Here is a 59358-nt window from a genome sequence, read left to right on the forward strand (position 1 = left end):
GAAGATACCCCATCTCTCACCTGGTGTCCTCACCTTTCTCTTCTGGGGCACATGGAAGGGTGTCACAAGGGAGAAGCCCCAGACCCAAGAAGTGTGAAGGAGGTCCTGCAGCTGCTCAGGGAAGGAACCTGGGCTGGTCTCCCTACCCGCATCTCTGGCCACAGACTGTGACCCTGGGGCTACGCAGTCCACTGCCCAGGACCCCCACTGCTCTGCTGTCTCTGCGTCCTTTGGTGGGGCTATCTAAGCCTGCAGCATCATTTGTCAACCTACTAGGCCAAGGGGACAAAGTGGTCACTAAGAGGGACAAGGTCCTTGCCATCAGGGAAGGTACATTGTATTGTCAGCAAACCAGTATAAATAAGTAAACAAGATCATTACAGAGTGGGCCGAGTGCTGAGAGGGAAGACAACTGGATAGAATGGTGGGGAACAAAGTTGGGGAGCATTTCATAAAGGGAGTCCTTGTCTGTTCAGGCTGCTATAGCAAAAATACCAGAGGCTGGGGGCTTCTAAACAACAGAAACTTCTTTCTCACCGTTCTCGAGGCTGGAAGTCCAAGATCAAGGTGCTGGCAGATTTGGCGTCTGGTGAGAGCCCATTTCTTGTTTCACAGACAGCCGTCTCTGTGTCCTCATATGGTGGAGGGGTGAGGGAGCTCTCTGGGGTCTCTTTTGTGGAAGCACTAATCCCATTCATGAGGGGTTCATCCTCACGACCTAATCTCCTCCCAAAGGCCCTGCCTCCTAATGCCATCACCTTCAGGGTTAGGATTTCAACATATGCATTTGACGGGGGGGACATAAACATTTAGACCAGAGCGTAAAGTGACCAGGGAAGGCTCCTCTGAGGTGTTTCAGCCAAGATCTTCAATGAAGCAGGACTTTTGTGGTTGCAGGTCTTAGAAACTCCACACAGAGTAACAAGCATACACAAATCGAAAGATTGTATTGCTTTGCCTAACGAGAAAGTCTGGGAGTGGTTGACTTCAGGCACAGGTGAATTTAGGTGTTGAGATAATTTTTGTCAGGAATGTCCTCCCATCTCTCAGTCCTGCCCTCCTGTGTTGGCTTCCATCGCATGTAGCTTCTCTCCCTGCATGTCCTTTCTGCAAATCCCCAGGAGACAGTAGAAAATGACCAGGATTGGGATTCTGGCTTGGGTCAGAGGATCATCCCTGAGCCAAACTCTGACTGGCCAGGCCTGGGTCATGAGCCCACTCCAGCAGCCAGGGGGTTGGGTCAACCCAGTCAAACAAAATGGGCTGAGGGGGCAGAGGGCTGAAGCCCTCGAGGATGGCTTGGGTTCAGCCTTTAGAGAAAGGTGCTATGGGCCAGCAAACCACACTGATCTCTCCCATGAATTTCAAGGATGAGGAGCCAGGTACATGATAGGGAGTGGGCGGTGGGGGTTAGGGGAGCTCCTGGCAGAGGGGAGCTGGAGTGGGGAAAGAGAGCTCGACCTGTCTGAGGCAGTCAGGAGAGCCCCTCACTCTCCGAGATGCCTTCTCAAGGCTCCGGTGTCCCCTGCTTCCTCTGTTGCAGCAGCACCAGGACTGAGTCTGGCTTCTCTGCCTGCAAGCCACCTCCTTCTGGGAGTTCCTCCCTGATTCCTCTCTCTGTGTGGGGTCTGGGCTTCCCTGGCTCCCTGGAGATAGAGAAGACCGCCCAGGAAAAGTAGGCAAGGGGCAGAACCTGCTCCTGCCATAAGAGCCAGCATCTCTCACAAGGCCTTCGATGCATCCAAAGAAGCCCACAGCCATCTCTGCAGAGACACTCAGTCCTCAAAAGAAGTGGAAAACAGCAACCAGACCCCGTACTTAGAGCCACAGAGACCAAGGAGCAGCATGATGACGCCTGGCAGAGGCACAGCTCCCCAGAGGGTCTTCCGCTCCCCACTTCCTCCTTCTCTCCTCCCCTCCCTCCCTCTCTCTTGCTCTCTCTCTCACACTCACACCCGGATACTCTGTGCAGTCAGGAAGAGACGTTCTGACAACAGGAAGTCAGGGGGCACACCTGAGGTCCCCGGGAGCTTCCTGGCACTGACCTGGGTGACAGAGGCAGTGTGGTTTGTCAGGGGTGGCACAGGGTAGACTGGCACAAAAGGAACACACCTCATGGCAGAATAATAATAATTATTATAATAACAATATCATACATCCAGGACAAACCCAGCTGCCCAAGCCAACTGCCAAATCCATATGTCCAGTAGAGTCTAGTGGGTAGGGAAGGGCTGCCTGCCTATACCCCCAGGCCTTACTCATACAAGCTCCTGAGGAGGGGCCGGCCCCTCCTCCTGCTTCCTGCTGAGGCTTGGCATGGAGGGAGAGGGAGGCTGGCACTGCCAACGCCACCCCTCTGTGTTGGACATGCCTGCACCTGAGGAGCTAGGCCCACCTCCTCCCAGTGGCCTGGCTGCAAGGGATGGGTGGGCAAGCCTATGAGGGACCATGTGGTGGCAGCTGTGGGGTGTGGCTCCTCTGAGCTCCACTCCATTCCATCCTGGCTCTTCCCGAGGGCCTGCCCGTGGCAGGAAGGGCCAGGGACACTCATGGCATAGATAGGGCATGCAGAGCGGGCCCATGGCATGCTTGGCCCACCAGGTGCCATACAGCCAGCCTGGACTGTTGGGCAGCTGTCAGAGGGCGGAGTGGGCAGTGGAGTCTGAGGGGCCCTCCTTTGGCTGGGCCGCTGATTCAGTCTGTGGTGGGGCCTCCTGTGGGTTGAGCCTTTGGGCAGGCAGCTGCAGAAATTCTGGAAGTACCAGGTCCTCTTTGCGCAGAAGGCCTCTCTGGTCATGGGCCCCACTGCTCTGCACCCGATTCAGCAGCTCCACCAGGCCTAGGGGCAGCCAAAGAGTCAGGGGGCCTGCCCGCACAGACCTGCCTACACTAGTCCACCACAGTCCTGCTGCCCATACTACGGCCACAGCCTCCCTGTCTCCAGTACGGATGCCTCCTTGCCACCAGCCCCGCTATCCCTATCCCAGCCCCGCTGGTCCCTCAATCGCAATGGCCCCTAGCCTTCCTGTTCTAGCCCCAACGGCATCCAGTCCCCTGATGCCACCCTCAAGGTCCCAAGTCCCTAGCACCCACCATCCTGAATGTACCTTCAATGTCACAGGTCTGCCTCTTCCCTGTGACATTACTGGGCGTCTCGGCCAGCGAGTTGAGGGACAGTGGGGTGGGATGGGCGGCCTTGTCCTGGGTTTTAGGTGGACGGCCCTGCGAGAATGTGGGGTCAGAGCCACAACCAGGAGGGGAGACACAGTGGGCAGGAGAGGAAGAGGGCGCCGCGCCTGTAGCTCACCTGGCTGCGGCAGGGGGATTTGTCGCCAGCTTCGGAGATCTTCACACCTGCGGCAGAGAGCACCACCGTTCGTGTTTGCTTCCTGCCTGGACCCCCTTTCTCCTGGGACAGAGCCGACCCCGGGAACCAAGCCCCCTACCTGGGAGAGTGTCCAAAACTACTCTCTGGGCCGCCACCGAGCTCACTAGCTTCTCCAGATCCAGCGGCTGCTTCTCACCTGGCTGCGGGGACAGGTCAGCAGCCCGCGGGACAGGCAGCCCGCTCCCCGCCGCCCCCGCCCGTGGCCGCGCCCGCGGTCCCGCCGCTCACCCGGTGCAGCGCCACCTGTTGCAGGCTGAGGCCGTGCTTCGCCAGGACCGGCTGCAGCGCCTCCTGCAGCCGCTTGGTGGGCTTGGCTGAGATCCGCACTACGCGCTCCAGCGCCGCCAACTCGAGCCTGCACGGGACCCTCGCGCTGCGAAAGGGCTGAGAGCCGGCCTCCCCTCCCTCCCCAACGCACCTGGGACAGGCTCGAGAGGGGCCGGAGCCTGAACTGGGAGTGGGACTACTTGGGGGGGGGGGGGGGCGGGCGGGGTTAGCTCAAGGGGCGGGGCCTGAGGGGGAGAAGAGAAGCCTGAACTGGGACTTAAGCGAGCGTTGGGACCCAGGACTCAAGCCCGGCGGGAGGGGCACTCACTCGAAGGTGATCCTGTTCTCCAGCCGCACTTCCTGGTCTGCCAGCACGGTGCAGTCCTGATCCAGGACCAGTGCCTTCTGCAGATGGCAGGCAGGGTCTCAGAGTCCCTCCCCCCACCCCAAGCGATCCCTGGGGTCCGAGGAAACCACCCTACTTCCTCCCGTGGCCACCCTAAGAGTCAGAGAGAAAGGCCAATGGGTGGGTGAGGCATAGAGACGCGGATGGGGTAAGAGACCAGGTCGGAATCAGAGCCTGACATAGCCAAGGCCAAGGAGAATGGTGGCGAGAATGGTGGCAAGAATGCTGGACGGACTTGGAAAGGGAACAGAGTTGGAAATTCCATGGGGTAGGGGTGGGCATGAAATGGTTATGGGGCTGCTTGGGTACCGACAGGCTTAGGTCCTGAATCACCAGGCGCCTCTTTCGGGGTCAGGCCAGGCTCTGCCTCCTGAACAGCTGCCCCTTGTCCCTCGAGCATCTGAAACCCAACCAGCTCAGCTGGAGGCATTTCTTCCTGTGCACCCACCTTTGGTCAGCCACCCAGGCCTTGCCCCTTTTTTGACACTTGTCTACTTCTCTCCGTCCCCACCTACTAAGGACACTTCTTGTCTCCTCACTGCAGAAAGGACCCTTCCCTCAAGACCGCTGTGAGGCCAGAAGGATGTGAAGTGTCTGGCACAGTGCCTGGCACACAGTAGGTACACAGACAGCAGCTGTAGTGACTACTGCCCGCATAGGCTCCACTGGCTGCACCAGCCCAGGGCCAGGAGGCAGCCTCTCCCAGGCATAGGCTGTGCCGTGCTGCAGGGACAGGTGGAGTGTGGGTGGTGAAGTTATATTTAGCAGATGTGAAAGCCCATGTGGAGGCTGCCTGGGTGCCTGAGGGAGTGGGCAGAGCTCCTCCCACTGCTGCCCTCACACTCCCACGCTCCAGGCCCCTGAACATGCCCTGCACTTCCTACCCACCTCCAGGCCTTCTCTTCAGCTGTTCCCCCAGCCTGGAATGTTCTCCCCCAGGAGCTCTGCCAGGCAAACTCCTCATCCTCATCAACTGCTGCCTCTTCCATGAAGCCTTCCTGGGACTAATCAGAAATCCCTACCTTGTCCTAGAAACTCCCTGGAGGTTTGACCCCTCCTCGCTGATCACATCCTGCCTGGTTCACCTCCAGCCTGTGTACCTGGAGGACAGAGCTCAGGCCCGGGGCCCTCTGCCCACCCACCTGGCAGGGCCTTAGAACTTGTCTACTGGGTAAATGAAATCCTGATGCGTCTCCCTGGGATGCAGCATTCTTCCTTCAGATCCCCCTTATGAGATGGTTCAGTTTAAAGTGAGTTTTCCTCTAGACTCCTCTATAAAGCTATGCTATTTGCACCTAAAGGAGTTTTTCATAGGTTAGGTGCAGTTGGGTGCCCCTAGTGGCAGAGGAGGTGAGGGCTCCCCCAAACGGCCATTTCAGGGATGGTCAGTCTGAACTCGGGAGCGATGGGGGAAAACCCAGCTCCAGCAGTGGTTCTCTCCCACTCTACCTCCCAGAGACCGTCACAGTGAGGATGATGGGTGAAGCTGGAAACTAGGATGGGGATGGGATGTGGACAGGATTTTCATGGGATGAGAGTGGATATCTGAGTTTGAGCGAGGAGTTGGTGCTGGGTTGATTTTGAGTTGGGCGTGGGATAAGGGGTGGGGTTTTGGGGGGCGCTGGAGTTAGGAAGGGGGTGAGGATAGGGGGCGGGGATGGAATTAGGGTTGGTCCAGGGGATTAGGAATGGAACTGGAGTTGAGGTCACAGCCAAGCAGAGACAGGAATGAGGTTGGGAACAGGATCAGGAAGGAAGTTAGAGTTGGAGACCAAGCCAGGTTCGCACCTGCTCGTTGCCCACCAGGTAGACCTTGATGTCAGGTAGAGAGAGGCCTCGTTTCTCACAGATGCCTGCCAGCATGGCACGGATGGTAAGACCGGGTCGGGCCAGGGCCAAGGAGGCTGTGCCATCGGGCAGGTACACGCAGCAGTACTTCCCTGGCCGGCTTTCGCTCTCACCTTCTGAGCTCCCAAGGCTCTTCCGGTGGCTCTGATTCAGGGCAGGAGTTGGGGGAGGTCATGTGTAATCATGCAAGGACATGCAGACAGGTACAGACAGGTAAGCTCACCGGGGTGCACGCACAAACACACATGCCCAAGGGCACACCTGTAGGCAAGGTACAGTCTTCTACGGGAACACATGTGTGCTCACCCAGGCATATGGGCACCCAGAGACAGGTCCACCCACTGACTCCCATACACATGCTGTGTACCCCTGGGCAGCCACCCTTGCACACACATCTGCTGAAGAGGATGTGCACCCGTGACACAGATGGGGCCCAATGTGGTGAGGACAGGAAGAAAGTAAGGAGGCTGAGGGGTTGTCCATGGGGGGCAAGCAGGGAGACTGAAGTGGATACAGTGACCAGGACTGATGGCCGCCACACAAAGGGGCCTGAGGAGTGGCCCTAGCCCGCCCCTCATCTCCCCCAGCAGTCGGCTCACCTCAGATTTACTGCTGACAAAGGCAAGGAAGCCGAGGTCCAGACTGGCGGAGGAGTTGAGGGAGCCTTGGGACTCTCGGCGCAAGCCCGAGTTGGCCACACCGCCTGCCAGTTCTAGGGCAGAGGGAGCAATGAGCAGGAGAGCCCCCCTCCCTACACCCACCCCTCTGCTGAGGCCTCTCCCCAGCCAGGTGGACTCTGTTGGAGCCCTCCTGCAGGAGTCTAACGTGGTTTGGGTTTGCTACTGAGGGGAGGTCCCAAAATTCTGGGGTCTAGCCTGGGAAACCACTCCCCCTTCCCCGGGGGAACGTGGTAGTCATAGGGTCCTACACTTCGGTTTTCACAGACTTATAGACTGTGAGACAAGTAGAGGAAGGGGGCGTTCTCAAAGTTTGCCCAAACTCACGCCCCCATGCATCTCTGTGGCATCCTGCCCTCACCCTTGCGGAAGGACTTGCGGAGCGGGCGGCCCCCAGGGCCCTCAGCAGGCGGCAGCTGCCCCACCTCCTCCACGCCCAGCGGCAGCGACTTTCCAGGCTTCAGCTTGGGCTTCTGCGGGTACAGAGAAGGCGCTGGCACGGGTCAGGCCCTAGGCCAGATGCAGACGGTGGGCACACCCCCGCAGATCTGCGCCCGGCCCCCTGCCCCCTGCAGCCCCTGGTACACACCTTCCTCGTGGTGTCAGGGCTGCCAAGGCGCGAGGAGCCAGGTTCCTGCAGGGGACGCCCCTCGGCCTCCGCCAGAAGGCACTCGCGGTACAGCGGGGACTTGACGAAGCGCGCATAGCTATCGAACTTCATCAAGTTGAAGATCTGCTGGGCGGGCGCGAGGGCAGTGAGCCTGAGGCGGGCACTCTGCGTACTTCCGGAGTTCCAGGCCCGGCCCTCGGGGTTCGCCGGGTCCCCAACCCAGGGAGCGAGCCCCCAGCTCCTACTTCCCACCGCCAGGATCCAGGCCCCGCCCCTACTCTTGGCCCCGCCTCGACCACAGCTAGGCCCCTCCCTATCCCCTCCACCACCGCTTCTGCTACGGTCCTCTGACTTGCGCCCTGCCGTGGCGTTTAGCTCGGCCCCAGGATCCGAATTTGGCCGCTTCTCCACCCCACCCCAGGCCCCGGATCTGGCTCCACCTCTCCTCCATCGCGCTCCCTTCCAAGGCCACGCCCCCTCAACCCAGCCCGCGTCCCCGGGACGGCTCGCCTGAAGCTGCTGTGCCCGGAACATGTCCGGTCGGGGCTCGGCCAGCACCTCCTCGCCGAGCCAGGCCTGCCGGTCGATGTTCACGGGGCTCAGCGCCTGGCTGGAGAGGAACTCCTGGTAGATGTTACGGGCCTCCTGAGCTAACTGGGGCAGGAGAGACAGGAGAAGGTCAGGGGTCGGCCCAGGCCCTGGTCCCACCTCTCTGCCCCAGCTCCCCCTTCCCCCACCTGCTTGGTGTCACTGGCCGGGATCTGCTGGAAGCGCTCGCAGGCCTTCCAGAAGGTCACGTTCTCGGCACTGAACTCCTTCTTCAGGAACTCCTGGGGGTGCGAAGGAGGAGGCAGTCAGAGACACAGAGACCTAGTCAGGGGATGTGGTCAAAGAGATTGGGATAGAGACAGGGCCAAGAGGCCAAGACAGACAGATAAGGCCAGACAGACAGATGGAGCCAGATCTGGAGGCACAGAGAGAAAAGGAGAGGCAGAGACAAGGAAAGTTCCCAGGTGGGAAAGGAAGAAGAGGGTGCCAGAGAAAAGCTGGACGAGGAAGCTGACGGAGGAATCCCACTCTGGCCAGCCTGAGGCTCCATCCATGCCTTCCCCCGTGCCCACCGCCCCTCCCCCATCGTGGCCACTGCCATCTGCCCTCCCCATCCCACCCCAGGGCTTACAGTGAAGTAAGCCAGGCCCAGCGGGTCCTGCAGCAGCCGCTCGAAGGATAGGCCCCAGCTGGCCACAGGCTGCTCCTCGGTGGGGAAGGGGCTGCTGGGGCCACTGGGGAGGCTGTGGATGCTGAGGGAGCTGCCGCGGCCCTCGCCCTGGACCTGGGGCCCTGCAGTGCTGCTCAGCTCTGTAGGGGGATGGACAGGTGGAGATGAGCCTTGTGGCCTTGCCCAGCCCCTGTCCCAACCCCACCTGCAGGTACTTTCCCTGGAAAGACAGCAAGTGGCAGGGGTATCCCCACCGTGTTTCCACACACACAGACCCCACCCACCCCAGCCAGGCTTCCTCCACACACCCTGTCACTTACCTCCATCTGAGACAGCCAAAACCTACAAGAGACCCGAGGCAGAAAGTCAGAGTAGAGCCCAGGGTGGACCCTCAAGGGACAGTTCCCGGCCCAGCCTCCAGGACTGGAGCTGTGTTGTCCTCTGCCTGGATGTCCATGCTGGGCATTCCCAGCCAGCTCGCTGCTTGCTCAGGGGTTTGCTCAGGCTGTCCCTGGCTCCCCTCCCATCATGTGCCAACCACTGTGTGCTGGGACTCATGCCAGATACCTTCCAGCTGCCCCAGGCCCCTGGGCAGGTGCCCTGAGACTCCATCCATGCCTTCTCCCATGCCCCCATGCCTCCCCCCTAGGCACCTGCTGGGTGAGCCCAGGTGTATAGCATGGTGAGGAGGAACACAGATTTGAATCCTGTCTCTGCCACTTACCAGCTGTGTGACTTTGGGCAAGTTATTTGTTCATCTCTATCTGTCAGTAGGGGATGATGGTAATAATAGTGAGGATCAAATCAGTTTAATACATTTCCAGCATCTAGAATAGTGGCCAGCATGTGGTGAGTGCTATATCAATGTTTGCTGTTGTCTTTGAGGAAGGAGAGGTGTCTCTGTTGCTGACGATCTCCTTATTGCAACTGTTTTCTCCTGGGGCCCAGTGACTCCCATGGGTCCCACCCCTCCTTGGATGAGCCACAGGATGCTATTTTATAGTATAGAGCAGGGGTTCTCAAACTTCAGTGTGTGTATTAGAATGACTGGGAGGAGCCCCAGGATGGAGCCTGAAACTCTCCATTTCTAACAAGCTCTCAGATGATGCTGGTGCTACTAATCCATGGACCACACTCTGAATAGCATTGCTGTAGAGGCCAACTCCATCCTCTCCCCTGCCCCCTATGCACAATTCCGACTTCTCTGGGAATCCCAACCATTAGTGAAACAGAAAAACACTCCTTTCAAAATGACTCTTGCAGTGGTTTCCCTTGGTCTTCTTCCTACCTTCCTTGCAGCTCCACCAGCTTCCTCGTCGTCTCCTACCCATGCAAGGTGGCCTCTGCCAGTCTCTGACTCTGTCCTGGGCTCTTTCTGCCTCCCATATCTCCCCAGCTCCAAGAACATATGGTCAACTTCCCACTAACATCTCTGCCCAAATGTCCCGCAAGCCCTTCCAACTTAACCAGTCCCAAATGGAAGGCACCACAGCCAGCCACAAAGAAGGGCGCTGAACCAGCTTCCCTGCATCCTGTCTTTCTTCCCATCACCTGGGCTCCACCACCAGTGTTTGAGTCATCCCCAATTCCTTCCTCCTTCTCACCTCCTACATTTTCTTTAGGCCCTGTCACAGGAGCTTTCACCACCTGTCCCTTCTTTCCGTCCTCACTGGAAATGGTTCTGCAAACATCTCTTCCCCCAGGAAGCCTCTCCCTGCCCTCCTGGCTGGAATTTCCCTCCCTGCTCCCTACTCCCACCTGGGAGCACCCAGGTCACACACCTGTGGGCTAGAGCTGGCCTGCAGGTACAGATACGTAAGACATTATTAATATCTTGGCCCTCAGAATGCTTTCTTCTTTTAAAGTTTAAAAGGGTTTCCCACATTTCAAAATCAGGAGTTTTGGGGCCAGCCCCACGGCCAAGTGGTTAAGTTTGCGTGCTCAGCTTCAGTGGCCTGGGGTTTGCCGGTTTGAATTCTGGGTGTGGACCTACACACTGCTCATCAAGCCATGCTCTCGTGGTGGCCCACATAGAAGAACTAGAAGGACTTACAACTATGATATACAACTATGTACTGGGGCTTGGGGGGAGGAAAAAAAAGAGGAAGATTGGCAACAGATGTTAGCCTAGGGCCAATCTTCCCCCCCTACCCCAAAAAGCATACCTTTAAAAAAAAATCAGGAGTTTTACTTAAAACCTCAGCTTTCTGTCTCCTCTTTAAGACTCTGATGCCCCAGCTGGCCTGCATTCTTCCAGCATGGCCACCTTGGCTGGCACTCAGCGGCAACTGCCTCCCCTTGAAGGGGCTCACGCTGTCCTCAGAGGTCCCTGGAGCCAGTCTGATGCATTTATGTTACTTATGGAGGCAGGTGCTACCCCAGACTGCCTGAGTTCAAGCTGGTGCTGTGTGATCTTGACAGGGTGCTTCACCTCTCTGTATCTCACTTTCTTTCCCTAAACAAAGGGGGCAAATGATGGTCCTGACTTTCAAAGGGTTGCTGTGATTAAATAAGTTAAATATATATAAAGAACTCAGAATACCATCTGGCATGGAGTACATGTTCAAGGAATGCTACTTATTGTTGTTACTGTGTTAGTACTGGTGTCTGACCCTGCTCCGGCTTTCAAGTGTGAAAGCCCTGCCGTAGAGGAAGGGGCATAGGTGTCTGCCTCTGTCAGGCCCAGATTCAAATCCCAGCCCTCCCTTTCTGAGTTTTAGAATCTTGGGCTCCTCCTCGAGCCTCGTCTCCCACCTGGAGCGTGGGGATTAGTTTCTGAGGAGGAGAGAAAGTTTGTGCACAGCGAGGCTGGGCGGGGAACCGGTTCCCCAGCGCACCCCACCTGCGCCCTTCTGCCTCTGCTCTCCCAGATCTGACGCTTTATCTCCCACGGTTGCAGGAGAAAGTCGCAACCCCTGGGGTGTGTGAGGAGGACGAGTTGAAGCCCAAGGTCCCTACCAGCCTGCTCGTTCCCTTCCTCCCAACATCAGCCTGCTGGACGATCTTCCTCCCCAGGCTGCCCTGCGGCTTTTCCGGCCTCAGTGCCTCCATCAGGCCCTCCTGCCAGGTCTCTGGGAACCAAACTGACTCCCTCCCTCCCCGAGGTGGCTGCCTGGCTCTCCCTCCTCCCATACACACCGGCCTCTCTCCGGCCTGCCCTCCAGCCCGAACTCAGCCTCTCCTTTGCTCAGAGCCCCCTATGAGGGGCTCACGGGCAGACCAGGACCCCAGAGAGGGCAGAGGCGCCGGGGCTGAAGCCAGCCCACACTCCTATTTTGTTTTATTCTTTACCTTATGCTGAACTGAGGGTGTCTTCAGGCGGGGCTGGTTCCCAGGTCCTCCTGGCCCCACTCCCTGCCCTGGGAGGTGGAGCAGTTGCCGGCTTACAGCTGAAGCTCTGCCTGGGCCTGACTAATGAGCCCCTTCGCCTCCCCTATTTCCCTCCCTCACCTCCACCCTCACTTTGTCAAACTTTTCTCTTTTCCCCACACCCCTGCACACTCCTGCTTCCTGCTTTGCTGTTTCTTCTGCCTGGGTATCTGCTCCTGCTCCCCGACCCAACCGCTCTCGGATCTCTGCCCCTAGACGCCAGTCATCCCCAAACACCAGGCCCCTGAATCCTCCTGCCCGCCGCAATCTGCCCCCTACGTCTGGGCCTCTCCCCTGCCGTCTGGTAGCTCCTGGAGGGCAGGCCTCTTTGCCAGAGGGAACCAGCCTGCACTCCCTCCCACGAAGCGCCTTCCTGGCCTGGTGCTCCAACCAGCCATCGGGACCCTGAGCAGCCCGCCACACTCCCGGAGGCCCTTGCGCCCCGTTTTCCGGGGATGCTCCGCCTATGCACCTCCGTCTCGGTGACCTGTAGTCCGCCTTCCCGAGCCCCTCTCGCCCACCAGATGTTAATCCATAGAGTTGGGGCTGAGAGAGACAGAACAGAGCTCCAGAGGTGGGAGGGAGCAAGCATGGAGTTCAAGTCTAGGGCAAGTAAATTCCCTTCTCTGGGCCTCAGTTTCCCCCTGGGTGGCATGGGGCTCAGCATTCCTAACCTCCTTGGGCTGCTGGGAAGGGTGATGGAGTCTCAGATGGGAAAGCAGCAGGCATGGGAATGGCATGCTGATGCTGCTGGCCGGCTCGCCTCCGACCTACTGCCCAGGCTCCGAAGCCTGAGGAAGTTGTGCTGAGCAGGGCCGACCTTGCCCCACCCGGCCTGCTGAGGAGAAGTGGTGAGTGAATGGAGAAAAGGGGAAGAATGGTCGAGGAAGGGTGTGGTAGCCAGCGGCACCCCCGAGTCTCGTCAGGCCTAAGTTTGCCATACTTTTTTCTTAGGAAAAGGGTCCTGGGAGGTCGCTGGTATCTGAGAATACTAAGGTGAGGGTGGTCCAACATTTCCTGATTGTGTGGCCGGCACTCTCTGACAGCACACATCCGTGTTCTCACTCCGTCCTCACATCCTTATCCTGTGCAGCAAGGGTTATTACTCCCATTCTACAGATAAGGAAACCTAAGCCCAAAGGAGTCACACAGCTGGGAGGTGGCCGAGCTGAAATAGGAACCCAAGTGTGCCCGACTCTGGAGCCTGAGATCTTCCCTCCACTAAGCTGCCTTCCTGCGTGGGCAGGAGAGGTACCAGGGCACAGGGAGGCCCAGGCCTCAGCCCTTGGGGCACAGGTGGACAAGGCCAATAGGGGTAAAGGGCCCAGGGGCTCCTCTTGAACTCTTCCTTCTGGAAGGGTCAGACTTTGAAGGGAGGGCCAATTTACTAAGCATCTTCTGTGCTGAACACTCTGCATGATCTCATTTCATCCTAGCTTGGGGAAAATGAGGCCCCCAGGTCCTCTCTGGGTACACCCCCAGAGATCCCAGAGTGCCTGACCCCTTTGGCCTGAGCCAGCCTATGGGGCTGACCCCTAGCCCTGAGCTGGACACCAGGAATGCAGCGGAAGTACCGTGGGCTCTGCCTTGCAGGTCTCCTTGTCCGACGGGGAGACTAACCAGGCCCCCAGAGTGACAGACACAGTAACTTCCCCTCTCCAGGCTCTAGGCCCAGCCTCCACTTGGGCCATGTCCCTGTGCACACACCCTGTTTCGCTATGTCCAGGCCTTTCCCAATGCCATTCCCTCTTCCAGATAGCATGTCCTTTCCAGACTCTCCCATGCCACAGTGCATGAAGCGAGTTGAGAAGTTAGCTGTCCGTCCCCAGGTTCCCCTCAAGCTTTCTCTACCCCTGAACTGGGTCCTACCCAAACCCAAATTTTATTCTGCTATTTGCCCTATGTCTTTTGTGCCTTGCCAGACTGAGAGCTGCTTGAGGGCGAGGGCTAGGGCTCTGGGCCTGGGTCTTGAGTGGCTGGGGCAGGGCTGGCACAGAGCAGGCCCTAAGGAGGGGTTATTGAATGAATGAGTGAGTGAACAAATGAAGTGGCTGTTGGGCCTGTGTGAAGATATCTCTGGGAGTGGGGCTGGGAGCCATCTCTAAGTGACAGGTTTCCTTGCAACTGCCTGACAGGCTGAGTGGCAGAAAGACGAGGCTGACAAATGAAGTTGCCTCAGCAGAGATGACAGCGCAGCAGGTGGGGTGGTGGCAGGGGGAGGTGGGGGAGGACAGAGCCAGGCAGTGCAGGGAGGTGGAGCAGCCCTGGCATTGAGTCAGATCGGCTGGGTTCAAATACGGGCCCCTCCACCTGCCCGCTGTCCTCAGCACGTCATTTACTCCTCTGAGTCTCCCTCATGGAAGGAGCCAGACACCTAGCCCCAGGTGCCTCTCTGCACATTCCTGCCACAGACACCGATGCCTGCCCCCTCCCCATCTCAGCTGGGCATGGCCTCAGGAAGCTGCCCAACGGCTGGCAAGTGGCCAATCTGTGACCCTCAGGATTCCAAGAGGTGGCACGGAGAGTGCAGAGCGGGCCCAGGAAGGACCCAGATAAGCCTGTGTGTGGAGGTTGCCAAGAGGAGCCAGGGCATCTGTGGCTTGCTGGGGCTCAGGGTGAAGCTGGAGCACCCTCCCTGCTCTGAACAACTTTTAGGTAGAGAAGCTGTGGGTGGATGCGGGACGGGGAGAGGCTGGGTCTGTCTCCAGGCCCCCTCAGCTGCCCTGCAGTTCTGGGCACCACTCAGAAGCACCAACCCAGCTGCCCTCTGGGGCAGGCATGGGAGTGGGCATGCTCCTCCTTGGCTTGGACGGCCAAGCGTCATGCTGCCAGGAGGAGAATGCCAGGCCCGAGGGTTCCTGAACTTTCAAAGTTAGGTTGACGGTAGAGATAGTGAGGTGGACAACTGGACCAGCCTGGAGGAGTCTGCCTCTCTCTCACACAACTAGCCTGGGGCTGAGCAATAAAGAGATGCTGGAAGGAGAGGTGGAGACAAGTCTTAGGAATTAGGAGGCAGGAGTCGGGGGGAAGGAGGGTGCTCAGTTTCTTGGTAAGGCAGGGGATCCTTGAAGAAGGGCTGAGAATGCAGGGGGCATTGGGCTGATATTTATGGAGCCCCCACAAGGGGTCATGGGTCTCATATTCATCAGTCCACTTAATCATCTCAACAAGTCTTTGAGATCTGTTCCAATCTCCTCATTTTACAGATAAAGAAACTGAGGGTCAGAGAAGATCCCCTAGTAAGGGACAACAGAGCCGAGACTGGAACCCAGGTGTCTCTAGACTCATTGGCTTTGTCCCACAGTGTTAGGCTGGGGCCAGGTGGGAGGTTAGGACACTGTCTGGCCTTCCAGGGGTTGTTAGGAGGGGCTGGGGCTCTGCCAAGTGGGCTGGTATCCTAGCCGGGAGAAGGGAGGCCCAGCATAGCCTGTCCCATCTGCTGAACGAATAAAGAAGCTGGATCCTCTGAGGGAAGCTCTGACCGGGACACCAAGCAGACAGGGAGAGGGTTTAGGGGGTGGGGCAGCAGCAGTAGCCAACGGCTTCCTAGTGCCCAGCTACCCTACCTTTCCTGGTAGCCCAGGAAGAGAACAGACAGAAGCTGTGTCAACCTGGCCTGACCCGGCTGACCCATCCCAAGCTGCCCAAAGACTGCTAGTTCTGGCAGGGAGCCTCAGGAGCAGGTCCAGCTGGAGGGCAGTGGCCCAGGGAGGGCTCCCCCTTACCTGACCTTGGGCATCAGGGCATGGGATAAGGAGAGGAGGGCTGAGGCTAAGTGAGATGTGGGGGCTTAGGCCACCATGGGGGGTGCGGGAGGCAAGGGGCATGCCAGGCCTGCCTGCTACCCTAGGATGCAAGCAGCCCCAGGTGGTGCCAAAGTAGCAGGTGAGAGAGCAGTGGGGGCTGGACCAGAAACCTGTTCCGCCTCTCCTCTGGTCTCATCCCCAGGGTTGCCACAGGTTCCCAAGGCCGTCTAGAAGGTCCTAGGGTGAAGGCACCAGGTCCTACTGCCTGCTGCTGTCCGTACCCAACTTCTTCTGCCCGCTGGCGGAATGCAGGCTCTTGCCCAGCCCTGCCGGGTGTGCCTCCTGGGCTCCACCCTGGGTGTGCCCACCCCTCCCGTGGGCCTGGCCTGGAGCCCACACTCACCATGCGTCCGTTGGGGACGCCCAGGTGCTTGGGCTTCCCTGGCATGCCGTCGCTGTTCACGGGTCCCTGCCTCGGGGGGTGCGCACCATGTGGACTGTGGGCAGTGCCGGCCAGAGCTTGCACGGCGGCGGGCAGGCAGCAGAGAGAGCCCGGCTCCGCTCCTGTGGGCCCTCACATCCTGAAACACCAGCTCACTACCTCTTTTCTCTGCCACAGGAAGTGTCTCTATAGAAACCGAACCACAGAAAGAAGCAAGGTCTAAGAGAGCGAATGCCTCTTCCTACACACACACACACACACATTCACGCGCACACACACATGCCGCCAACGCACCCTTGGCAGCGCCCCACGCAGGCACCAACACACAGCAGAGGCCTGTGTATGCTCAGTGAAGAGTCCAGCCTGGTCTGGCCCAGCCCAGGGAGCTCCAAGGTCACGTCTAGGTACACAGAAGTGCACATTCACACACCTGGGCAGGGGCTTTGTGCACCTTTGTACACCCTGGCAGGGGGTCCCATGGACATGCATACATGTGCACTGAGTATCCATGCATGTACCTTACACAGCACACACTTATCTCACACCTGCCATGTGACAGGCATATGCGCACTCCGTACCCCTCCCACAGGCAGTTGTGGACATGCAGAGTTACTACCTCCATCCCCAGACACTTCCTAGGCATGTGTTCTGGTGTGCAGACAGATGCACACCTTGCATGCATGGTCATGCACACACAGACCATTCAGGTGTGCGTGTTATAAACACACTGGCTCTCCTTCATAAGGAACACCTGGGCATTCAGTCCTATGTATGTACAGTCCCTTGGCCAGGTGCATGTGACAGGCACAACTGTACACAAGCACATATGTACTCAGACACGCCAGTGACCTGTGCAACCAGGTATGCTCACGCTTGCCCACCTGAGCACGGGAATGGATCAGGTACTCTGTGCCCAGAGACGCATATGCATTCACACTCGCTCACATAACAATCCCAGCCCGGTGCAGTACAGTCGACTGAAGACTGGAGCCTGCCCTCTCAGCCCCGGCCCAGTCCCGGGTGACCTCAGGGCCTTCAGCCAGAGTGCCCAGTTTGCCTCTTTCTTACACATGCATGTACCCACTACAAGGACTTGTGTTTTACTCTAAGTATTGGCTTACTTAGAGCCCTCGAGTTGCCCACTGCTTCTGTTTGGGCCCCTCTCTACAGGGACCAGGTGACACTCACTTTCCTACTCTATTCTCTACCTCACTGCCCCCTTCTAGGGCTGTAACCTGAACCCTTCAGTGGCAGAAATTGAGTGACTCTTCTCCACAAATTCATGTCCTCTTCCTCCTGGGCACATGGCTAACCTTTAACTTGCCAGGCTCCCTTGCAGTCAGGTGTGGCCAGATGATACAGCCGTGTTGCTTAACGACAAGGATACATTCTGATCTAATCTAATCTAATCATTGTTAGGCGATTTCATCCTCGTGTGAGCATCACGGAGTGTAGTTACGCAAACCTAGATGGTATAGCCTGCCGCACACGTGGGCTACATGGCCTAGCCTATTGCTCCTAGGCTACAAACCCAGACAGCAGGTTACTGTACCCAATACTGTAGGCGACTGGAACTCAATGGTCTCTGTGTATCTAAACAGAAAAGATATAATAAAATACAGTATAAAAGATAAAAAATAGTACGCCTGTATAGGGCACTGACCATGAATGGAGCCTGCAGCACTGGAAGTTGCTCTGGGTAAGTCAGTGAGCGAGTGGTGAGTGAATGTGGAGGCCTAGGACATTACTGTACACGACTGCAGACTTTAGAAACGCTGGACACTTAGGCTACACTAAATTTATAAAACAGTATTTTTATGTCTTTAATAATAAATTAGCCTTTTAGCTTACTGTAACTTTTTTACGTCATAAATTTTTTTCATTTTTTAAACTTTTTGACTCTTTTGTAATAACACAGCTCAAAACACAAACACACTGTGTACAGCTGTACAAACACATTTTCTTTCTTTACATCCTTATTCTATAAGCTCTTTTTATTTTTAAAATCTTTCCTTTTTCTCTTTACTTTTTAGACTTTTTTGTTAAAAACCAAGGCACAAGGACACACTTTAGCCCAGGCGGACACAGGGTCAGGATCATCAATCTCACCGTCCTCCACCTCCACACCTTGTCCCACTGGAAGGCCTTCAGGGGCAGTAACACTCGTGGAGCCGTCATCTCCGAGGATAACAAGGCCTCTTCTGGAACACCTCCTCAAGGACCTCCCGAGGCTCTTCTTGAGGAGGGGCCACTCTTTTCAGAAATGTGTCCGCGGTGGTTTACTTGGTTTATTTCTTTTTTTCATCATAGATTTGCTTGTAAGCAGATAATACACCACGAACATTCCTTTCTGTTAATGAAAACCTTTCAGCGTTGGGGTCCATGTTTTCAAAGTTTTTAAGGAGCTTTTTGAGGTCTGCAAAAGCTTCTGCTAACCCTTCACTGTGAATTTTCTTGAGGGTTCTTCATTTTCTTCCCTTGCCTCTTCTTGAGCTATGCTTTCCTGTTCTGGTTCCGACATCCCCTCATTAGTCAGCTCCTCAGGAGCCCCCTCTGGGAGCTCCTCAATGTCATCTGCCCCCACAACCGGGGTAAAGCTGTTTGCCATCTCAACCACAGCTTTGTTGACTTTTTCAGCCTCTTCACCCACAGCAAATCCTCTGAAGTCATGGACGAAACTCTTGAGTGTCTTCTTCCAGATACACTAGGCAATAAGAATTTTTCTATTCCATTATAATCTTATGGGACCACCAACATATATGCAGTCTGTCATTGACCAAAACATCGTTATGCGGCACTTGACTATAGTTCCTGCCAACTGAATGTGAGTAGGATGATCTATGCCATTTCTGGGCCAAGGCTTTTAAGTAGTATGTGCCCTCCACACTCTCTTTTCCCCTTAGCTGGTTGGATGCAGAAGATGATGAGGTTCTAGGGGATTGTGGAGCCACAAGAAGGAAGAAGCCTGTGTCTCTGCATTAGTGCACAAAGGCAAGCCACCCATCAACAGGGAACATTAGCTTTGGACTGTTATAGGAGCAAGAAATAAACTTTGAGCTGTTATACACATTAGGGTTTATCTATTAGAACAGCTAGCATTACCCTAGTTAATATACCATTTCACCTAGCCCTGACTCACCTCTTTCCAGGCACCTTGCTCCAGGCCACCTAGACAGAGGGATTCAGTGAGACTTGGTGTGTGTATCAAGGGTTGCTTTTGGGCCTGGACCATTTCCAATGGTGGTCTTAATAAGGTGCATGACAGTGTCAGTGTGCCCGTGAGGGGTTATAGGGTGCGTGATGTGAGTGGAGACTGCCCGCGTGTCCGCTGTGCCACGGATCCAAGGCCAGGCTTCAGAGGGAGCTTTATAGTTTACAGAGTCTTCTCCCGACATGACCTCCTTTGATCCTCACCACCTCTTTGTGAGCGGTGCTCATTATTCCCATTTTACAGATCAGCAAACTGAGACTCAGAGAAAAGTGAGTTGCCCAAGTTTGCACATCAAATTAGAGATCTGCTAAACTGTGAATGTGTGTGCTTGGGGTGCCAGGAGCTGGGCCTGGGCCACCACCAGCCCAGGTGCCAACAGCTCATCTTCCTCCCTGCAAAGGCCCGATCACAGGCTCTGCCTGGGACCCCGCCCAAGGTCGTCCTCTCCTGCTGAAGCAGAGATGCCTCTTTCCTCCTCCCCATCATGGATGCAATTTCAGTTCTGACCACATCTTCACCCCAGGGACTCCAGCCAACCATGGCCCTTCCCATCTCTTAGCCTTCATCCAGTTTTCTCTACTCCACAAGGGTGGTGGTGTACTCCCACCCCACAGAACACTGTTCTCAGCTTCTCACTCTCTGGCTTCCCGCAGGGGATCAGTTACTGATGTTTAGTCTCCGTGTGAGACTTCTGATCCCCGTCCCATGTGGACACCTCCCTGGTTCAGGCCTCACTCTCTCTCATCTGGTCATAAGGACCTCCTATTCCACACCTGTTACACGCCTCCAATTGCTTCTCCTCACCACAGCCAGAGAAACCCACAATGGGCCACTCCCATGCTTAAAACCATCCCATTGCCTCCTGGAAAAAGACTATTCCTTAGCTAGGAATCGAAAACCCTTCAAGTTCTGGCCTCGGCCAAACTCTCCCCCCTACTCCTCAACCATCCAAACTGCTTCCATTCCTTATGCTTTCGGCCTTCCCTCCATGCCTTTGCATTTTCTGTTCCCCCTGCTGAGAATGACTTTCCCCTTTCTGGTAAACTCCTACTCATTCTCAATGACCCAATTCCAGGTTCTAGAACACATATTCACTCTTTCATCTTATTAATCACCTCCTATGTGCCAAGCACCATTCAGTAGTGACCACAGCTAACAAAACCCCCAGCCCTCCTGGAGGTCTAGTGGAATGTATACATCCTTGTTTGTGCAGATACAGATAAATCTCTGTAAGGGTATGCCCCGGGGGAGGGGAGTGGTATACAACACTTCTGTTGTTGTATATATATCATACATATGTATATGAATGTATTACTTTAATAATACAAAAGCTATTAAAAAATGTGACCCAGAAAAGATGTCTCAGCACTTAATCCTGAATGAGTTCATTTATTCAAAAGGAGAGTTCTTAACATAAAATAAAAAAGGAGCAACCAATCTACCATCATACCCTGTGATCTATAACAGGGGTCATTAATTCAAATGTTTGGAGGGACTAGACAGGTGCTGTAAATTAGTGGCCAAGGTGGAGACTAACTTATAAGAGGAAGGTGTCTGTAGGACCTCATGGGTATAGTGTGGTTGGATCCCTTGATTTTTCCTGAGAAACTAGAAATTTGGATTTCTGATGTGAATTTAAGTCTCCTGATTTAGAAATATCAGTTGTTAAACCATTTATTGAAATAGCATAAGCAGGTAAAACAGAGCTCTATTTGGCTGCGGGCCACCAGTTTCCGACCTCTGGTCCTCAGCCAGCTTTCCCGGACCTTGCATGGACGCTTCTAGCTGCCCCGGGCGGGTACTGTGATCACCTGGATGGGTCCTACCGTGCTGGGATCCCAGAACAGGATCTGGGTCTGCTCCTCCTGCTTAAACGCCACTGGGCCTGAGGAGATGGGAGCAGTCGACGCCTTCAAATAACTGGGAATTCTAGGTCTACAAAGGCGTGGAGCTGGGTGGGGCTGGAGAAGCCAGACACAGCTAAAGGCTCTCCTGGGACCACCAAATGAATCTGTGAAGGCGCGGGAGTTGGAACTCAGGCCTCTGCCTTCAATTTAGAGCTCTCCTTCCCCCGGGAAAGGTTACTCCAGGGACGCAATCATAAACCAGAAGCGGAGGGCGTCGTAGTTTTCCTCCGTCCAGCCCACGCGAGCGGCCCGCCAAAACTACAAGTTCCAGCATGACGCGCTTCGCAGACGACCCTCCTGCTGTTTCCGCTCTCCCACCGCCAAACAACCCTCTGTTCCCCATTGGCTCACAAGCCTAACGTGCTGTTCCATGATTGGGTGCGGGTCTTGTCGCTCGTAAGAACGCGTTGCTGAGGCTGGCCCACAGGTCACTGGGAGCCGCCAAAGAGATGGAATGACATTCGACCGGGATGCGGGCTGCTCAGCAGATAAAGCCGCCGCCCTCTCGGCTGCGAGGCTTTGCTTTTTAACTCCCGGGCGACACTAGGGTTGGAGGATTTCCGGCCGGAGGCCATTAAATGGGACACCCGGAAGGCGGAAGTCCTAGGACGGAAGTGCCGAGAGGAACGGAGAATGGCGGCGGAAGGCTGGATTTGGCGCTGGCGCTGGGGCTGGGGCCGGCGGTGCCCGGGGAGGCCCGGGCTTCCCGGTCCCGGCCCCGGCCCCACTACACCTCTACTTCTTCTTCTGTTTCTGGGGCCCGTGGCTGCGGATATAACTGACGGCAACAGTGAACACCTCAAGCGGGAGCATTCGCTCATCAAGCCCTACCAAGGTGAGGCCTGGGGCGGGAGTGAGTGCATGGGGAGGGCGAGGCGGACAGGGTTGGGGAACGGGGTGCCCTCTCTCCTGTGCAGAGCAGCTCTGTGGGTTTCCTGCCTCTGGCAAGGCCTGTCCTGGCATGGCCTCTTACGCACCTGTCCACGCCCGTCTCTGCGCACAGGGGTCGGTTCCAGCTCCATGCCCCTCTGGGACTTCCAAGGCAGCACTATACTCACGAGCCAGTACGTGCGTCTGACCCCTGACGAGCGCAGCAAAGAGGGCTCTATCTGGAACCACCAGGTGAGTGGTTCCCAAAAGGCGGACCCTTAAGGCAGCCCCTACTCCCCGTCTCCGCAGCAGCCCTTGGTTTGAAGGCTAGCCCCAACCCTCCCCATCTTGGTCACACCCACCAGTGGTAGCAGATAGTGGCTGTTGAAGTTACTGTGTGTCAGGAGCTGTGCTTGACGCCTTACACTGTTGTCACTTAATTCCTTCAAGAGCCCCATGAAGTAAGAGATATTACTCCATTTTACTGACTAAGAAGCTAGGGCTCAGAGTTGAAAGTGTCTTACCCAAAGTCACACAGCCCGTAAGTAGTGTCAGACTGTCTGAATTGAACCCTCTCAGTAGTAGGATAAATGGAATGAACGGGATTTTTATTGGGTATTTTGCTGTGTGTTAGGCGCTGACCTTAATATGCATTATTGCATTTCATTCTCAAACAGGCTGTTTGATATAGATGGTTATTGTGACTTCATGCAGAGCTAACACAGACAGTGAATGGCGGAAACAGTACTTAAACTCTGATCTATCTGATCGTGCAGCCCAGCAATTGACTGGTTGCGCTTGACAACACCCCAGCCCCCACCCCAACAGTGGCTGAACCCCTTAGAAATACTTGGCAGACTCAGTCCCCTTCCCGAGTGCTTGGTTGAGGGTCTTGTCATCAGTGGTATGGAGGGGACTGGACATGTGGTCAGTTGTAGTTTCTGTGACCTTTGCTCCAGAGGTCAGGGAGCCTCAGGTGTCACTGGCATGTCATACGTGAGCAGTGTCCAAGATCAGCTGCTGTGCAGACCCCACACTGAGGAAGTATGGGTCAGGAAGGGGGCGAAAGGGGAATAATTTTGTACTGGGTCACAGCGTGGGGCAGAAGCTGCTCCTGCTCCAGCCTGCCTGATCCCAACCTTTCCTCTGGCTTAAGCTGTTGGCCAGTGTCCTAGTTTTCTCTGTCACCTTGCCCTTTGGTCCCTTCTAGTTGATGTCTCCATTTAGTTCTCAGAGCCCACACTGTCCTAGTGTTGCCTCATCTGCCTGTCCCCTCACCTCCTCCTCTCCTTCCATCTGGGGGCATCTGGAGTTACTTTCTTGAGCTTTCACTTTGATCCTCAGAGCCTGGGATCTCCTGGGAAGGGACAGACATGCGTTATGTCTATGTAGTCTGGCCCCTCGTGCCTGGCATCTCCTGTCATTCGCTCCATTCATTTTGTTCCAGTCTCTCTGGCTGCCTTCTTGCCTCAGGACCTTTGCACTTGTTGTTCCTCTGTCTGGGACACTGCCTCCTGGTTCTTCATGCCTGCTTGGTTCCTTTCATCTGTTAAGTCTCAGCTCGAGTGCCACCCACTCAGAGAGTACTTCAATAACTACTGTATCTCTTCGGAGTCGCGTTTTGTCACGTTATTCTGTCTGGGGCTTTCAGATAATTTTTAAAAATGATAACATAGCCTTATATTTTTCATGGAAATGAGTTCAGTATGGCATTGAATTTTTTTTTTTTTAAGTCAGGTACAAGTAGTGCTGGAACTGTTAGAAATTGGTTCAGTCACAAGTAAATTATGGTTTTAGGTAGCTAGTGGTTGATGTTGTCAGTGGCAGGCGATGTCACAGGGCTGAGAGCGTTCTGCACTTGCCTTCATTGAATTTTCACAGTCTGGAAGATAACTGTCTTCCTTCCCCCCATCTCCCTCTTCAGCTCCACGGATCTTTTGTTTTTGGCCATGTAGATAGTCCTTAAAGGGTTGGACTGTTTCCTATAATTCTTGATGAAATTGCTTAGAACTCTTAGAATTTTCTGCCCATTGTTTCCCAAGAACCACCTCTTCCTTTGCTGGGCTGGAGAGATGGCTTCTGGACTTTTTCTCGTTCCTTTCACTCACTCTGCCTGGGAGAGGCCCTAAATCAGGAGACACTCCCGAGCACTGCTGTCTTGCGAGCAGCAGAGATGAGACAAAGCTCTTGCCGCGGCGCGGGGGCGGAGTGGTCCAGATGAAGGAGTGGCCCAGTGGTGACTGATGGCTGGAGCACAGGACATGGGGAAGCCTGAGGGGCTGGTCAAGCCCATCCTGCGGGGACTTGTGTGGAGGCTGCAGCAGTGGCATTTAAGCTTTTTTTGCTGATGTACTGTCTGAAAGTATATACCCTCTTGCACTTTTTAAATGTTGCTATCCAGAATTATCATATCATTTGCATAATATTTGCAAAGGATGTAGTTCCAGCATGCCTTAAATATTGCTGTTTCAAAATAAAACTGTTCAGTACTCTTAAGTGTATTCACTGGAATCTGAATATTGCGACTTGATATCCACTCTTTTAATCACTATGAATGGGCCCAAATTGTGCCTCAATTTTTTTTATTAAACTTGTATTTTCATTTCATTTCCCACACAGAATTTTATCCTAATGCAGTATATTTAATACTTGAAAATCTATTATTGATTAGCTTATCATATTCCTCTGCAACTAAAATTAAGTGTAATAATTTAAACTTTTTAACTTCGTTGGGACCTTGAAATTAATTTTTAATATTTTCTTTGGAATTATTATAATTATTGTCAGTACACAATTTATCAAAAGAAATTCATTACACAGTTTTTGAATAATTATTATACAAAAGGAAAAAATTATTGAAATGCATCTCAGTGACCTGTCATCCCCCCACCCATGTCTGGATGGATGTTACTGACAGAATGAGACAGGCCTCAGCACCGCTTCTGCTTTTTGTTTTTATAGATGTGAATGCTCAGCATGTGTGTTCACTTAAATAGTAGACAGAGATGCAGGGAGTTTTGTTATAGCAGAGTCCCTCAATATTTTGAACTTCTTTTGATTTATAAACCCCAAATCATGTAGTGGTCTTCATCAGAATTTTTAATTATGTATCAGTTGACTGTTGGGTTAGCTCTCCCTTCCTCTTTGTTACAAAGACATGGAAACCACCCATCTCTAAAATGGGCTGTGACTACCAGGTGATTCTGATTTAGTTGACCTGGGGGAGGGCCCGGGCATTAAGATTTCTGAGCTCCCCCGGTGGCTCGGCTGTGCAGCCAGCGTGGAGAACCATGACCATGTCATATTCTGGCCCCCAGAACAGCTTCTGACTCACACCTCACCTGCTTGAAGTCCTTCAGAGGCTTTGTATTATCTCTGTTGTATTATTTCTGTCTGCTGCTCTGCAGTCTTCAATTTGCATACGTGGAGACTTTCTGGGGCCTGGAGAGTGTTGCCGGATCAGTTTCTAGGTCCTCAGCTTCCTTGTGTACTCTTTCTTGAAACTGATCTCCCTGTGAACAGGCCTGGACGGGAGGTTGGTTTTCCTTTCTGACCTCCCCGTTCACAGTTGCTCTTCTGGTGGGAGGCCCGCCTCGTACCAGCCTGGGGCCTTATCTCAGCGCGGTATTCCCAGGTGCAGAGAACTCCTGCGCACCAAAGAGACCGTTTGAAATCTGGTTTCTGGGCTGACTTGTATTTGTGAGATATGTGTTAAAATTTTTTTCAAATATATGAGGGCTTTTCTAGTTATCTTTTTAAAAAGTTATTATTATTGATGTCTAGTTTAATTTCATCAGGGTCAAGGAACATGCTCTGTGATTTCAGTCCTTAAAGGTCTGTTGAGATTTGCAAATAGTTAGGATTTTTGGAAGACTGTTTCGTATATGCTTGCAAACATGTGGACTCTCTGCTAGGTGAGCACAGTGTGCCGTTTGGGTCCTTAGGTCAAGTTTGCTAATTGGGTTCAAATCTCTCTGTCCTTCCTGACATTTTTGCTTTTTTTTTTTAAGTTACTAAGAGAGGTGTGTTAAAATGTCCGTCTGTGGATTTGTCTTTATCTTTGTAGTTCTGTCAGTTTCTGCTCTATTGGTAAATAAAATATATGCTTTATATATATGTTTTTATCAGGCCAAAGTTTTCCTGGTTAAATGGAATCTTTTGTTGTTAAGAAGATTCCCCCTTTAAACTTGGTTATTTGTATAGCTGCATGAACTTGCTTTTGGTGAGTATTTGCATCTCTATCCTCCTCCTTTCTTTTTCCCTTTTCTTTGTGTTTTAGAGATGTCTCTTGTAACCAGCACATAATTAGGCTTTTGGGGGGTTATTTGTTTATTTTTATTGTGGTAAAATACATATAACATAAAATTTACCGTTTTAACTTTTTATTTTATTTTTTTTACTTTTAAATAATTTAATTTATGAAACTATTCCCTTCAGTAAAATACGCATTGGCATTGAAACAGTGTTTAAAAACGTAATGGCAGGGCCGGCCCAGTGGCATAGTGATTAAGTTTGCGCACTTTTCTTCGGTGGCCCAGAGTTCACCAGTTTGGATCCCAGGCACAGACCTACCCACATACAAAATAGAGGAAGATTGGCACAGATGTTAGCTTAGGGCCAATCTTCCTCACCAAAAAAAAAAAAAAGTTAATGGCTACTACAAAAAATTAGTTTTGATTATTATATTTGTGTATCTGTACATGTGAAAGAAAATAAAATTCCTAAAACATTTTTTTTTTACTGTGGCAAAATGTATATAACATAAAATTTATGATCTTAACCATTTTTAAGTGTTCAGTTTGGTGGCATTACGTACTTTATTGTGTAGCCCTTACCACTATCCATCTCTAGAACTTTTTTATCTTGCCAAACTGAAACTCTATACTTATGAAACACTAACTCCCCATTTCCTGCTCCCCATAGACCCTGGTAAGCAGTATTCTACTTTCTGTTGCTGAATTTGACTATTCTAGGGACCTCATATAAATGGAATCATAGAATATTTGTCTGTGTCTGGCTTGTTTCAATAGCATGCTGTCTTCAGGGTTCATCCACGTTGTAGCGTGTGTCAGTACTTCATTCCTTTTATGGCTGAATAACATTCCTGTGTGTGTGTGTGTGTGTGTGTGTGTGTGTGTACACCACATTTTGTTTATCCCTTCATCTGTTGGTGGACATGTGGGTTTCCACCTTTTGGCTATTGTGAAAAATGCTGCTGTGAACATGAGTGTACATGAATGAATGTTCGAGTCCCTTGGCTTTAGTTATGTTGGGTCTATACCTAGGAAATAGAATTGCGGGATCATATGGTAATTCTATGTTTAACTTTTTGAGGGCCACCAAACTGTTTTTCCATAGCGACTACAACACTTTACGTTCCCACCAGCAATGCACAAGGGTTCCAATTTCTCCACACCCTCACCAACACTTATTTTTCTGTTTTTTCTGATAATAACCATCCTAGTGGGTGTAAAGTGGTATCTTGTGATTTGGGTTTGCATTTCTCTAATAACTAATGATGTTAAACATCTTCTCATGTGCTTATTGGCTATTTTCTGTATCTACTTCTTTGGAGAAATGTCTGTTCAAGTCCTTTGCCCATTTTTTAATTGACTTTTTTTTTTTTTTTGAGGAAGATTAGCTCTGAGCTAACATCTGCCACCAGTCCTCCTCTTTTTGCTGAGGAAGACTGGCCCAGAGGTAACATCTGTGCCCATCTTCCTCCATTTTATGTGGGACGCCTACCACAGCATGGCCTGACAAGCGGTGCATAGATCCACACCTGGCATCTGTACCAGTGAACCCGGGGCCACCAAAGTGGAACGTGTGCGCTTAACTGCTGCACCACCAGCCAGCCCCACAATTGAGTTGTTTTTTCGTTTTGAGTTTTGGGACTTCTCTGTATGTTCTGGGTATTAATCCTTTATCAGATAGATGACTTGGGAGTATTTTCTTCCATTCTGTGGGTTGTCTTTTCACTCTCTTGGTGTTCTTTGTTATGCAAAAGTTTTTAATTTTGATAAAATCCAACTTTTTTTGTCTGTATTTTGGTGTTGTATCCAAGAAATCTTGCTAAATCCAATGTTGAAGATTTTCCCCTGAGCTTTCTTCTAAGAGTTTTATAGTTTTAGCTGTTAAGTTTCAGTCTTTGATCCTTTATTTACTTTTTTTTTTTTTTTAAAGATTTTTTTTATTTTTTCCTTTTTCTCCCCAAAGCCCCCCCGGTACATAGTTGTGTATTCTTCGTTGTGGGTTCTTCTAGTTGTGGCACGTGGGACGCTGCCTCAGCGTGGTCTGATGAGCAGTGCCATGTCCGCGCCCAGGATTCGAACTAACAAAACACTGGGCCGCCTGCAGCGGAGCACGCGAACTTAACCACTTGGCCACGGGGCCAGCCCCCTTTTATTTACTTTTTAAATTAAACTTTTTATTTTGAGACAGTTGTTGATGCACGTGGCTGTTCTCTGTTCGTCTTCTTTCTGGTCTTCTTTTTGGTTGGTTAGTTTTTACTCTTCTATTAGCTTGAAAATTCTGTGCTTGTTTCCCAATTTTTTAGTGGTTACTGTAGAGTTTAAAACACCAGCCGTGTTTTCCCAAAGTCTAATTGTAATGTGTACCTTCATCCTGGACAATGTGGGGGTCTTCAAATGTGTTAACTCCATTTACCCCATTGTTGTCATTTATTTTAATGCTTTCTATTTTAAATCACATGAAACATTGTTTTCTGCAGTCAAATATTTACTTAGATTTTTACCCTCATACTTACTGTATTTGTTGCTCTTTATTCCTCCCTGAATCTCTGACTTTACATCTGATCTGGATCATTCTCCTTCTCCTAGAAGAGTAAAAGAAAGTTTTAATTTATCTGAAAATGTCTTAATTTCACCTTCATTCTTGAAGGATACATTTGCTAGGTATGGAATCCTCTGCTGATTGTTATTTTCTTTCAGCTCTAAATATATCCATCTGTTGTCTTCTTCCTTCTAGCATTTCTGTTGAGAAGGCTAATTGTAGCTCCTTTGAAGGTAATCTGTCTTTTTTCCCTTCTCGTTGCTCTTAAGAGTGTATGTTTTTCTCTGCTTGGCTCCTCCCTCCTTTCCTTTTTCACGTGCCTAGGGATGGTCTTCTTTTTATTTGTCTCCTTTGGTTTTGTAAGACTTAAGATTTGTGGCATAATGTCTGAATCAGTTTTATGAAGTGCTCTGATATTTCTGTAAGTTTTTCTTTGCCCTGTTCTCTTGCTGCACATTCTGAAACTCCAGTTAGACATGTCTGAGCCTTTCTCGCTCCTTCCTCTGTCTCTCACCCACAATTTTGTATCTATCATGCTTTTGTTCTCTGCTTCATTCTGCATGTTTTTATCTGACTGGACTTGAGTTCACTAATTCTCTTTTTATCTGTTGAAAATCTATCCATTATATTGTTAATTTCGGTTATTGTATTTTTTAGTTCTGGAACTTTTGTAGTAGGATTTTTGAAAAGTTCAGTTTTCTACCAAAATTCTCAATCTTGTCTTTTATCTCCTTGAATATGATAAACTAGTTCTTTGAAAGGCCAGTGTCCAGAGTTCCTGTCAACTTCCTCCCTCCCTCCCTCCCTCTGGTTTCTGTTCAGATGTTATCTCTTCATGTGCCTGATATTTTTGATTGTGTACCACATATTGTATTTATAAGATTTTTTTGTTAAAAAATTTGAGGCTGAGGCAAGTCTCTTTCGTCCAGTGTAGGACTGAGAGAACTCAAAGCTGAGCTGCAGCCCCTGGGAGGAGCTTTCTTGTTCATCCTTACTTTTGGCCTGCATCCTTCGTGGTCCCAGCCCAAAGCAAGGTTGTTTCACTAGGCCTTCCACGCGCTCAGCAGCCTTGGCCTCGGATTCTTTGTCTGTCCTTGGAGCTGGTTCTCGGTGCCTGTCAGTTGCCCCTCTGGAATCTGCAGCTTCTCCCTGGCCAGTGGACCGTCAAGAACCGGGAAGGCTGATTTCACACCATTTGCAGGCTGTTGTCTGGGGCCGCGGCCGGGTCTCCTCACCTGGGTTCCCGGTATCCAAGCCAGAACGTGAGTCTGATGAATCAGTGAACACACAAGCCAGATTGCCCACGATGGGGTGGAAAGTTTTTTATTTGTGATTTGAGTTTTTTATGATTACAGACGTAATATGTTCATTATACAAAATTTAAATGCAAAAAGTAAACATTTCTTGAGTTCCTCTCCCAAAGTCACCTAACTGTTAATGTTGGTTATTCCTTTCATTTTTTTTTTTCTCTACACATGTACTAATTTTTTTCTTTTTCAAAAATGAGAACATAGCACTGATACTGTTTTCTAACTTACTTTTCCTCTCTTAGTATCTTTGATATCTTTAAGTGTAAGTGCTTATGGGTCAGCCTCGTTCTGTTAAAAAGCTACAACAGCCAGATTGCCCCCAACAAGACGGGAGCACTCCAGTCCCACTGGTTGTTTGAGAGTGTGTGTTTCTCTCTATCCTTGTCTACGTTGGTGTTAATGATCTCTTTAGTACTTGCCAATCTCATAGGTCGACGTGATCTTGTTTTAGTTTGCCCTTCTGATGGGCCTTTGTTTAATCCTTGTTCACATACTCATGACTTCCCCTCAGTGGATTCTTGTCAAATATGTGTCGACACCTTAGTTTTCACTAGCAACTTCCTGGTGGGTGAGGCCAGGCAGTTTCCCTTGCTGTGGCAGTGCCCAGCTCTGTACCTGGTGTTCCTGGCTGCCATGAAGCGTCTGCCTCTTCTCACATTACAGTAGCTCAGAGGCCCCAGAGCAGGACCCTTCCAGCCCCCAGCCCTTGTGCTGTCACCACACTGGGGCTGGGCTGGGTCTGCAAGAGGCAGGAGGTATGCCGGCCAAGAGCTTGGGGTTTGGAGTCAGCCAGACCGAGTCTTGAGTTCCTCAGTTTGGTAGATTGGTTAGGAGGGAAGGCAGGAGGGGTGGGAGGCCAGAAAGGAGTCGGTGCACCTTGTATTAAAGGCCTGAAGGCCATGGGTGGTAGAGAAGACAGAGCACAAGTTTCCCAGTCAGACCCCTGGGTGTGGATCAAGACTATTCATTTACCTGCCGTGGACAAGCTATTATGTCTCTGACTGTGGTTTCCTCTTTATAAAATATGTGACTCAAATAGGGGTAAGTAATCCTTCCGTAAGATCCCAGGGCAGGAACAGTGGGGACGGAGAGAAAACAGGGCTAACAGGTTTGGCTGGGGTTGAGGAAAGTGGATCAAAGTATGAGAACCACCCGGGAGAGGACTGGGCAGGGGTGGGTGGAGTCTGGGCCTCAGGCAGCCTTGGGGCATTGTGCCCTCCCCCTCCCCACCTGGGAGGCCCAGCAGCCCCCTCCCTTCCTGCTGAGAACACTGAGGGGCTGTTGTCAGTGGTTCTTATGACCCTGCTGTCTGGCCCTGTTCCAAGCAGTGCCCTGTGTCACTGGGGGAGGGCCTGGGCCAAGTCACCTCCAGCTGGCAGGAAGGCCCTGGGAGGTCTGAGCAGCCCTCTCTGATCCCCCTCCAGCCTTGCTTCCTCAAGGACTGGGAGATGCACGTCCACTTCAAAGTCCATGGCACAGGGAAGAAGAATCTCCATGGAGACGGCATCGCCTTGTGGTACACCCGGGACCGCCTGGTGCCAGGTAGGGTGGCACTCACTGGTGGGGGCATCTGTGGTCATGGGTCCTCCACTCTGCACCCTCTTGTTAGGGCGCTGCTCCTGCTCCTCCTTTTTTGAGGAAACCTGGGAACTCAAGGCGGCTCGGGGGGAGTGTCCCTTTGGGAAGAGGAGCTGCTGGATCCTGCAGCTTAACTCGGTGCCCCGCTGTGGCCTGGCCTTACATTGAGCTGAGAACCTGGGAAAGAGAAGGAATCTGTAGGGGGTGGTGTCAGGAGTGCAGCACAGAGGACTCAAGTTTGAAGAAGCCTGAATTGTGAGGGGATAGCATCTGGCCGTGTGCTCTGAGGAGTCAGGTGACAGGGATATCCAGCCTGTGAAGAACAGGGCTATGCAGGAAGTACCCCTCCAGAGGGAGGTCTCATGCTCTAATGTAGGGGTCAGCAACTTTCTGTCAGGGGCCGGAGAGGAGACATTTTAGGCTTTGAGGGCCAAATGAAGTCTCAGACACATAATCTTCCTTGTTTTTGTTTTCTTTTAAATAACCCTTTGAAATAATAGAATGGTAAAAACCATTCTTAGCTGTAAAATATGTGGCCATGTGTCTTCTCTTGCTCCCAGCCATATGAGCATTACTTTGTCCTTCAGGTACCCAGGGGGCAACGCCAGTTTCTCCCATTACGAGAGCATCTCCTTCTATTTCAGGGCCTGTGTTTGGAAGCAAAGACAACTTCCATGGCTTAGCCATCTTCCTGGATACGTATCCCAATGATGAGACCACAGAGGTAGGCCCGGCTCTCTCCTGCAGAGCAGGCCAAGCACGGCTGGGCAGTTGGCCGGGGGATGGGGACTGGGACTTCTCCCTGGTCCCTGCACAGAAACAGCCTCCGGGGATTGGGGTGGTGGGTGCCCCTGCTGCCTCCCACAGGTGGGGCTGGCTGTGGAGTAACTGGTATCTTGGTCTCAGCGTGTGTTCCCGTACATCTCGGTGATGGTGAACAATGGCTCCCTGTCCTACGACCATAGCAAGGACGGCCGCTGGACGGAGCTGGCAGGCTGCACAGCCGACTTTCGCAACCGCGAGCATGACACCTTCCTGGCTGTGCGCTATTCCCGGGGCCGTCTGACGGTAAGGGGGTTGGGAGCACCTCTGCCTACGCCGGTGCTGCGGGAGCTCAGGAAGGCGGGCAGCCCGGGCCTGGGGTGTGTTTGACCTGCTGGCTGGCTGCAGGTGATGACTGACTTGGAGGACAAGAATGAGTGGAAGAACTGCGTCGACATCACGGGGGTGCGCCTGCCCACCGGCTACTACTTTGGAGCCTCGGCCGGCACCGGTGACCTGTCTGGTGAGTGTTTGGGCTGTCTCGGTCTTGACCTTCCCTGGTGCGTTGGGAGCGTGTGACACAGTTGATCACTTTCCTTCTTGAGCTTCTCTTACTTGGTTCCACACTTGCCTGGGGTTCTTCCTCCTCTTCCCAATGTCTGTAAATGTCGGCGCGCCCAGGACTGTCAGTGAGGGCTCCCTTGGTGATCTTCTCTCTCTTTAGGAGCCAGGAGGCTTTGAGTCTGGACACTGTAGACTCCCACATTTCCATCTCCAGACCCATGTCAGCAACAACCTGCTTAGCATCTCCACCTAGACGCCCAGCAGGCATCTCAGCCTTCACGTGACCACAACTGAAGACCACATCTTGTCACTAAGACGTAAATGGCACCTCTGTCCTAGTAGTTCAGGCCAAAAAACCTTGATGTCATTCTGCACTCTCCTGTTTCTCTCACATGCTACCTCTCATCCATTGGCGAGTCCTGCTGGCTTTGTCTTCACAGTTCAGCAGACCACTTCTTATCCACCCTTTCCTACCTGGCAGGTCCAGGCCACCATCCTCTCTCTTGGACGACTGCAGGAGCCTCCCCAGTGGTAGCCCCCTTCCGCACCAGCCCCCAACAGTCTCTCCCAGCACAGCAGTCAGAGCCGTCCAGTTAGAGCCCTCGTGAGGTCTTGCCGCCCCTCTGCTCAGAGGTCTGCAGTGGCTCTTGTCTCACTCGGAGTCAAGGCCACTGTCGTCCCAGCAGTGGTCTGCTAGGCCCCGTGTGCTGGCGCCTCCCGCACCCCATTGCCTCTGACTCATTGCTCCCTGCTCCTTGTTAACATTGCCTCCAGCTGTTCAGATGTCCCAGCACCGTCTTGGCTCAGGCCTTTGTACTTGCATCTCCTCAAGTCTTTCTCAGATGTCGCTTCCTCAGTGGGGCCTTCCCTGATTCACAGTTGCCCCCCGCCCCCAGGCTCCTGCACATTCTCCATCACCTTTCCCAGCTTTATTTTTCTTTGTAGCACTTACCCATCTTGGAATCTCCCGTGTAGTTTATTTCATTGTCTGCATCCCCCTCACTGAACTGTAAGCTCCATAAGTCAGGGCTCTGTCTTGTTTGGCCCACTCTGAGTACTCTGTAAGCACTGGGCTCCTACCGGCCTCCACAGGCCTCGCTGGGCCAGCAGGCCTGGGTGGCACTTGAGGGTGGTCCTTGGCCATGGTCCTCAGTCCTCTTCTCAGGGCCCTCAGAAGGCACCAGGCCCGAGGCCAGCTCCTCCCCGCCAAAATTGGGAAGCAGCATGGAGGCCCGAGAGAGGGCTTGTTTATCTTCAGGACAGACCTTTCCAGGGCCTGTGATCCAGCCAGTGTCCAGGAGCTTCCCCCTCACTGTGTGAGATTCTGGGGCCTCTTGGTCCCCAGAGTGTTCATTGTTTGGGGCTTTATTTTAAAGTTTTTAATCTGGTAATTTCACTTGTATACCAGAAGAGGGAGAATGGTCCAATAAGCCCCCTCATTCCTATTAGCCAGCTTCAGGTAGTGATTACCTGGCAGTCAATTACCAGTTCATTGCCAATCTTGTTTCATCTATGGATCCACCATAACCCTTCTCCGTGACCTTGAATTTTCATCTGACAGAATTTCAGTATCTGTTATGAGAAGGTTCTGGAACAGCCAGATCTGTGGCGGGTGGATGCTCTCTAAGCTGTTTGGAGAGGCCCAGTGAAGAGTGATAGGTCCGTGTGCATCGCAGTGTCTGACCGTTAATCGGAGTGTCGTGAATGCCAGCTCTGCACCAGGCTCCTCAGGCAGTCACGTGAGGTGTTCCTAGGTAGGGAGCAGTCTCTTTCCCCTTGTACTCAACTGAGACTGTTGGGAATTTGAGAGTTGAAGGCATTTTCCCAAGATCACACACCCAGGAACCGAGAGAGCTCAGACAGGAACTGAGCTCCAGAGTTGATGCTGGTCCCTGGGCATTCAGGGCTGTCAGGTACCACCTGACCGCCAGGTCCTTGCTCTTTAGGATCTTCCATTTCCAAGCCTTTCCTTAGATTCCAATTGTTAGCTGGGCCTATAGTGGGAGTCAGGCTGACAGAGAGCCTTGTCTTGGCTCAAAGCCTCAACCTCCCCATCTCAAAAATGGGTGATTACAATTAGCATCAAGCAGAGGTTCTCCTGCCTGTACTGGTTAGACTGGGCGTTTCCCAAGTCTCCTCAGATGCAGTCACTGACCATGTATTGGGGCTGAGCCCTCAGCAAGTTGCCGAGGCGTTGATCAGCATCCTGTACTTGGGTCTCTGTTTCAGGTATGTCTGGTGGCTGCCTGCCCTCAGGGGGATCAGGCTTCTCAACCAGCCGTAGAGTGATTCGCGGAGCCTTATCTGGCTCTGTTTTCAAGTTCATGCTGCCTGCCAGGCAGTGTGTCTTCCGCGTCGCGTCTGCTGTCTCACTGACCTGCCACGACACCCATGCAAGATGGAGATTATCACCTCCATTTAGAAAAGGGGAAGCTGACCCCAGATTTAGGCCTGGATGATTTTGACTGTAAAACCCATGTTTTTTTCTGTCCACTCTGTCTCCTCCCAGGTTTCTGTTGCTGAGTTCTGGAGGTCCTCAGGGTAATCTAGCCCCTGAATTACTGCCTGCTGGGGGCGGCCAGAGGTCACTGGGAAGAAAATATGCCCAGTGATGAGCAGGAGCCGGGTTCTCCCTGGGGGATCTGGCCATTTCATGTTGCTGGGGAGGGGCACGGGCCATGCGCCCTGAGGGGGGCTCCAGCCCCCTTACAGGCTAACTCTCCATCCTGCAGATAATCATGACATCATCTCCATGAAGCTGTTCCAGCTGATGGTAGAGCACACACCTGACGAGGAGAACATCGACTGGACCAAGATCGAGCCCAGCGTCAATTTCCTAAAGTCGCCCAAAGGTACATGTGTGCAGCCCCTCCTGGCTTGGGTGGCCTGGCGTGGGGCTAGGCCCGGGGCCAGCTTGGGCAAGTACCTATGGTCCTCCTGCCCTTGCCTAGTCCAGCTGTGGTTGTGGCTGTGGCCTGGGCTCTTAGATCAGCAGTCAGTGCTAATAAGCAGCTGTGTGAGCACCTGTGTCTGCTGCTTCCTGCACTCGGTGCTGGGATGATGGCCAGGAAAGCCAAAGGGGCCAGTTTGTTGGTATAGACGTAGAGGTGTAGATGGCATGAGGGGCACTCTGATACCACACATGCGTGACGTCAGTGTACGGTCTGGCAGTTAGGTCTTGCCACTGGCCAGGGCAACCGATCTCCCAGGTTTCCTCAGCTAGAAAGGATTCGAATATGAGTTTTTGCAAAACCCCAAAGCCTGGGCTCTTGCCGTGGCACTGGTTAGCCCCCACTCCACCCTCAGAGCAAGGATTCTGGCTGGGGAAGAGAGGCCCCTGTGTGTGGAAAAGTCCACCCTCAGAACCCTGAAGTCGTACCTGTGGGCTCAGGGCAGGGCACTGAGAGGCCTCTCAGCCCAGCCCACGGTCACCATGTGGTGGGTGAGCCAGAGTGGAATTCAGCGTTTTATTCGACATCTCACTTTTTTACAATTCAAATTGCTTTTAAATGTTTTGGGGGCCAAACAAATCCTGCCATACAACACTGTTTTGCAACCTTCAGTTGCGGTTTTTCTGGCTGCCGAGGGCTTTCAGAGACATCATCTTCTCTGACTCCCCAGCAATCCCCTGTCGCTGGCAAGGCAGGGATTAACTCGTTTTCAGGCTTGTTGATCCATTTGTTTCTTCAGCAGATGGTTCCAAAGCTTTCATTTGCTGCCTAGCCATGGCTGGGTGCTGCCCCGGGGCTCCGTCTAGTGTCTGAGGCAGAGAAGAGGGCAGAGGTGGAGAGAGGCTGGTGGTGAGACATGGTCAGCAGGCCTGCCCGTGTCATGTTGTGTGGGAAGGGAGGATGTAGGTGGGCTTGTGGCTGGCATTCCAGCAAGCTGAAAGGCGAGCCTGGGGGCCAAGGCCTGGCTGGGAGGAGGCCTGAGTGGATCCCTTAGTACGGAGTAGGGGGTCGTAGCTGGGGAGAGAGGAGAAAGGCAGGAGCGGGGGCGTAGGCCTTGTAGGACCTGAGTCCAGACCCTAGCTCCTCCACCCCAGGCTGGTGAACTTGGGAAAGTCAGTTCCTGCCCTCAGCCTCCTCTGAAAGAGAGATCGTGAGAGCCACGTCCCAGGGTGGTCAGGATTCCACGAGATCCCTTGTGTGTCAGAGGCTGGTGCCAGCAGTCATCGATGGTGTTAGTGGGCAGAGGAGTGGTGTGGCCAGAGCAGAAGGATGGGGTGGAGGTGGAGAGGGCGCTGGGGACCTGGAAGTTCCATCCTAGTGTGAGTCAGGGCAGCCTTTAGCCGGGCAGTGTTTCTCCAGATGGGGAACTCGGACGACTGCTCTGGGGCGGGGGTGGGGCTTGTGAAAGCAGATCCTGGGCCTGCCCAAGGCAGACTCAGGCTCCCTGAGGGAGCCCTGGGATCCAGTTTTCACCAGTTTCTTGCAGCAGAAGGCACCTGGGGCCTCAATCCCTGGGTACCTCGGTCCCAGTTGGATTGTCCCTCTGTCCACTCTCCTGTCCCTCACTGGGGCGGCTGTGAGAAGACACAACTTTGACCTGTAGGGTGGTTGTGGGGCCCTCCTGGGTCCTGTTGGACTGCCCTGTGTCCTGGGGGCCCACACGGCCTCTCTGCTTTGCCGCTTCACTCCCCCCTTTCTTTCCCTCAGACAACGTGGATGACCCGACGGGGAACTTCCGCAGTGGGCCCCTGACGGGGTGGCGGGTGTTCCTGTTGCTGCTGTGTGCGCTCCTGGGCATCATCGTGTGCGCTGTGGTGGGGGCCGTGGTGTTTCAGAAGCGGCAGGAGAGGAACAAGCGTTTCTACTGAGTGGCCGGCACTGGCTCGGGGAAGGGCCTGACCTTGGGGCCCAGCACTAATGTGAACTTTTTTTTTACTGGGATTGTAAAAGAAAAACAAGGACGACCTTATTTCTTAACCGTTTCAAAGAAATAATTAAAGTATTTTCCTACATTTTGCTTCTTGCCCAGGAGGGACAGGCTGTAGGGCCGGGGAATAAGGGTTTGGCCCCCCACAGCTGGGGACAGAGGCCCTGGCCTGTTGTTGGCATCTCAGGAGCAAGGGATCTGTGCCTGGAGCTGAGCCGAGGCCCGCCACTGCACTGGGCGGGCGCCGGAGGACTCGAGCAGTGATTCTGTCCTGTGCGTGCGGCAGAAGAGGAGGCCGACTCGGGGACCTGGGCCTTCCCGTTCACCTGGGAACTGGAAGGTGACCTTCTTCCTGAGGCAGACCCTCGAGTGAGGCTGGAGGAGCAGCTTGGAGGGGCCCAGAGTGTGGCCGTTTGCTAAATAAAGTGGAATGACCCACCTTAGTGGGGTAACTGTCCGGAGAGGCTCACTTTTCTTTTTTTCCAAGTAACTCCCAGCCCCCCAGGGCTTCACAGCTCTCAGCCACGTCCCCTTGAGCCTGCAGCACAGCCCCGGAGGCAGGTGCTGGGCTCCCCGTTTCCTGGGTTGGGAATCATGGCTCTCAGAGGTCAAGCAGAACTTGCCTGGTGTCACACCACAAGTGGGGTCATGGGGACAGGACCCTGTGCCATCTCCCCTGTGCTCTGGGCCTCTGAGTGAAAGGGTCAGGCAGGGGGACGGTTTGGGGTACCACACAGAGGGTGACCTCAGCACAAGGGAACTCTAGGGCGCTCTGGCTACAGGGACTCCAGGATGGTCTGGAAGAGATTGGTGGGTGCAGGAGGACAGGTTGGGGTCAGTAGCAGTGTTCCTCTTGGGATGCCTTGAGGGAGCAGAGATGGTACAGGCAGTGGAGGAGAGCCGGCGTCTGCCGGGAGAGCGCCATCTGGCACTTGGGGTTCTCTCTACCTGGGCCATGGTCTCCTGCTGCTGTCTGGGCCTCCCCTCCTGATCCTTGACCCCACCCGGAACTGTGTGTCCCCATCTGGGCCAGAGCCACGTTCAGTGTCTTCCCACCCATAATTAAATAACATTTGAGTTTCCATCTTAAAAGCAAGTACAAACCCTATCTTCCTGTTGCAACCAGGCTTTTCGTCATTAACCTTATCAATTAGATGCTCATTGTGAAAAATAAATAGCATACAAGTAGATGAAGTGAAGAGTAGGAATTTATTTTCCCCTCAGTCTTTGTCTCCAGAGCTCTTCATGGATCTGTTACCCATTTCTTGTCCCTCTCCATGTTCCCTTTGCATATTTGGGACTCCTCCTTCAGCGGGTTAGATGTCAAGAGATTGTTGACAAGCTCATGGTGACGGAGACGTCTGAGCTGTTTTCCTTCACATGGGTCTGGGAGCCTACTCGTGAAGCCATGAGAGTAAAGAGGATCCCCTTTATTGAAATATTTTGCTGATTACTTTCCTCAAAACAGTTTCCTTACTTGAAAAGTAGCTAACGTTGAATGCTTACTATCTGTCAAGTGTGGTTCTGAGTGGCTGACATGTATTAACTCGCTTCACTCTACAACACCCACGTGGACACCAGAGATCCACTAGGGTGGGGGGCTCCCTCCTCACTCACTGTGTCCCTCCTGGGAGGAGCGCTGTATCCACAGTGACACGAACAGCTGAGGCCCGGGGTCTGGAACTCTCCATGGCTGCTGCAACCACCTCATCAGCACCACGCTCACCACACCTGGCCATCCTTGAATTCCCGAATATTAGGCAGATTGGCATCCTGCACTGTATGGCTCTCACGCTTGGGCTGCCTTTTAGAGTCGCCTGGAGTATGAAGTGAGCCTGCCTCATTCTCCAGTTCTGGTTTAGGAAGTCGGGGCCTGGGCAAGGGCAGTTTTAAAAGACCTGCCACCGCCTCCCCCGCCCGCAGGTGGTGCTGATGAGCATCCAGACTTGAGATCCAGCAGGTGATCGGCTACCGACTCAAAGCCGGATCACAGCGATTGCGCTGCTCTGCGCTCGGCTGGCAGGGTCTTGTTTGCTTCACACGTAGAGGGGCTTCCCTAGCCGAGCACATGTGTGTTCTCGCATCTGCCTTTCCGTGCATGTGGGGCCGTGATGCCATAATCTGTGTGTTGGTCGTGTGCAATTTAAAAGTTGAGTTATTTCATCATCTGAAGTTAAATAGAAATGTGTATCCCTGGACGTGTCGTGCCACGTGAGAAATAAAACATTGCCATATTTGCACCCCTCTTTGTCCCCTGCCCTAGATGCATGCCCCTCTCCCAGAGGTGATCGCTGCTTGCTACTTTTTATGTATTTCTTAAAAATGTTACCATGGAGGTGTGTATCCCTAAATACATAGTATTCTGCATTTTCAAAAATTATAAATGGTGCACAGGGGCTGGCCCCGTGGCCGAGTGGTTAAGTTTGTGCGCTCCGCTGCAGGCAGCCCAGTGTTTCGTTGGTTCAAACCCTGGGCGTGGACATGGCACTGCTCATCAAACCACGCTGAGGCAGCGTCCCACATGCCGCAACTAGAAGGACCCACAACGAAGAATATACAACTATGTACCGGGGGGCTTTGGGGAGAAAAAGGAAAAAAAATTAAATCTTTAAATGGTGCACAGATGTATTCCTCACTTTTAAAATTCAGCACTGTTTCTGAGTCTGGATTACGTGTAGCTCAAGCTGCGGCCTTAGCAGACTGTAGTTTCTCCAGTGGCCGCTGCTGGACATTTCGGTGGTTTCCAGGGTTTTGCTCTTAGATGCAGCGCTGCTCTAAGCATTCTTGAGCACAAGTGTGCGACAACTTCTGGGTTGCAACTTGTGTGCATTTCAGCTTTACTAGATGTTGGATTGCTGTTCAAAGTGGGTTGTGTCCACTGTGCTCCCACCCCGGTAACTGAGATCCCGTCTGCCCACTTCTTAGCACTTAACTGTTGTCAGAGAGTTTACTTTTTGACAGTCTGATGGGTACGAAAGTTTCAGTGTCCATTTCTCTACTAATCAGGTCCAGGATCTCTGGATCCTCAAAGATGCATTCGTGTCTCTCATGGTATGATTGTCTTTGTGCCCCCTTCTCGTGGAGGTCCAGGTGCTCCCGGGTCAGGATCCTCATTGTGCGCTCTGCAGATGCCCCGCCGTGCTTGTCTTTTTGTTTTTCTAATGACGTCGTGTCATATGCAGTCTACACCTTTTCCAAAGATATTTTTCCCCCAAAGTTTTAAAATTTTGCTTTTCAAATTTAGTGTATAATCATCTTGGAGTTAATGTTCATGCAGGGTGTGGTCTAGGGATCTGGTCTTCCCGTGTGCAGCCAGTTGTCCCAGCACCTTTACTGACTCACTCATCCTTCTGTGTGAGCAGTGCCACCACAGCAGGCAGGACGCGGTGGCCCACACGGCCCCTCCGAGTACTGCTCCCTCCCCTTCTCTTCTGTGGCTGAAGGCTAAGTCCTCAGCTAACCCTCCCAGCTCCTTCTCAGCTCAGGTGCCCTGTGAGGGCTGTGGCTAAGGAGAGGCTAGAGGCAGCTTGCTGCGGAGGCCTTCACTGGAAGGCGTGGCCAGCAGCTGGTGTGGCTGTTTGCCCCTCCCCCTCCTGCCAGACTGTGGAGGTGACTCCCCCGAAGTTGCAGAGGCCCCCTGTGACCACGGGGGCAGAAGCAAACACCAGAGCTGAGTGGAGTGTGGGTCCTTAGGATGTCACTGAGCTGCTGCCCCAGCTCTGGACTGTGACTGCTGGGCTTTTATGTGAAAAAATAAATCCGTATATGTTCAAACTGCTGTGAGTCGTGTTTTCTGTTATTTGTGGCTAAAACCAGCCCAGCCTCTGTCCCCCTATGTGTATGTCAAGTTTTCTAACACGTACAGGTCTGCCATGGACTGCAGGTAATATTCGCATCTCCACACTGTGCTGCCACTGTTTTAGGCAGTGGGACGCGACAGAGAGCAAAAGGGACAGAAGTCTTCGCCTACAGTCGACTGGGGAAGTAAGTGAAATGGTCATGCATCACATGACAACGTTTAGGTCAGTGACGGACCCCGTGTACAACGGTGTTTCTATAAGATCAGTACCATATAGCCTCGGTGTGTAGTGGGCTGTACCATCTAGTTTTGCATAAATTTATGATGTTCACGTGATGACGAAATCACCTAATGATGCATTTCTCTGAACGTATCCCCATCGTTAAGCAACGCATGACTATATGGGCTGTTAGATGCTGCTTGTATTAGTCTCTTGCAGCTACCCTAACTAAGTACCACAAACGCGGTGGCTTTAGACAAGAGGAATTTGTTGTCTTGCAGTTCCGGAGGCTGGAAGTGTGAAGTCACGGTGTTGCAGGGCTGTGCTTGCTCTGACAGGTCCAGGGGAGCATCCTCCCTTGCCTCTTCCAGCTTCTGTCGATTCTCGGCAACCCTGGGCATTTCTTGGCTGGTAGACTCATCACGCCAATCTCGGACTCCGTCGTCACACAGCTGTCTTCACGTCGTCTTCCACCTGTCTCCAAATTTCTCTTTTTCAGAAGGATACCAGTCATATTGAATTAGCCACCCCCCATGACCTCATCTTAACTTTGTCAGATCGACATAGACCGTATTTCCAAATAAAGTCATGTCCCGAGGCACTGGGGTTTAGGACTTCAACATGGCTTTTTTGGGATCACAATTCAACCTATAACAGTGGTTAAAGAGAAAAAAATTAAGAAAAGGGGATAAGAATCGTTGGGTGGAGATGGAGAGACTGATGTGAGGAATGAAAATTCATTGAGCCATATGCTAAGATTTTTGCATTTTTCCATATATAATATTTCAATAAATGTTAACTTGAAAATGTATGCATTTCAAAAAGGCAGCTTTATTGTAAGAATCTCATGATCAATATTTGGTATTTCTTGATTTCTGTCAATAATATTGACAATACATATGTACACTGAAATAATCTTTCCCATGGTTTTATCATGCTTTGTTTCGACTTTCCATTTTAGTTCCATCATGGACTAAAGGCTAATTAATTCAACAAGTCATTATTAATAAACTTCTAGTATGAACTAAGCAGTGGGCAGTGGATGCAGAGGTACAGTTCCTGCCGTCAAGGAGTGCAGGGTAGATTGTATGATTCAGGATCCAGTCTGGAAAACACACGCCACGCTAGGTATTTCAAACGTCGGGGGTGGGGGGCTGATCTAGGTAGTTACAGGACTGTGGGAAAGCTGAATGAGGAAAAAGGGGCCCTGAGGCATCCAAGAAATTCATTGTAGGAAGCCGATATCTCCCAGAGGGAACGAAAGGGAGAGGTAATGTGACCAGAACCCCAGAGCTTGGAGTGCACTGTGGTTAGTGCGCAGAGCTCTGAGAAGGAGGAACTTCCAAGGGAGGCACAGCCCAGGCAGGAGGGAGCGTGATACAGCTGGTGTTTCTGCTGACGGGCAGGGGAAGTTCAGTGCCACTGGCTCCTGCTGCTGCTAGTAGGCTTGGAAAAAAGGAAGTCCCTTTTTCCACCTTCCCCTTCCAAACTCCAGGTAGTGTCTCAACGGCAGAACCCGGCAGGAGGCCAGTTGGCTAAGAGCCTGGGAAACAGCTCTGAGAGTTCCAGACCTGGCATCCTACAACAGTATAGAAAGTTGGGCTTGCAACTTAGAGACGAGGGCAGAATAACCCGCAGACAGGCTGCTGGGCACGTGGCCATCTGGAGCGTGGCACGCTGAGGTCCCTGGACTGGCCACCACTGCAGACGACATTCACAAGGAGAGAAATCCACCTCAGTACCTGCGTTATGTTGGGATTTCTTTTACTCACAGCTGAGCCTAATCCTAACTCATTCAAGGAGGGAATGGTGATCAGAGGGAGAAGCTATTATGTAGAAGGAGGGAAAAGTGTTAAATGGTTGAGAGATTTAGGAGAAACTTCACACGTCAGAATTTAGGAGGCAGTAGGATCTTAGGGGGAGAGGACGTTAAGACTGACTTGTGAGAAGTCCTGCAGGAGATGACTGAATGATAATAAACTGGGTGACTTAGGTCTCGTGCCTGTGCAATGGCACATCCCCATGGTCTCAGCTGATGGACTTCTCGGCACCACTGCTCAGCTGAAAACTCTAGAAATCTGGACTCCTGAACCCAGATCTCTCAGGATCCTGCAAGAGCAGTCTTAAGTAGCCTGCCCTCACCAGCATCCTGGCAGGGGCAGAACAGGGAACCCACAGAAATTATTTTGGTTCCAAAATTGCTATTAATTTTTTAAATTATGCAATTACTTGCTTTCTTGGTCTCTACTCTCCAATTCTTTTTTTTTTTTTAAGATTGGCACCTGAGCTAACATCTGTTGCGTGTTCTTTTTTTTTTTTCTTTTCTTCTCCCCAAAGCCCCCCAGGTCATAGTTTTATATTCTAGTTGTGGGTCCTTCTGGCTCTGCTGTGTGGGACGCTGCCTCAGCGTGGCTTAGACTAGCGGTGCCATGGCCGCGCCCCAGATCCGAACTGTGAAACCACCGGCCGCCGAAGCAGAGTGTGAGAACTTAACCATTTGGCCATGGGGCCAGCCCCCTGCTCTCCAGTTCTTGTGTCTCATGTCTTCCTTTTGCATTTTTTGGTTTTGTTTTGTGGCACGTATCCTTCAGAAACTCTCTTAGAGCTGGCTCTGGGTAGTATGAATTCTGAACTCTCCTCTGTCTGAAAATAAATATATTTTACCCTTATCCTTGTGTTTAGTGTTGCCAGCCAGAAGTCTGATGTCATCTTCTGATTCTTGTTCCTTTTGAGTAGACTATTATTCTTTCGGGAAGTCTTTAGGAATAGTTATCTTTCGTGATCTGAAATATCATCAGGATGTGTGCAGGTTTGAATCCTTTTCTTTTTTCTCCTCCTTGGCACTTGGGGTTCTTTTTCAATTTGAAACTCATGACTTTTTTCAGCTCTGAGAAATTTTCTTCTGTTGTTATCATTTATTATTTACTATTCTGATGACCAACTGTGACAGTTTTACCCCACTATCCCAAATTCTTTGATGCTTCTCCCATCGAGAGGTAGGGTTGATGTTCTCTGGGAGGGTTTGTGATGGCCTCCATTAGTGGAGTGTGGCAGAGGTGACTCACTGTGACTTCTGAGGCCAGGTCATAAAGGCCAGGCAGTTTCACCTGGATGGCTGGGACACTGGCCCTTGGAGCTCTGGGCTACCGTGTAAGAAGCCCGACCACTTGAAGCCCCGTGCTGGGGAGCCCCGTGCAGGCCTCCAGTTGACAGTCCCGGCTGATGCCCATCCCCAGCCATTGGGGTCCAGGCACCAGCTATGCGTCTGGGCTCCCCTGTCTGCTGTTCAAGTCATCCCAGCAGAAGCCCAGACATTGTGGAGCAGAGAATAGCTCACCAAATCCCATGCTCTTTTCACATTCTCAACCCACAGAATCCATTAACGTAAAAAATGATTGTTGTGTTACAATTGTGCAGCAATAGAAAATTGGACCATACACACACCCCTGACCTCTCCTCACCATCTCTCGATTCTGTCCTTCTGAACTCCTGTTGAGGGGAAAGAACACTGAAGTGGTCTTGGCCTTGGTCATCTTGTGGTCTTGTGCTTCCGGTCATCTGATTGTTGGAAACAGACCTTGCTCACTGCAGATGTGAGCGTTTTGCCAACCCCTCACGTTGACTCTGTGGTCCAGATGTGTGACATTCGTACTAAAGACATACATGCCCCCCTCTATCAGCTGACCCTTGGGGACACAGCACCCAACTCACCGCCTCCCACTTCTTCCCACTGCGGCAGGCGGGGGCAGGACAGTCCATGCACATACAAGGCCACAGGTTTGCATAGTCAGAATGAGTGGCCACTGACCTATTTCACCTGCTTTAATATACAGTAAACATACTGTGCAACTAATAACCAGAGAAATTCTTCAGAGTGGTGGGTACCGAAGCCCGGGTCTTTGAAAAACATGAGCAATCCCCTTTCCAGTCTCAGAAAGGTTGGATGCAAACATCCAAATGATTGACGGAAGTTAGACCAGGGTTCTCAGGGTGGGGTCCGTGAGTCCCCACCAGGCCTACTGAGCCAAACTACTGAGAGGGGAGCGTGGGAATCTGCATTTTAATAAGCACTTGTGGGGAGTCCTGTGCACACCACAGGTTGCGGCATGCTGGGTTAGAGCCTTGTGTTGTGTTAGCATTCTGTAGTGACTTACACAAACCTACCACAAAGCATATTTGAAAACCTATGATAATAATAACACAATCCAATGAAAGTATTGTTTTATCTGTTGTAGAATGAAAATGGGTAAATTGCAGTATTCATCTTGGACACAAAATCCCTTTGGTAATAGCATTCCCTGCTGTCCCTCAGAAAGCAGACAAGCACAGTATTGAAACTCTAGGCGCGAAGCATTCAGCTCATTAGCCAATCTCTGCGTAAGGATGGGTGCAGGGTGCAGGGTTGGGATAAGCCCCCAAAAGCCCCAGCAGCTCGTTCCTGCTGACACTCCAGTCATTTAGTAAGAAAACTCCCAAACTGAGGATAAAACCCAGTGAGAATTTTGATCTCTTATTCTCTGTCTCAGAGACCCAGTGTCAGGAGTTCTCTCAGTTTCCAGGAGCACAGCTGCCCTCAAAGGGCACTCATCCGAGGGGAAGCCTGCTGGATTTTCCTTGGCTGGTTTTTGAAGCCCCTAGGTCACAGGTTGGAGCTAAATTTTAAAGTCAGCCCTGGATCTTTTTTCCCTCTGCAGCCTTGAGCTATCTGATTCAGGATATTTATAAGGAGCCTCTCCCTTAAATCTGCTGATAGAAATTTAAACCTGGAATGCAAAAATAAACATTTTTAGGATGGAGTCTAATTCTTAACATCATTCTTTGACTTGCTTAGGTTTCTGTTCATCCCTGCACATCATTTGGGAACAAATTTAATGTCACCCAGAGTATGCACAGCAATACAAGTTACCTTAAAGAAGCCAGCTCACCATTCAAGTGAGAGGGTGTTAGCTCCCAACACATGCGAGGGAAACATGTCCTAGAAACGTCTATGACTTGGAAAAAGGTTGAGATTCTCTCAAAGCAGGAATTTACCGTCATGTTAAGAACTTAATTTTTCACCAAGGAAAGAAGAGACCTTGATAAAAACAAGTAATTATGTGGGTTAACTGAAATAATTTGCAGATAATATCAAATCTGTTTAGTTTTTATTTAAAAACACATCAGACAGGGGCTGGCCTGGTGGTGCAGTGGTTAAGTTCACACGTTCCACTTCAGCGGCCCGGGGTTTGCCAGTTCGGATCCCGGGTGTGGACATGGCACCACTTGGCAAGGCATGCTGTGGGAGGTGTCCCACATATAAAGTAGAGGAAGATGGACACGGATGTTAGCTCAGGGCCAGTCTTCCTCAGCAAAAAGAGGAGGATTGGCAGCGGATGTTAGCTCAGGGCTAATCTTCCTCAAAAAAAAAAAAAAAAAAAAAACCGCATCAGACAATACTTGCAAGAATTTAAAAATTAAGCATACCAAAGGCCCACAGCAACAACAAAAGCAACCACTCTCCCATGATCCAGGAGCAATGATTTTCAACTTTTAGCTCTTTCTCCTAGTAGTTACTTTTGTATTTCTAAATTATATGCCTGTGTTGCTTTTGTCTTAATTTGTAAATTTTCAGCGTTATATCTTTACTTCCTTGTATCATACTTGAGGGTTAGCTCTTTTGTATTCTGCCTTCTCTCCAACCTCCAAATAGGATTATACCCCTATTTTTAGCTAAATAAATGGCCATTATTATGCAAATACATAACACTCGAGCCAGGTAGAGCACCCCAATTATAGCACCCCGACTGTGCGGCTTTGAGCTCTTCCTGGGGTTGGCATTTACCTCCTTTTTGACTTGGACTATTTGTTTTATGCAAATCCTCAGTTCATTCTAAAGCTCCATTGCACTGTCTTCACCTCCTTTCCCAAACGTTCCTCCTCTGGCCCGAGGTGGCCGGCAGGCTCTGAGGTGGCCACAAGCCCATGCCCGACCCGTCTCTTCTTTGCCTCCTGAGTTGGAGCCACTTCTGGGGCTCATGTCTCTCCCTTTCCAGGTGCGGTTGCCTTGCTCGGCTAGAATTGAACTCTGAAGCCTGGAATGGCCTTGGGTTCTCTTTCTCCTCCCAACTCTAAAATAACCACAGAACTTTAATTAAGCATCCACCTCAACCTGTTACCCACACCCAAACAGCTCCCACGCCACTCTTCCATGCATACACCACAAAGAAAACACCCTAACATGTACAGTGTTATATGTCTATTATAGGTCAAGAAAGCTGGGGGGAAATTTACATGAAATTTTAGATAAATTTAGATAGTGACAAAGTGCAGTGGCTGTAGACATCTGGATGTGCTTGAATCCTTTCTCAGTCCCTTTCTAGATGTAGGAAAGGAGCAAGTTCAGCTTCTTCTGTGTCTCAGTGTCATCGTAAATTGGGGATCATGTTAACGTCTGCCTCAGGACTGCTGAGGGTAATACAGACAGGAACCGACATAAGTCATGGAGTTTAATTTCTGCCACAGATGGAGCACTCAATAAGTGTTGGCTGTTACATTCATTACAAATTCTTCTCATGCTAATTCTTTCCATTTAGTAACATAGCCTGTCCACATATGCAAATTATTTTTGCATCCCTCAGTAAAGTTTGTAGTTTTCTATCTAAAAATTTCTGAATATGTCTCATGACTTTTATTCTAATTATTTTATTGTATGTTTAATGAAATCTAGTTTATTAAAACTTTTTTGTTATATTTTATGATTCCTCTTTAAAAAAGAGGAAAATTTTATTTTGAGTTCATTGGAATCCAAGAGCTTCCTTCCTTTCTTTTTTTTTATATTGTTTTTTAAAATTGAGATTCATAATAGTTTACATCATTGTGAAATTTCAGTTGTACATTATTTCTTGTCTATCACCTCATAAGTTCTCCCTTTCACCCCTGTGCCCACCCTCCACCCCCCTTCCCACTGAACTGTTTTCTTTGTCCATGTGTTTGTTTATATTCCATATATAAGTGAAATCATATGGTGTTTGTCTTTCTCAGTATGGCTTATTTCGCTTAGCATAATTCCCTCCAGGTCCATCCGTGTTCTTGCAAATGGGATGATTTTGTCTTTTTTAATGGCTGAGTAGTGTTCCATTGTATATATGTACCACTCTTCTTTATCCAATCATCGGTTGATGGGCACTTGGATTGTTTCCAAGTCTTGGCTATCGTGAATAGTGCTGCAATGAACATAGGGGTGCATACTTTACTTTGGATTGTTGATTTCAAGTTGTTTGGATAGATAGCCAGTAGTGGGATGGCTGGATCGTATGGTAGTTCTATTTTTAGCTTTTTAAGGAATCTCCATACTGTTTTCCATAGAGGCTCCACCAGTTTGCATTCCCACCGGCAGTGTGTGAGCATTCCATTTTCTCCACACCCTCTCCAACATTTGTTGTTTTTGATCTTGGTAATTACAGCCATTCTGACTGGCGTCATTGTAGTTTGGTTTGCATTTCCCTAATGATTAGTGATGTTGAGCATCTTTTCGTGTGCCTGTTGGCCATCTGTATATCTTCCCTTGGAAAATGCCTGTTCATATCTGCTGCCCATTTCTTGGTCGGGTTGTTTGGTTTTTTTGTTGTTGTTGTTGAGTTGTGTGAGTTCTTTATATACTTTGGATATCAACCCCTTGTCTGATAAATGATTTGCAAATATTTCCTCCCAGTTGGTTGATGATTTTGTTGATTTTGTCCATTTTGTTGATGATTTCCTTTGCTTTGTAGAAGCTTTTTAGTCTGATGTAGTCCCATTTGTTAACTTTTTCTTTTGTTTCCCTTACTCGAGTAGACGTGGTATTCAAAAAGATGTGGCTAAGACCAATGTCAAAGAGTGTACTGCCTATATTTTCTTCTAGGATTTTTATGGTTTCAGGTCTTACATTCAAATCTTTAATCCATTTGGAGTTAATTTTTGTGTATGGTGCAAGATAATGGTCTACTTTCATTCTTTTGCATGTAGCTGTCCAGTAACACCATTTTTGAAGAGACTTTCCTTTCTCCATTGTATGTTCTTGGCTTCTTTGTCGAAGATTAGCTGTTCATAGCTGTGTGGTTTTATTTCGGGGCTTTCAGTTTTGATCCATTGATCTGTTTGTCTGTTTTTGTGCCAGTACCATGCTGTTTTGGTTACTATAGCTTTGTAGTATGTTTTGAAGTCAGGGATTGTGATGCCTCCAGCTTTGTTCTTTTTTCTCAGGATTGCTTTGCCTATTTGTGGTCTTTTGTTGTTCCAAATAAATTTTTGGATTCTTTGTTGTATTTCTGTGAAGAATGTCATTGGGATTCTGATTGGCATTGTATTGAATCTGTAGATTGCTTTAGGTAGTATGGACATTTTGACTATGTTTATTCTTCCAACCCATGAACATGGAATATCTTTCCATTTCTTTATGTCTTCCTCAATTTCTTTCAGTAATGACTTATAGTTTTAAGTGTACAGGTCTTTCATCTCTTTGGTTAAGTTTATTCCTAGGTATTTTATTCTTTCTGTTGCAATTGTAAATGGGATGTATTCTTGATTTCTTTTTCTGCTAGTTCATTGTTAGTGAATAGGAATGCAACTGATTTTTTAAAATTGATTTCGTACCCTGCAACTTTGCTGTAGTTTTCTGGTGGAATCTTTAAGGTTTTCTATATATGTAATCATAGCATCTGCAAATAGCGAAAGTTTCACTTCTTCCTTTCCAATTTGGATTCCTTTTATTTCTTTTTCTTGCCTAATTGCTCTGGCCAGTACCTCCAGTAGTGTGTTGAAGAGGAGTGGCAAGAGTGGGCACCCTTGTCTTGTTCCTGTTCTCAGAGAGATGGCTTACAGTTTTTCACCATTAAGTATGATGTTGGCTGTGGGTTTGTTGTATACGGACTTTATTATGTTGAGGTACTTTCCTTCTATACACACTTTATTGAGAGTTTTTATCATAAATGGATGTTGGATCTTGTCACATGCTTTCTCTGCATCTATTGAGATGATCACGCGATTTTTATTCTTCATTTTGTTAATGTGGTGTATCACATTGATTGATTTGCAGATGTTGAACCATCCCTGCATCCCACTTGATCATGGTGTATGATCATTTTAATGTATTGCTGTATTCGATTTGCCAATGTTTTGTGGAGGATTTTTGCATCTATGTTCATCAGTGATATTGGCCTGTAGTTTTTCTTCTTCGTGTTGTCCTTGTCTGGTTTTTGTATGAGGGTGATGTTGGCCTCATAGAATGTGTTAGGAAGTGTCCCATCTTCTTTAATTTTTCAGAATAGTTTGAGAATAGGTACTAAATCTTCTTTGAATGTTTGGTAGAATTCTCCAGAGAAGCCATCTAGTCCTGGACTTTCGTTTTTTGGGAGGTTTTTGATTACTGTTTCAATCTCTGCACTTGTGATCTGTCTGCTCAGATTCTCTGTTTCTTCTTGATTCAGTTTTGGGAGGTTGTAAGTGTCTAGGAATTCATGCATTTCTTCTAGGTTATCAAATTTGTGGGCATATAGTTTTTCATAGTATTCTCTTATAGTCCTTTGTTTTTCTGTAGTATCTTTTGTAATTTCTCCTCTTTCATTTCTAATTTTATTTATTTGAGTCTTTTCTCTTTTTTTCTTGGTGAGTCTAGCTAAAGGTTTGTCAATTTTGTTTATCTTCTCAAAAAAACAGCTCTTTGTTTCATTGATCCTTTTTACTGGTTTTTTTTTTTTTTTTTTTTTTTTGGTCTCTATTTCATGTATTTCTACTCTGATTTTTATTATTTCCCTCCTTCTGCTGACTTTGGGCTTTGTCTCTTCTTTTTTAGCTCTGTTAGGTGCATTTTAAGATTGCTTATTTGAGATTTTTCTTGCTTGTTAAGGTGGGCCTGTATTGCTATGAACTTCCCTCTTATGACTGCTTTTCCTGCATCCCATAAGAGTTGGTATGTTGTCTTTTTATTTTCATTTGTCTCGAGGTATTTTTTAATTTCCACTTTGATTTCTTTAATGATCCAATGGTTGTTCTATAGCATGTTGTTTAGTCTCCACATATTTCCGACTTTCCCAGTTTTGTTCTTGTGGTTGATTTGTAGCTTCATAGCATTGTGGTCAGAAAAGATGGTTGGGATGATTTAAATCTTCTTGAATTTATTGAGGCTTGCCTTGTTACCCAACATATGGTCTGTCTTTGAGAATGCTCTGTGAGCACTTGAGAAGAATGTATATTCTGCTGTTTTTGGATGGAATGTTCTATATATGTCTGTTAGGTCCATCTGGTCAAGTGTTTCATTTAAACCTACTATTTCCTTGTTGACTATTTGTCTAGATGATCTGTCCATTGAAGTAAGGGGGTTGTTGAGGTCCCCTACTATTATTGTGTTGCTGTTAATTTCTCCCTTTAGGTCTGTTAATAATTTCTGGCGGCCGGCCCCGTGGCTGAGTGGTTAAGTTCACGTGCTCCACTTCGGCAGCCCAGGGTTGTGCCGGTTCAGATCCTGGGCATGGACATGGCACCACTTATCAAGCCACGGTGAGGTGGCATCCCACATGACACAACTAGAAGATGCCACAACTAAAATATACAACTACATACTGGGGGGATCTGGGGAGTACAAAAGCAAGAAAAAAAAAAAGATTGGCAACAGTTGTTAGCTCAGGTGCCGATCTTTAAAATAAATAAATAAATTAAATAATTGCTTTATGTACTCTGGTGCCCCTGTGTTAGGGGCATATATATTAATAAGTGTTATGTCCTCTTAGTGGAATGTCCCTTTTATCATTAAATACTGCCCCTCTTTGTCTCTCACTGTCTTTTTTAACTTGAAGTCTGCTTTGACTGATAAAAGTATGGCAACACCTGGTTTCTTTTGTTGGCCATTAGCTTGGAGTATTGTCTTCCATTTCTTCACTCTAAGCCTATGTTTATCTTTGGAGCTAAGGTGTGTTTCCTGGAGGTGGCATGTTGTTGGGTCTTGTTTTTTAATCCATCCAGCTACTCTGTGTCTTTTGATTGGAGAGTTCAGTTCATTTACATTCAGAGAGATTGTTATATGATGGCCTAATGCTGCCATTTTATCTCTTGTTTTTTGGTTGGTCTATGTTTCCACCGTTTCTCTTCCTTTGTATTTGTGACTGCAATTTCAGTTTGTTGGTTTCCTGAGAGGGATTTCTCAGTTCTCTCTCTTTTTGTGAATTGTGGCTCAGCTCTGATTTTTTGTTTGGTAGTTACCATGAGGATTGTATGAAAGATATTGGAGATGAGATAGTCCGTTTTCTTATAGCCTCTTATCTCCATTAACCTAAACAGGTTCCTTCCCTTTCCTCTCCCCTTCTGAGTAGTTGCTGTTACAAATTGTTCTATTTTTAATTTTTTTTACTAAGATTATGATAGTTAACAACCTTGTGAAATTACAGTTGTACATTATTGTTAGTCATGTTGTAGGTGCACCACTTCACCCTTTGTGCCCTCCCCCCACCCCCTCTTTCCCCTGGTAACCACCGATCAGATCTCTTTGTCTATATGTTAACTATCACCTATGAGTGGAGTCATACAGAGTTCGTCTCTCTCTGTCTGGCTTATTTCACTCAACATAATACCCTCAAGGTCCATCCATGTTGATGTGAATGGGATGACTTTGTCCTTTTTGATGGCTGAGTAGTATTCCATTGTATATATATACCACATCTTCTTTATCCAATCATCAGTTGCTGGGCACTTAGGTTGGTTTCACATCTTGGCTATTGTGAATAATGCTGTGATGAACATAGGGGTGTATGGGACTCTTGGAATTGCTGATTTCAGGTTCTTAGGATAGATACCCAGTAGTGGGATGGCTGGGTCATAAGGTATTTCTATTTTTAACTTTTTGAGAAATCTCCATACTGTTTTCCATAGTGGCTGCACCGGTTTGCATTCCCACCAACAGTGTGTGAGGGTTCCTTTTTCTCCACAGCCTCTCCAACATTTGTCACTCTTGGTTTTGGATATTTTTGCCATTCTAACAGGTGTAAGGTGATATCTTAGTGTAGTTTTGATTTGCATTTCCCTGATGACTAGTGATGATGAGCATCTTTTCATGTGTCTATTGGCCATCTGTATATCTTCTTTGGAGAAATGTGTGTTCATGTCCCCTGCCCATTTTTTGATCGGGTTGTTTGATGTTTTTTGTTGTTGAGCTGTGTGAGTTCTTTATATATTATAGAGATTAACCCTTTGTTGGATAAATAACTTGTAAATATTTTTCCCAATTAGTGGGCTGTTTTTTGTTTCAATCCTGTTTTCCCTTGCCTTGAAGAAGCTCTTTAGTCTGATGAAGTCCCATTTGTTTATTCTTTCTATTGTTTCCCTCGTCTGAGGGGTTATGGTGTCTGAAAAGATTCTTTTGAAACTGATGTCAAAGAGTGTACTGCCTATATTCTCTTCTAGAAGGCTTATTGTTTCAGGCCTAATCTTTAGGTCTTGGATCCATTTGAGTTTATTTTTGTGAATGGTGAAAAAGAACGGTCAATTTTCATTCTTTTACATGTGGCTGTCCAGTTTTCCCAGCACCATTTGTTGAAGAGACTTTCTTTTCTCCATTGTAGTCCCTCAGCTCCATTGTCGAAGATTAGCTGTCCATAGATGTGTGGTTTTATTTCTGGGCTTTCAATTCTGTTCCATTGATCTGTGCACTTGTTTTTGTACCAGTTCCATGCTGTTTTGATTACTCTAGCTTTGTAGTATGCTTTGAAGTCAGGGATTGTGATGCTTCCGGCTTTGTTCTACTTTCTCAGGATTGCTTTAGAAATTCGGGGTCTTTTGCTGCCCCGTATGAATTTTAGGATTCTTTGTTCAATTTCTGTAAAGAATGTCATTGGGATTCTGATTGAGATAGCATTGAATCTGTAGATTGCTTTAGGTAGTGTGGACATTTTAACTATGTTTATTCTTCCAGTCCATGTGCATGGAATGTCTTTCCATCTCTTTATGTCATCATCAATTTCTTTCAAGAAAGTCTTGTAGTTTTCGTTGTATAGATCTTTCACTTTCTTGGTTAAATTTATCCCAAGGTATTTTATTCTTTTTGTTGCGATTGTGAATGGATTGAGTTCTTGAGTTCTCTTTCTGTTAGTTCATTGTTAGCGTATAGAAATGCTACTGATTTATGTATGTTGATTTTATACCCTGCAACTTTGCTGTAGCTGTTGATTGTTTCTAATAGTTTTCCTATGGATTCTTTGGGGTTTTTGATATATAAGATCATGTCGTCTGCAAACAGTGAGAGTTTTACTTCTTCGTTGCCTGTTTGGATTCCTTTTATTTCTTTTTCCCGCCGAATTGCTCTGGCCAACACCTCCAGTACTATGTTGAATAAGAGTGGTGAAAGTGGGCACCCTTGTCTTGTTCCTGTTCTCAGAGGGATGGCTTTCAGTTTTTGTCCATTGAGTATGATGTTGGCTGTGGGTTTGTCATATATGGCCTTTATTATGTTGAGGTACTTTCCTTCTATACCCATTTTATTGAGGGTTTTTATCGTAAATGGATGTTGGATCTTGTCAAATGCTTTCTCTGCATCTATTGAGATGATCACGTGGTTTTTATTTCTCATTTTGTTAATTTAGTGAATCATGTTGATTGACTTGCAGATGTTCAACCACCCCTGTGTCTCTGGTATAAATCCCACTTGATCATGGTGTATAATCTTTTTGATGTATTGCTGTATTCGGTTTGCCAAAATTTTGTTGAGGATTTTTGCATCTATGTTCATCAGTGATATTGGCCTGTAGTTTTCCTTCTTTGGGTTGTCTTTGTCAGGTTTGGAGATCAGGGTGATGTTGGCTTCATAGAGTGTGTTAGGGAGTGCTCCATCTTTCTCAATTTTCTGGAATAGTTTGAGAAGGATACGTATTAAATCTTCTTTGAATGTTTGGTAGAATTCTCCAGAGAAGCTGTCTGGTCTTGGACTCTTATTTTTGGGGAGGTTTTTGATTACTGTTTCTATTTCTTTACTTGTGATTGGTCTATTCAGATTCTGTATTTCTTCCTGATTCAGTTTGGGGAGGTTGTAAGTGTCTAGGAATTTATCCATTTCTTCTAGGTTGTTCAATTTGTTGGCATATAGTTTTTCATAGTATTCTCTTATGATCCTTTGTATTTCTTCGGTATCTGTTGTGATTTCTCCTCTCTCATTTCTAATTTTATTTATTTGAGACTTCTCTCTTTTTTTCTTAGTGAGTCTGGCTAAGGGTTTATCGATTTTGTTAATTTTTTCAAAGAACCAACTCTTTGTTTCCTTGATCCTTTCTACTGTCTTTTTTGTTTCAATATCTTTTATTTCTGCTCTAATTGTTATTATTTCCCTCCTTCTGCTGACTTTGGGCTTTGTTCTTCTTTCTCTAATTCTGTTAGGTGTTGTTTGAGGTTGTTTATGTGAGATTTTTCTTGCTTATTGAGGTGAGCCTGTATTGCAATGAATTTCCCTCTTAGGACTGCTTTAGCTGCATCCCAAATGAGTTGGTATGGCGTGTTTTCATTTACATTTGTCTCCAGATAATATTTGATTTCTTCAATAATCCATTATTTGTTCAGTAGCATGTTGTTTAGTCTCCACATTTTTTCCCCTTTCCCAGCTTTATTCTTGTAGTTGATTTCTAGTTTCATAGCATTATGATCAGAAAAGATGCTTGACATTATTTCAATCATCTTGAATTTATTGATGCTTGCTTTGTTTCCCAAGATATGGTCTATCCTTGAGAAGGTCCCATGCACACTTGAGAAGAATGTGTAACCTGCTGTTTTTGGATGAAGTGTTCTATATATATCTATTAAGTCCTTCTGGTCTAATTTTTCATTTAATTCTATAATTTCCTTGTTGATTTTCTGTCTGGATGATCTATCCATTGGTGTTAATGGGGTGTTGAGGGCCCCTACTATTATTGTATTGTTGTTGATGTCTCCTTTTAGTTTTGTTAATAGTTGCTTTACAAATTTTGGTGCTCCTATGTTGGGTGTGTATATATTTATAAGAGTTATGTCATCTTGGTGGAGCGTCCCTTTTATCATTATATACTGCCCCTCTTTGTCTTTCTTTACCTGTTTTGCTTTGAAGTCTACTTTGTCTGATATTAGTATAGCAACACCTGCTTTCTTTTCTTCATTATTAGCTTGGAGTATTGTCTTCCATCCCTTCACTCTGAGTCTGTGTTTGTCTTTGGGGCTGAGGTATGTTTCCTGGAGGCAGCATATTGTTGGATCTTGTTCTTTGATCCATCATGCCACTCTGTGTCTTTTGATTGGAGGGTTCAATCCATTTACATTTAGAGTGATTATTGAAATGTGGGGGCCTACCGCTGCCATTTTATCACTTGTTTTCTGGTTCTCTTACATTTCCTTTGTTTCTCTTCCTGTGATTTTTGGATTCCTAATTGAGGTAGGTAAATTTCTGTATTGGCTTTCTTCTTATTTGTAATTTGTGTCTTTATTCTTGTTATTTGTTTAGTGGTTACCAGGTGGTTTGTATAACACATCTTGTAGATGAGATAGTCCTTTTTCTGATAGCCCTTATTTCCTTAAATTAAAATGTTCTATCCCTTTTCTCTTCCCCTTCTAGGTTGTTATTGTCAGACTTTTTTGTTCTTCTTCCTTCTTGTGTTGTGAGTTTGTGCTTAAAATGACAGGATTATATTTATTCTTGGTGTTTCCCTTCCTTTTATCTTCAATGTTTTATTTAACTTTTGTTAACCTGTTCTGATGGAGACCTGCTACTTTTTGTTATTGTCCTTATACTTATCTCCTTTGTTCTGGGTTTTGCAACCCCTTTCCTTTTTTTGATTTTTCAGGTATGAGGGTCTTCCTGAGCATTTCTTGAAGAGGAGGTCTTGTGGCAATGAACTCCCTTAACTTTTGTTTATCTGGGAAAGTTTTTATTTCTCTGTCACATTTGAAAGATATTTTCACTGGGTAGAGTATTCTTGGCTGCAAGTTTTTGTCCTTCAGAGTTTTAAGTATATTATTCCATTCTCTTCTAGCCTGTAAGGGATCTGCTGAGAAATCTGCTGATAGATTTATGGGGGTTCCTTTGTAGGTTATTTTCTTCTGCCTGGCTGCCCTTAGTATTTTCTCTTTGTCATTGACTTTTGCTATATTCACTACTATATGCCTTGGGGTTGGTCTTCTTACATTGATAAAGTTTGGAGATCTATTGGCTTCTGTCACATGAAGTTCCATGTCTCTCCCCAGGTTTGGAAAGTTCTCAGCAATTATTTCTTTGAACAGGCTTTCTGCCCCCTTCTCCTTCTCTTCTCCCTCTGGTATACCTATAATTCTTATGTTGCATCTCCTAATTGAGTTGGATAATTCTCGGAGAGTTTCTTCATTTCTTTTTAGTCTTAGTTCTCTCTCCTCCTCTGTCTGCAGCATTTCTATATTCCTATCCTCTAAATTGCTATTTCTGTCCTTCATATTATTGACCCTACTGTTCAGAGAGTCCAGATTTTTCTTAATCTCCTCCATTGTGTTCTTCATCTCCAGTATTTCTGATTGGTTCTTCTTTATAGTATCAAGCTCTTTTGTGACATAGCTCCTGAACTCGTTGAGTTGTCTATCTGAATTCTTTTTTAACTCATTGAATTTTTAAATAATGGCTGTTTTGAATTCATCATCATTTAGGTTATCTATTTCATTGTCTTTGGGATTGTTTTCTGGGTACTTGTCATTTTCCTTCTGTTCTGGAGATTTAATATATTTTTCATACTGCTTGATGGCGTAGATTTGTGCCTCTGCATAGAGAAAGAGTTTAGTTACTGCTTCCACTTGTTTCAACTGGTGTGGTGGGGGAGCAGCTGTTTAGACTGCACCAAACAGGAACCCTGTCAGCTGTTACTGACTGGACCTGGGCCCCTCCTCATAGTCACAGTGGCCCTGTGGGGTCCCTCGTCAGTTGTGGGGGTAATCGCAAGGGGGCCTCAGGCTGCTGGTGCCTACTGTTGCAGCCCACTTAGACGTGCTCCCTCCTTGGGGTCTGCAGTGGTGTTATGGGCTTTCCCAGCAGCCAGGAGCAGGATCACCTATAATCACAGCTTTGTCACTGTCAGAGTCCACAAGATCTCACTTGTCCACTATAGGTCCCAGCAGAGCTACAGGTATCTTCTGCAGTCTGTAGTTACCTCACCTGGCTGTGCTACTTTCGCCCCAGGGTCTTCTAGCCTTGTGATTGCCAGTCGGGGCCTCTCCACTAGTGCTGTGCAGAGGCTTTCGCTGAGGCTGCTGTGGGAACCTGGAGTTTCCCGTGAGCCACAGAGTCGGGCTGCTGGAGCTCCCCCCAGCCCCAGGCCACTCCCACAGAATCTCTGGGAGCCCCTTGCCCTGTCTGGGACACAGCCAGAGTCCGTGAGTCTGGCGGCGGCTGGCGGGCTGCTGCCCTGCCGGGGATCCTGCTCTTCGGGACCCTCCCAGTGCTTTGAATGCTGGGCATGGCCTCTCCACTAATGGTAAGTAGAGGCTTTCCCTACCACTGGTGTGGGACCCTGGAGTTT

The 59358-nt window shown here is 49.3% G+C and overlaps 2 protein-coding genes across 4 annotated transcripts; one reads left to right on the plus strand and one right to left on the minus strand.

The window, feature by feature from the left end:
- Positions 1-2118: 2118 nt before the first annotated feature.
- Positions 2119-16219, minus strand: RGS14 (regulator of G protein signaling 14). 3 transcript variants are annotated; one of them, XM_023617126.2, is made up of 15 exons: positions 15934-16219; positions 8736-8757; positions 8377-8555; positions 7934-8026; positions 7707-7850; positions 7176-7319; positions 6948-7059; positions 6509-6621; positions 5850-6053; positions 3984-4060; positions 3617-3743; positions 3447-3528; positions 3308-3354; positions 3108-3222; positions 2119-2839 (listed from the first exon to the last, which is right to left on the minus strand). In XM_023617126.2, the coding sequence occupies exons 1-15, from the start codon at positions 15976-15978 to the stop codon at positions 2637-2639; spliced, it is 1707 nt and encodes a 568-aa protein (XP_023472894.2). In that variant the 5' UTR covers positions 15979-16219; the 3' UTR covers positions 2119-2636. The 3 variants fall into 3 exon arrangements, with proteins under 3 accessions (XP_023472894.2, XP_023472895.2, XP_070089931.1); XM_023617127.2 differs by lacking the exon at positions 8377-8555 and having other exon boundaries at positions 15934-16162; XM_070233830.1 differs by lacking the exons at positions 8377-8555; positions 8736-8757 and having other exon boundaries at positions 15934-16154.
- Positions 16220-20945: 4726 nt separating this feature from the next.
- On the plus strand, positions 20946-38301 carry LMAN2 (lectin, mannose binding 2). The gene is made up of 8 exons (XM_001502371.7): positions 20946-21925; positions 22094-22212; positions 31487-31604; positions 32285-32364; positions 32547-32708; positions 32811-32925; positions 35699-35818; positions 37625-38301. Exons 1-8 carry the CDS (start codon positions 21724-21726, stop codon positions 37783-37785), a joined length of 1077 nt encoding a protein of 358 aa, XP_001502421.2. The 5' UTR covers positions 20946-21723; the 3' UTR covers positions 37786-38301.
- Positions 38302-59358: the final 21057 nt, after the last annotated feature.

This window comes from Equus caballus, chromosome 14 (assembly GCF_041296265.1).
Source record: "Equus caballus isolate H_3958 breed thoroughbred chromosome 14, TB-T2T, whole genome shotgun sequence".
In the NCBI taxonomy this organism is placed as follows: domain Eukaryota; kingdom Metazoa; phylum Chordata; class Mammalia; order Perissodactyla; family Equidae; genus Equus; species Equus caballus.

Bases quoted from the DNA above. Each gene is read 5' to 3' on its own strand.
- RGS14 (XM_023617126.2), bottom strand. From the start codon at position 15,978: ATGCCAGGGAAGCCCAAGCACCTGGGCGTCCCCAACGGACGCATG. The intron at 8,556-8,735 runs GTAAGTGACAGG...ATCCCCCTACAG, and splicing joins TTTGGCTGTCTCAGATGGAG to AGCTGAGCAGCACTGCAGGG. The intron at 7,320-7,706 runs GCGAGCCGTCCC...CCCGCCCAGCAG, and splicing joins TCCGGGCACAGCAGCTTCAG to ATCTTCAACTTGATGAAGTT.
- LMAN2 (XM_001502371.7), top strand. From the start codon at position 21,724: ATGGCGGCGGAAGGCTGGATTTGGCGCTGGCGCTGGGGCTGGGGCCGG. The intron at 22,213-31,486 runs GTGAGTGGTTCC...ATCCCCCTCCAG, and splicing joins GCTCTATCTGGAACCACCAG to CCTTGCTTCCTCAAGGACTG. The intron at 35,819-37,624 runs GTACATGTGTGC...TCTTTCCCTCAG, and splicing joins TTTCCTAAAGTCGCCCAAAG to ACAACGTGGATGACCCGACG.